Source organism: Babylonia areolata, chromosome 8, assembly GCF_041734735.1.
Source record: "Babylonia areolata isolate BAREFJ2019XMU chromosome 8, ASM4173473v1, whole genome shotgun sequence".
Classification (NCBI taxonomy): Eukaryota; Metazoa; Mollusca; class Gastropoda; order Neogastropoda; family Buccinidae; genus Babylonia; species Babylonia areolata.
In genome coordinates, this window is record NC_134883.1 from 49,591,901 (window position 1) to 49,646,900 (window position 55,000).

Below are 55,000 nucleotides of genomic sequence, written 5' to 3' on the forward strand. Positions count from 1 at the left end.
CTTCAAAAGCGTAACTTGCATCGTTATCATTTCTTAATGTCAAATAAAATTCCATACGCGTGTCTGTAATGTTGAACTGAACAATTGCTCGGAGTCTTTTAAGGATCTAACTTAAATTAATGTATACATTTTTTAATGTCTTGTGACCATCAGTTTTACACGATCAATGACCTGCGACTAAGCCGCTGGGAATCAAATATGAATCGCCAAGTAATATTATAACAGACATGCATAGAACTGTAAACGTATCACTCAAACCTCATTTTGAAATTTGTTGAGAGCCTGAAAGTCGCTGAACATAGAATCAGGGGGCGTCTCCCTGCTGAAATGAAAAGTTGTCGCCATTTTCACGCCGGAAGCAGTACAAACTGAATAGGAATACGACCAGGTGACAACTGAAAATATGTTCGAAGTCAACCGGTCCGTTTGAAGATGGTGCACCACGCCCCTTTCCACTAGACTCTCTCTCTCTCTCTCTCTCTCTCTCTCTCTCTCTCTCTCTCTCTCTCTCTCTCTCTCTCTATTGACTCGACTGTATCATGTGTTCGCTACTGCTTGAAACTGACCAGGATGCCACTTTCACAATTTCCGAAACGGCAGGCTGAATCGATGCTGAAGAATTCTCTACGGACAGAAATAACAAGACGTCAGAAAATTGGCTTGGTAAAATTAAAGCATGCTTAGAGATGCGTGGTTTCCCTGATGTATGGATGAACCAGGGTGCTGAAAATGAATTCGCCTTCTTAAAGTCTCGTAAACAAAAACTGATAGAGAGATTTAAATTGGACAGGTTTTCTAGGAGAATGCCTGACTTTCCCCATTGACCCAGGCCATGACGCGCTCAGTAGTCAGTCAAGCTTTGAGATGAAGGGTATACATGCACATTAGTAGCTCTTGATTCATTCACGCGCAAGTGCAGTGCTTGCGTGCGCGCGCGCGCACGGCGTGTGTGTGAGTGTCAGCCGTTGTGTGTCTGCCACTGAGTGTGTCTGTATGTCAGGCCTACACATGTACGTGTTTGCGTGTACTTGTGTGTCAGTGTGTATGTCAGTGTGTGTGTGTGTGTGTGTGTGTGTGTGTGTGTGTGTGTGTGTCAGTGTGCGCGTCCGTCAGTCGGTGCTTGCGTGTGCCAGTGCCAGTGTCGGTGTGTGTCAGTGCCACCATAGTGTGCGCGCGTTATGCGTGCGTGTGTGTGAGGATAAGTGGGGGGTATTCATGTATGGGTGTGGGCCCGTGGGTGTTCGTGTGGCCGGTGGGACGGTATAGTAGGTTCATGCCACTATTCCGGATGATTTTTCAGATTTCTCAGTACTAGTATGCGCTTCTCCGCTGAGTACTAGCCAATAGTGATACAATAGCCAGTGTTCGTTGTGACTTAACACGTATTATTAAACTATTGGCAGAGACTTTAATTTTCCTTCTGTAACTTCTGGTGTGTTTTTTTCAAGAAGACGTACATCAGTACCGTTGTTGCCAATTTCATTTTTTGGTCTCCTTGTGTCTCACGTGACCAATAGGCATTTGGCGCGTTTATTGTCAAGAAGGGACGTCAGTCACAGTGATCGAGCATTGAAAACAAAAAGATGAAAAAAAGAACGTCCAGACAACATCATCCAAACATCATGCCAGACAATGGGAACAAGGGCTCGGCCGAGGTGCCACAAGGCCATCTTTGTTATTTATCCTATGGTAAGACCATTTATACAATATTACGATTGTGTCCGTCGTGCGCAACCAGAGTAAATCTTGATACTCAGCTGATCAAACATCCAAAAACTGACAAAATGAGATTCTCCACGGGTGATGAAGTGATGAATTGAATAATCGTTCTGCCAGCCAGTGACTTAACTGACTTCTACGATGCTTGATGCCGTACCTTTTCGTCGTTCTGCACATACTTAGTTACAGGTGTTGCAAGCTGAATGACGCAGAGTTTGTTGGTCCGTACAGACTTCGTGTATTCTTGGAATGCTTGCAAGTAAAGGGTGCCGTGGACAGATTTCTCCATTTCTGTTTCCATGTTACGTGTATGTTTCGTCTTTGCATAAACTGTGACGCAACCCGTCCCCCACTTCCTCCAGCCCCCCAACCCCCTCCAGCCCGCAAGCCCCACACCATTTAATTATACATTGTCTCGCATTTTCCAGTCTACCCAGTGTCTGCTCCAGCTATTTGTACAGCTGGACTGAAATTTGAAACAAAGCCTTACGTACAACGCTGCAGACTAGATAGGCCTGCGAAATTTTTACTAGAATTGCTAAATTTCATGGACACATTTGACTGGTAAAATGAAGGTGGTTGTTATGTGTATTTGCTCAGTTTCATGGACACAATTGACTGGTTAAAATAAAGGTACTTGTTATATGTATTTTTATGTGCTAAAATTGAAGTCTTGTTAACTCACTCAGTACGGCCAGATGTCCAGTGGGTGTCTGAATGACCCAAACTTTAGCTTCCGTCATCAGAATTGTGGTATTCTTTGTCAACATTCACCTCTTCAGTATAAGAGCCTTCCGCTTGCAATATTTTGATGATGGTAATTGGGCTGAAACGCTGTTAACGTCATCTCTTTCGCCATTCGTATGGAGAGAGTTAGGCAGTGAAGGTCAGTAAGAGGTACCAGATGGTACTCTGTCCAGATTTTGGTCATAATGTTACAGTTATGTTACTTTTTGTCAAAACAATTCTTGATGTGAAATTCAGGCTGTTCTCCTCAGGGAGAATGCCTCGCAACAGTGCAGCACCACCCCTTTTTTCTGTATGCACTTGAAGTTTTTCTCTCCCCCCCCACCCCCCCGCACCCCCCTTTTTTTTTCTTTTTTTTTACTATCAAAGTGGGTTTCTTCCAATTTGAATTTTGCCAGGGACAACCCATTATTGGTAAGGTTGTGTTACATGTGCCAAATGCATGCTGCACATGGGATTTGGGTGCATCATCTTATCTGAAAGGCTAGCACCCAGACCACCACTTTAAAGTTTAGTGGAAGAGTGGTAGAGCATGTTACTACAGTGAGAGCGCCACCTTTGGGTTTTTCATCCAGTTTTCATTAAACATGGTAAACCATATAGCTACTTGTTTTTGACCAGGACATCAATGTGTTATAAATTTAGCAAAGGTCAAGTTCACAGTGTGTGTGTGTGTGTGTGTGCACGCATGCATCCTCCCTCTTGTTGCCCTATAAAGAACCTGTGCTAAGATACAGGACCGCTTTGCATTTGTTATGTGTTCACACAGGCAGGGCCATACCTGTGTCCGATCAAGGTCAGAGAGGGGTGACAACTCTGCAAGAGCTCGGGAGGGGATCCTACGGCCGTGTCTACGAGGCCCGGTTGATGAAAAATGGGGAGAAAGCTGCACTGAAAGTTCAGACCAAAACTCAGCAGTCACTGGATGAAATAGAAGGACTTATTCGGATCAAAAACGTACCCTTCGTCGTGAGCGTGTGGGATGTTTGGCTCTGCAGGAAAATGATAAAGACAAACATCCTGTTACCCTTGTATGAGAAAGGCACTTTAGAAAAGGTGTTTTTGGATTACCTTAAAAGAGGGTGTCCTGCCATTTCACGCATTGAGGTTTTGCGTCGCATTGCTGGTCAGATCATCTACGCGTTTGAATTTATGCACCAAGTGAGTGTGGTCTTGGGATGTCTCTTTGGTTGGGGGGGGGGGGGAGGGGGGGGGGGGGGGTTCTTGTCTTCTTGTCAACACAGAAGCCAGTGGTTATCCTTGGGGTGATGAGATGAAGTGGATTTCTTTTTTTAAAGGATGAATGTATTTTTGGACTTATTTTGCACATGTTAATTTTCATACCTGAAAGTGAAGTTGGAAACTCAAGCTCAAAATGTGAAATTGTTTTGTCAATGTTTTTATCAGTTATGAGAAAACAGTGCATCTTAATTTTAAGTGTTGTTATAAGCTGCAGAAATTGATAGAAAGTTAGAAAAAAATGTGTGTAATGTGATGCTGTAAATTCACTATTTGTGTGTTTTCTTTTCTAGCTAGGACTGAAGTAGATACCTCTTTTAGTCTTTATCTTGAAACAATATAACACAGAAATTCAGCCATCACCCTTTGAATGTGAACATTTTCAATTAATACCTTTGTTAAGTTCTATCTTTCATGAAAAATATGTTTTGAAATATACTGGCAAGAGAAGAAAATACATACAATTTTTTTTTCATTTACAGCATCAGAGTGCACATGCTTTTTTTCTGTCTGAATTTTTTTCAGTTTCTGCAGCTTACAGCAACACTTAAAATCAAGATGCACTGTTTTCTCATTAACAATAAAATACTGATAAGACAAGTTCACATGTGAGCTTGAGTTTACAACGTTTTCTCGCAGTGATATATATATATATTTTTTTTTTTCTTCCCCCTCATCTTGATTTTGTATCACAGGAAATGCCAGAACGGGAGGCTGCTGCACAGTGTGTGTGTGTGATTGTCTTTTTGCAGAATTGCCGTTCAAACTTTTCTCGCTTTCTGACTGTCATTGTTGTTACTTGTGTTTGATCTCAGGCAGGGGATGGTAGTACAGTGTGCGGTTGTATATTTGCAGAATTGCTGTTTCAAACTTTTCTCGCTTTCTGACTGTCATTGTTGTTACTTGTGTTTGATCTCAGGCAGGGATGGTAGTACAGTGTGCGGTTGTATATTTGCAGAATTGCTGTTTCAAACTTTTCTCGCTTTCTGACTGTCATTGTTTTTACTTGTGTTTGATCTTATGCAGGGATGGTAGTACAGTGTGCGGTTGTATATTTGCAGAACTGCTGTTTCAAACTTTTCTTGTTTTCTGACTGTCATTGTTGTTACTTGTGTTTGATCTCAGGCAGGGGATGGTACAGTGTGCGGTTGTATATTTGCAGAATTGCTGTTTCAAACTTTTCTTGTTGACTCACTTGTGTAAACAAAGTGAGTCTATGTTTTAACCCGGTGTTCGGTTGTCTGTGTGTGTGTGTGTGTGTGTCCGTGTGTCTGTGTTTGTGTGTCCGTGGTAAACTTTAACATTGACATTTTCTCTGCAAATAGTTTGTCAGTTGACACCAAATTAGGCATAAAAATAGGAAAAATTCAGTTCTTTCCAGTCATCTTGTTTAAAACAATACTGCACCTCTGGGATGGGCACAAAAAAATGAAACATGAAGCCTGTCATCGTTGTTAACTGCCGTGTGGCTGCAGGCGGGTGTGGTCCATGGAGATATCAAGTCAAACAACGTGCTGGTTGGTGGGGACGGAAACTGCTACTTAACTGACCTGGGCCTTGTGCACCTCTTTGCCCAGCCGTCAGCCAACGGGCCTTTAGTCAAACTGAACATGTCCATTTGTGGGTTCGGAATGACCCCCCCAGAGTTCTTCACGCCAGCAGGGTGTGGTTTTGTAAGTATGTTATGGCTTCATGAGTTTATCGATATTCAGATAGCAGTGTGTGTGTGTGTGTGTGTGGTAAAATTCCATTATATCACAATTGAAGAAAGCAGATTTTCTGTGTCAGAATCATATCAAGTTTGTTTTGTTTTGTTGGTTTTTTTTGGTGGAGTACACGTTATTGTACTTTTAATAATGGCATAGAGAGTGTACTGTTGATGGTAACAAGTTTTTGAAAAAAAACTTTTTATAGGTTGCAGTAATTTTCAGTGGCCTGACGGGCGCAATAGCCGAGTGGTTAAAGCGTTGGACTGTCAATCTGAGGGTCCCAGGTTCGAATCATGGTGACGGCGCCTGGTGGGTAAAGGGTGGAGATTTTTACGATCTCCCAGGTCAACATATGTGCAGACCTGCTAGTGCCTGAACCCCCTTCGTGTGTATATGCAAGCAGAAGATCAAATACGCACGTTAAAGATCCTGTAATCCATGTCAGCATTCGGTGGGTTATGGAAACAAGAACATACCCAGCATGCACACCCCCGAAAACGGAGTATGGCTGCCTACATGGCGGGGTAAAAACGGTCATACACGTAAAAGCCCACTCGTATGCATACGAGTGAACGCAGAAGAAGAGGAAGAAGTCAGTAGCCTGTTCATGTGATTCCTCAGTGGAGATGCCGGGGGAGCTGGGGTTTGGGGAGGGGGGGGGGCTCTTTTATTATAAATGGCACCCCCACCTTCTGGAAATGCTTCGCGGGAAAATTCTTCTTTACAAATACTCTTTTCGTTTCTAGCCTTTTCCCTCTGTTTTTTTGTTGTTGTTTTTTGTTTTTGTTTTGGTTTGGGGGTTTTTTTGGTGTTTTTTTTTAAGGCCAGAACAGAGTGCGATGGCGAGGGGTCGTTGATGGCCTATGCTCCACCTGGAGCGATGGGCAAAATGAATGAATGAATGAATGTTGTTTTTTTAGTTATGTTGACTCTTTTTCTTCTTTTTTTTTTTTTTCCTTGCTGTATTGGCAGACATGGGTCTGAGCAGGTGGCAGAAGAAAGGTTAAGACACTCAGCTGCCAATATTGAAAGTTGGTGAGGAAAAAAAAAACAAAACAAAAAAAAACAAGTTGTGGTGCTCCATCACCTGTATGCAACTGAGGCCACACACACAAAAAAAACAAGTTGTGGTGCTCCATCACCTGTATGCAACTGAGGCCACACACACAAAAAAAAACAAGTTGTGGTGCTCCATCACCTGTATGCAACTGAGGCCACACACACAAAAAAAAACAAGTTGTGGTGCTCCATCACCTGTATGCAACTGAGGCCACACACACACACAAAAAAAAAAAAAAAGGAAAAGGGAAGGAGAAAAAAAAAAAGAAGAAAAAAAAAGAGTTCGTTCGTGAGGGTGTGGGTTTTATTCCCACTCTCGCCCTTTCTCCCAAAATTGATTGGATAATCAAAATGAGCATCTAGACGATAAACCAAGGTCCCGTGTGCAGCAGGCACTTGGCGCACTGTAAAAGAACCCATGGCAACGAAAATGTTGTCCTCTGGCAAAATTATGTAAAAAGAAATCCACTCTGATAGGTACACAAATATATAAGCATGCACTCAAGGCCTGACTAAGCGTGTTGGGTTAACTCTCTCCATATGAACGGTGAAAGAGACGACGTTAACAGCGTTTCACCCCAATTACCACCATCAAGATATTGCAAGCGGAAGGCTCTTATACTGAAGAGGTGAATGTTGACAAAGAATACCACAATTCTGACGATGGAAGCTAAAGGTTGGGTCATTCAGACACCCACTGGACATCCGAGGGGTCTGTGTAGAGGAGAAGAGAGGACTGGCCGTACTGAGTGAGTTAAGCTGCTGTCAGGCGTCTGTCTAGCAGATGTGGTGTAGCATATATGGATTTGTCCGAACGTAGTGATGCCTCCTTGAGAAACTGAAAGTGAAAGTGAAACAGACACACGCCTGAACGCTTCTACCGCCTTCCATCCATGCTACAGGGTCTGGGCTGTACCAGCTGGGGACCAGTACTGTACAATACAATACAATACAGTACAATACAAGACAGTACAATACAATACAGTACAACACAATACAATACAATACAGTACAACACAATACAATACAATACAGTACAATATAGTACAATACAATGCAATACAACACAGTACAATACAATACAATACAACACAACACAATACAGTATGTTACAATACAACACAATACAATACAGTACGATACAATACAGTACAACACAACACTATACAGTACAACACAATACAGTACAGTACAACACAACACAATACAATACAGTACAACACAATACAATACAGTACGTTAGTACAATACAATACAGTACAACACAATACAATACAACACAGTACAATACAATACAACACAACACAGTACAATACAATACAACACAACACAACACAATACAATACAATACAACACAACAATACAATACAGTACAACACAATACAATACAACACAACACAACACAATACAATACAACACAACACAACACAATACAATACAGTACAACAATACGACACAATACAACACAACTCAATACAATACAGTACAACACATTACAGTGCAACACAACACAATACAGTACAACACAACACAATACAATACAGTACAACAAGACAACACAACACAAGACAACACAACTCAATGCTTCAGGGTCTGGACTTCTATCAGCTGGGGACCATGATGTGGTGCCTGGTGGAGGGACGCCACCCCATGTTCCCCGTCCTGGCCGAGAACCTCGGGTTTTGGCTGACGGGGACCGTGAGGCTGCCCCCAAAGACCCGCACCTACGAGAACGTGACGTCCGGCCTGCTCACCTTCACCGAGCAGCTGGTCGCAGGGGACGTCTTGCTGCGTCTGGGCATGGCCCAGAGCGCCTGGGACCACGAGTTTCTGCTGGTGGGTGTGGGGGGTTGTGGGGGGTGGGTGGGGTAGGGGGTTGTGGTGTGTACATGGGGATGTAGGTGTTTGTCAGTGTGTGTGTGTGTGTGAATCAGAATCATATTTATTTGTCAGGAAAGCCGTTAATGAAAGGTCTATAGACACAACAATAAAGGGTAAAATAAATTAATCAAACTAAATGTGAGGTATTCTACCTCTGAAAACGGAGTATGGCTGCCTACGTGGGGGGGGGGGGGGGGGGAATGGTCATACACATGAAAGCCCACTTGTGTACATATGAGTGATTGTGGGAGTTGCTTGCAGCCAGCAAACGAAGAAGAAGTAAGGTGTTCTAATTAAAACGTGACGTGTTCTTTGAAACCTTCATATATGAATTTTGCTAGTAGAGGCTGTACACGGTTGTAATTACACCATTGACTGACTGTATCAGTATCATCAAAATTTGTAAATTCAGACTTTATATGGGTCAACAAAACTCATAAATGTTCATATCTAGTACGTTTGTCTAGAAAATGATACTCATCTTCTAATACACCACAGGTTTAGCATACTCTCGCATGTTTTTTTCTGTACATGTGTATCTGCCTCTTTCTATATGGAGATCATGTGCGCTGACGTGAAGTCTGCACACAGCGATTCTATGCTCAGTTTTTCTTGTGTGTGTGTGAGTGTGTGTGTGTGTGTGAGTGTGTGCATTTGTGGTTTGCTGTCTTGTCACTGTCACCACCATTGCAACAATTCCAGTAGTTGTGTGTGTGTGTGTGTGTGTTTGAGGAGGAATTTTGTTAAATGTCCCGTCACACATATCGGTGATTGAAGACATTTTGTTAAAGTATTCATGAATACATTTGAGTATTATCGGTTAGAAGGGGTTGGAGATGTGAATGAATGGAGGGTTGGGGGAAACTGGGCAAATGAGGGTGAAATGTGGGTGATATTTGAAAAAAAGAAAGAAAAAAAATCTAAATACAATTACAGGAAATTACTTAAAGGACTTTGTAAAAGAGAAGTCGTTAAACTGACAAGTGAAACAACTGATAATGAATGCAAAAAGTCAGAAACATCAACGTTCTCAGTCACTTGTGAAGACACACTTTCGTGTAGATAAGGCTTCATCAAGCAACAGTCAAAAATTATATGCTCAATTGTCAGGTTACTAAAGCATATGCACTTGACATTAGAAGAATACTTGGTCTGTAATGAATATGATAATAGTCTGAGAGCTAAACTCAGAATTGGTCTGCGAATCAGACCAAAGTCTGAGAGAGTCAACCGACGAGGTTTTAGACTTGAATTCAAGCACCTAAAAAATTCTCTTTCTAGTAGATTGCTTATTTCCTTGTATGACAATGGGCAATATACTTTTATACTATAGTGTGTGTGTGTGTGTGTGTGTACAGTTTGTCATTGAAACTTTCCACTCATCTGTAGTATAGTATCCTGTGTTGTATCCTTTTTTTGCCCCCATATTGATGTTAATTGTCAGCACTGCACCTCCCTGTGCCAAAGGGTGTGCAGCAGATGATAAAAATCATCATGATTGTTATTATTGAACTGACCGTAATACTGCAGCTTCAGTGTGTATGATCTGTGTGTGTTTTCTCACTCATTACTCTATGTGGAGTGATGGCCTAGAGGTAGCGCGTCTGCCTAGGAAGCGAGAGAATCTGAGCGCACTGGTTCGAATCACGGCTCGGCCGCCGATATTTTCTCCCCCTCCACTAGACCTTGAGTGGTGGCCTGGACGCTAGTCTTTCGGATGAGACGATAAACCGAGGTCCCGTGTGCAGCATGCACTTAGCGCACATAAAAGAACCCACGGCAACAAAAGGGTTGTTCCTGGCAAAATTCTGTAGAAAAATCCACTGCGATAGGAAAAACAAATAAAGCTGCACGCAGGAAAAAATACAAAAAAATGGGTGGCACTGTAGTGTAGCGACGCGCTCTCCCTGCGGAGAGCAGCCCGAATTTCACACAGAGAAATCTGTTGTGATAAAAAGAAATACAAATACTGTTACTGTAATGCTGTTTGTTCAGTATGGATGATTTATGTTTGGGTTTTTTGGGTTTTTTTTTACAGCCGCTGAAAAATATTCGCCCTGTCCCACCGCCTTTCCGTACTACAGCGGACAGACAGAACTCCTGACGTGGACTGGCTAGACTGCACTGCTCCCAGATCTCAGGACGATGTGGCGGGAACCGACGGTGACCCCAAAGTGAAGGAAAGAAACGGGTACTCTGGGAGAATAAAAACGATTGTAATGATAATAATGATAACATTGGTATTGTAAATATTAGTATTATTATTATTGATCATGATGATATTGATGATAATGATAATTGAATTTAGTCAGTGCCTTTCCAGCTCTGTTAGGTATTAATTGTATTCTTTACTTTGAATCCTGTGAAGCACTATCGCATTTTTTGAATCCTAATGGGCATTACTGCATTCTTTTCTTTTGAATCCTGTTATGCATTCTTTACTTTAAATCCTATGAGGCATTACTGCATTCTTTGAATCTTATTAAGCATTATGAAATTCTTTTTTTTTTTTTTTTCTTTTTTTTGGGCTGCCCCATCATCTGCTCCGTTTCAGTGGCATTACTCCCATGCCGCTCATTTAGATTCCCCCATACACGGCCACACCAGGGTTCGTCCTTCACAGTTCCAGCTTCGGCAGTCCACAGGGAACCATCGATGTTAGGTCGCCAGGAGGCCACACACCAGAGGAGACCCTGCACTGCTGCTGAGTCACTTCGGTGGTGTTCAGTGGTGCCTGTTCTGTTTTAACGTACTTAGAACACCACCTTCTAAGCCCCCTACTAACGACAATAATGGTTTAGTCGCGGAGCCAGACTGAGTGAGCGTCCCTCCCAGAGTGGAGACCACCACCACATCCCTCAAACAACAGCCCCCCATGAATCTGCTGACACTGACGACATTGACAGGACTCACCCCAAGCACGGAAGTGGAGGGGTATCGAAACTGAGGTCACCATGAGAGCAGGGCATGAAAGGCCACAGACTTTGAGACTATTTTGTTTATATTGATGACGATGAAGGAGGAGGAGGATGACGATGATGATGACGATGTTGCTATGGAGGTCCATTTTGGTTTGGGACTGCGTGACAAGGCTGTACTCTATGCTTCTTGTCATAATGATATCCCAGCATTAACCAGGCCCGAGAGATACAGACACTTGCAGTGTTGGTCAGGTAATTAGAGCAACACACCCAAAGATGCATCCTTGAAGTGGATGACACTCGACTGTGTGGTCCCAGTCTCCCCATTTAAGCCCACAGCACACTCAACTCTGGGTAGGAGCCGGCCACGGGCCGAAAAACCCACCTCCGCTGGGATTCGAACCCGCGTCCTCCCAGCCGTCAGTCCGCGACGCTAACCACTTCGCCACGGCAGCTGGTTCATTATGGAATTCTTTACTTTGAATCCATTGAAGCAGTGTTGCATCCTTTAATTTGATTCCTATGATCACATTCTTTGATTTGATCCTGTTTTGACATTATTGCATTCTTTATTTTGAGTCCTGTAAGGCATTATTGCATTCTGGGCTTTGGATCCTATTCAGCATTAATTTATTGTATTCTTCAGTTTGAATCCTGTCATCACATGCTTTGCTTTGGATCCTATTCAGCATTAATTTATTGTATTCTTCAGTTTGAATCCTGTCATTGCATTCTGGGCTTTGGATCCTATTAGTCATTAACTATTGCAGTCTTTGCTTTAAATTATGTGAATGGGTAATTTTGTAAAAAAAAGAAAGAAGAAAAAACCCAGAAATTCTGTGATTTGGGAGAGGGGGTGAGGAAGGGAGACCGACAGGTGATTTTTACAGTGTATGGCATGGTTTTGAAGATTGTGGTACAGTTGAAGTGTCACATGAACTGGATGATCGTTGTACAAAGTGCCACACGTGGGAATTAAGGGCAGGGGGGGATCTGTTCACACAGGTCACTTGATGAGTGAGAGTGGTGTTTTGATACAAACTGTACTTTTGTGTAAGTTCCCTTGCATTCTTTTTTTTATTTTTTTTTTATTCACCTTTTTTTTATTTTCTTTTTTTCTCAAGGCCTGACTAAGCGCGTTGGGTTACGCTGCTGGTCAGGCATCTGCTTGGCAGATGTGGTGTAGCGTATATGGATTTGTCCAAACGCAGTGACGCCTCCTTGAGCTACTGAAACTGAAACTGATCTCTTTTTTTTCCTTTTTTTTCTTTTTAGTTTTCGTGTGAAAGGACTGCTGTCTTTTGTTTGTTTGTTTTTTGCATGGATGATTGCTTCAGAGTCTGAAAATTCTCTTGTGATATTCATGTTTGTATTCTTCTTCTTCTTCTTCTGCGTTCGTGGGCTTCAACTCCCCATGTTCACTCGTATGTACACGAGTGGGCTTTTACGTGTATGACCGTTTTTACCCTGCCATGTAGGCAGCCATACTCCGTTTTTGAGGGTGTGCATGCTGGGAATGTTCTTGTTTCCATAACCCACCGAACGCTGACATGGATCACAGGATCTTTAACGTGCATATTTGATCTTCTGCGTGCGAATATATATGAAGGGGGTTCAGGCACCAGCAGGTCTGCACATATGTTGACCTGGGAGATCGGAAAAATCTCCACCCTTAACCCATCAGGCTCTGTTACTGAGATTCGAACCCGGGACCCTCAGATTGAAAGTCCAGTGCTTTAACCATTCAGCTATTGCGCCAGTCTCATGTTTGTGTAATTTCCTTTTTAATATTAATCATAAATTTCTCATTATTGAAATAGATTGCAGTCTTTTTTTTTTGTCTTTTTTGGGCTTGGATGATTACTTCAAATTCTGATAATTCTCTTGTGATGTTCACATTTGTATATACTTTTTAAGATTTCTAAAAAAAAAAAAAAAAAAAATTCCCCATGTGTTTGAATGGATTGCTTTTTTTTTTGTTTTATTCCTTTTCTTAGTGTGCACGGATGATTAGTTCAAAATCTAATAATTCTCTTGTGATATTAACTCATTCTATACTGCCCAATGACTTCCTTCATTATATACTCTCTGCACTGGCCATTTGTGTTACAAGAAAAACACCAAATAAAAAGAATGCAAATACATACAGCTGTGAAATTTTGTGTTAATATAAAGAATATAATGGACTAACATTTGGCAAAGTTTCAAAGCACACACTTTATTATTGACTGATTTATCATATTTTGAAAAAAATCCATGTTTTTCACAACTGACATAAAGGGGGTGAATTTTTCTCATTTGGTAGAAATTTTACAAATGTGGTCTTTTATAACCATAGACACTTATAATTAGAGCAATTGAATGGGCAAATGCGTATGCACATTGGATATCCACTGTAGAATCAGTTTGCATTCGACTTTGAGCCACAGTACTTGCCAAAGTTGACGGAGACACCATCTTGTCAAGCATTCTCAGCCACAATAAAAGTACAGGTGCACTTTTGGGTGACTGTAGACCAGAGCTGTGCTGTTTAGTTTCGCACAAGACCATTAACATATGAACCATGGATTATTAAACTCACAGTACTGCTGTAGCGTACCATGGTAAAGTGTTGTGCACATGAGGTATGCCATAGCGTACCTTAGTATAGAAAGAGTTAATATTTGCATGAACTTTTTAAGATTAATCAAAAAATTCCCATGTGTTTGAATGGATTGCTTTTTTCTCATTTTTTTCTTATTTTTTGGCATGGATGATTACTTAAGATCCCGATAATTCTCTTGTGATATTAGTATTTGAAAATATTTTTTTAAGATTAATAAAAAAAAATTTCTTCTTTTTTTTGCCATGGATAATTACTTGAAATTCTGATAATTCTCTGTGATATTGATATTTGTGTTTACTTCTGAAGATTAATCATAATTCCCCATTTGTTTGAATGGATTGCATTTTTTGTTCTTGTTTTGTTTTTTTGTTTTTTCATTTTGCTTACATGATGACTTCAAATTATGAAAAGTTTCTTGTGATATTAATGTATATATTTATTTTTTAAGATAAATCATAAATTTCCCATTCCATTTTTTTTTACTTCTCTACTGAACCTTTTTTCATGTAGTGAACATTAACTCTCTCCATACGAACAGCGAAAGAGACCACGTTAACAGCGTTTCACCCCAATTACCGTCATCAAAATATTGCAAGTGGAAGGCTCTTATACTGAAGAGGTGAATGTTGACAAAGAATATCACAATTTCTGACGACGGAAGCTAAAGGTTGGGTCATTCAGACACCCACTGGACATCCGAGGGGTCTGTGTAGAGGAGAAGAGAGGACTGGCCGTACTGAGTGAGTTAATGGGAAACTTGTTTAGTGATGCATGATAGTGTTGAAAAGTGAAAAGTTTTCTGTTTGCTTTTTGCACTTCTCAGGGGCGCTGTGCACAATCTATGATTCATCAGCTGAAGAACATTTACAGTACGTCTTGATATTCCTATAGGACTGAAATTTGTGTGTTTCTGCATTTGTTCTTTAATTTAACATCTTTTCAGTAGGATCAGACTTGTATATAGTAGACTCTCTCTGTGTGTGTGTGTTTGTGTGTGAGTGAGTGAGTGACTGAGATTTGTATGTGTTTCTGCATTTGTTCTTTAATTTAACATCTTTTCAGTAGGATCAGACTTGTATATAGTAGACTCTGTGTGTGTGTGTGTGTGTGTGAGTGAGTGAGTGACTGAAATTTGTATGTGTTTCTGCATTTGTTCTTTAATTTAACATCTTTTCAGTAGAATCAGACTTGTATATAGTAGACTCTGTGTGTGTGTGTGTGTGTGTGTGTGTGTGAGTGACTGAAATTTGTGTGTGTTTCTGCATTTGTTCTTTAATTTAACATCTTTTCAGTAGGATCAGACTTGTATATAGTAGACTCTGTGTGTGTGTGTGTGTGTGTGTGTGTGTGTGTGTGTGTGTGTGTGTGAGTGACTGAAATTTGTATGTGTTTCTGCATTTGTTCTTTAATTTAACATCTTTTCAGTAGAATCAGACTTGTATATAGTAGACTGTGTGTGTGTGTGTGAGTGTGTGTGTGTGGGTGTGTGACCGAAATTTGTATGTGTTTCTGCATTAGTTCTTTACTTTAACATCTTTTCAGTAGGATCAGACTTGTATATAGTAGAGTGTGTGTGTGTGCGTGTGAGTGTGTGTGAGTGTGTGTGTGTGTGTGTGTGTGAGTGATCAAAATTTGTATGTGTTTCTGCATTAGTTCTTTAACATCTTTTCAGTAGGATCAGACTTGTATATCGTAGACTGTGTGTGTGTGTGTGTGTGAGCATGTGTGTGTGTGTGTGTGTGTGTGAGCATGTGTGTGTGTGAGTGTGAGCGTGTGTGTGTGTGTGTGATACATGGGGCAGTAAGTTGATACTGGAACAGATTCTTTCAGATTTTGTTCTTTCTTACCACCCCACACAGGGCAGGATCAACAGTGTGTTGTTCTGCCGTGTGGGTTTTTTTTTTCCTGTATATTTTGTTGTTCTGTGTGGATCTTTTTTCACAGAATAAACATTATGGCATACATAAAGTCACTGTTTGTCCAGCTGTTGGCATTGTAGTGATTGTAACCTTCCCTTGTGTATGTTTTGCTAGTATGGTGGGGCTCTTTAAACTTTGAGATATTGATATAATATGATACATTTGCCTAATTTAGAAAAAAAAAAATTTTAAGTAAATTCTACTAGCTGACTCTTCTTGAGATTTTGTCCATTGGTATTCAATGATATTTGCAGTTGTACTTTCGCTAGCTAGCAGGACAAAGGGGAGGTTACCTACTTCCGGGAGGTTATCAGCCATAGTACTTTCGTTTTCTCCGCATAGGCGGATAGTAGTTTGCACAGGACAGGAATGTCAGACCCCTGGCGGAGTCTGCACTAGTTGGGTCACGGTAAGTATGTTATTTAAACGTAATTTTAGATAGAAAATTTCCTTTCAGCCTGCTTGTGGTTGTGTGTGTGCAAGTCAGTGTAATAACAGAAATGTATTGCTCCCAGTGAAAAAAAAATGCACTACCATTGAGACTTTCTGGTGGGGTCTAGATTTTCTGGAACCATCAAGTGACCCAGAGAATGAGTTTAGCTCCAAATTTTTTTTTATCCTGTTTATGCCTTGATATTTATCAGTGTTCAAGAACACTTTTATTTTTTGTGCAGAAACCGATAGTGAGCAAAGAAGATTTGTATTTTAAACAGTTTAATTTGCACCACTGCAGTAGGTCTGAACCACTGTCCACATATTTCATAATTGTACTGTACTATATTACTCTTTGTTACAACAGATTTCTCAGTGTGAAATTCAGGCTGCTCTTCCCAGGGAGGGCGTGTCACTATCATGCAGTGTCAACCCCCTTTTTTGCTGCCTGAAAGTGTTTTTGTTTTCCTGTCAAAGTGGATTTTTCGACAGAATTTTGCTTGGGACAACCCTTTTGTAGCTGTGGGTTCCTTTACGTGTGCTTAAACGCATGCTACACTTGGGACCTCAGTTTATCTTCTCATCCAAAAGGCTAGCACCCAGACCACCGATTATCAAGTGAAGGGTGAGAAAATACTGGCGCAAGTGAGATTCGATCCCATGCACTCAGATTCCCTTGCTTCCTATGGGGAGGCCTGTGACCACTTGGTCACCACTTGGTCACCACTCCACTAACTTCTTCTTCTTCTGCGTTCACTCGTATGCACACGAGTGGGCTTTTACGTGTATGACCGTTTTTACCCTGCCATGTAGGCAGCCATACTCCGTTTTCGGGGGTGTGCATGCTGGGTATGTTCTTGTTTCCATAACCCACCGAACGTTGACATGGATTACAGGATCTTTAACGTGCGTATTTGATCTTATGCTTGCATATACACACGAAGGGGGTTCAGGCACTAGCAGGTCTGCACATATGTTGACCTGGGAGATCGTAAAAATCTCCACCTTTTACCCACCAGGCGCCGTCACCGTGATTCGAACCCGGGATCCTCAGATTGACAGTCCAACGCTTTAACCACTCGGCTATTGCGCCTGTCACTCCACTAACGTCAGGCTGCATTGATTTCATTTCATCAAGGCTTGGAGGTCGAGGAGTTAAATTGAAAAATCAGTAGTGTGATGTTCAAAATGTAGCCCATTGTTTTCTTGGGGGCATAGGATGAGCCCCCATTTCCTTCCAGTCCATTTCTCTTTGAAAATTTATTTTCACTCATCAACCCTTCCAGTGCCAAGCCTACTTCATGCTCAGAGACAACCATTTGCCAAGGGATGTTTAGGTCATGGAAGGTAATGTTTAAGAAAAAAAAAATTCTAGCATGCAAACTACTGAAGGAAAGCATATATAACCTGTACTTTTCTGAAAGGAAAATGATCACACTATCCACTTACGACAATTTCAAATGAATTTAATTGATAGATAACTTCCTACATAGTACAAGGCATGAACTGAAATTTCAGTTTTGGGGCATTTATTTTGCGCACTGGAAGGGGGTAGTAATTTCCGTCTTAGGACACCTTTGTGGTTAAGAAATAAGTGATCTTGAATCATCAAAGTCTCATCAGTTTGCAAGAAACTGCTGTCCATAGCCATAAGCTCAAACTTTAAATTCACACATGCACAATGGCGCATAGGACAAGTTGTATTTGAACTGTAACTTTTTTTTTTCTCTTTTAAAAATCCAGAAAAAAATACAGACTTTACTTCTTGATTTTGTTTGCTGTTTTACCTTTGAACACCACAACCTAATCTTGGTGAATGAAAAAGTCATGACATGTGAGCATACTGTTTATCTCTTACATACCATGGTAAAAGTCTCACAGCTTTTCACTGCCATCAGGACTGTGAAGTCATAATTTTGTATTTCTTTTTATCACAACAGATTTCTCTGTGTGAAATTCGGGCTGCTCTCCGCAGGGAGAGCGCGTCGCTACACTGCAGCGCCACCCTTTTTTTTTTGCATTTTTTCCTGCGTGCAGTTTTATTTGTTTTTCCTATTGAAGTGGATTTTTCTACAAAATTTTTCCAGGAACAACCCTTTTGTTGCCGTGGGTTCTTTTACGTGCGCTAAGTGCATGCTGCACACGGGACCTCGGTTTATCGTCTCATCCGAATGACTAGAGTCCAGACCACCACTCAAGGTCTAGTGGAGGGGGAGAAAATATCGGCGGCTGAGCCGTGATTGGAACCCGCTCGCTCAGATTCTCTCGCTTCCTAGGCGGACGCGTTACCTCTAGGCCATCACTCCCCTATGTCTAGGAACTGGCGTTTGAATTCGGGACCCAGTCTTCTCCTGCTGTTTTAACCTTCCTAAACCAAAGTCAGGTACCCATTCACACCAGGGTGGAGTGAGGAAGATCGGAGTAAAGTGCCTTTCCCCAAGGACACAAACACACGCCATGCCAAATGGGGTCTGCAACCCTGGTCACCGGTGAACACTGGTTCAGACGTCTGATGCCTAAGTGATTCTGCCTTCCTGCCACATACAGTGGCTTGAAACATTATCTGGGTGAAACAACTTTTCAAAGTTTGGCATATAGTGTTGTTTATCCTTACTGGTTTTGTATCATATAGCAGAATTTCTTCAAATAACTGTATGATAAATGCTTAGAAAATAATGTCATAAACTGTCTACTGAATCCCCAAACGTGCACTCCCTCTCTCCCGCCCCCAATACCCTCCCCCCACCCCCCACCCCCACACACACATACAATCACATGTGCATACAATTACCACACAAACACAACATGAGAACAGTCAAAAATAGGCAAATTTCATTGAAACCAATATTGTCCATGACTGGATGGGCAAGATGTCCTTTAAAAAATACCACCACCTTCACGGCATTCCAAACATGATGCGTCAGACATTCTAACAAGAAATAAACTGATCACCAGCATCTGCTGTAAACTTCACCATGACTGCTCCCTGATGTTGGAAGCCGTAATACTTTTTGCATCAGCTTTATACACGGATCTTACAAACCGCCTTTCTATGGTTAACTCTCTCCATACGAACGGCGAAAGAGACGATGTTAACAGCGTTTCACCCCAATTACCATCATCAAAATATTGCAAGCGGAAGGCTCTTATACTGAAGAGGTGAATGTTGACAAAGAATACCACAATTCTGACGACGGAAGCTAAAGGCTGGGTCATTCAGACACCCACAGGACATCTGAGGGGTATGTGTAGAGGAGAAGAGAGGACTGGCCGAAAGGTCCCATTGCATTTCACAGTCATTGGGGCAGTGATTTCAGTTTCAGTTTCGTCGGGAGCTCGACACAGGAAGGTTGGGGCCCAGTGATTTCATTTTCAGTTTTGTCTGGAGCTCGACACAGGAAGGTTGGGGCCCAGTGATTTCATTTTCAGTTTTGTCTGGAGCTCGACACAGGAAGGTAGGGCCCAGTGATTTCATTTTCAGTTTTGTCTGGAGCTCGACACAGGAAGGTTGGGGCCCAGTGATTTCATTTTCAGTTTTGTCTGGAGCTCGACACAGGAAGGTAGGGCCCAGTGATTTCATTTTCAGTTTTGTCTGGAGCTCAACACAGGAAGGTAGGGCCAAAACCTCTCCTTACCCCGTTTCGACCTCCCCCAATGGAAGTGGAGTGACCATCGGGATATGTGTTTTTCTCCAAGACACAACACCATGCCAAAACAGGGCTTCAAACCCTGATCACTGGTGAACACTGCATCAGAAGTCCACCATGTACACAGAAAGTGCAGCCATACACGTGCGCTGTGGATAGCTTAATGCTGATTTAACATGAGCTTGATAATACCAGTCCCTGCTGCTACAGTCATCAGGTGGTTAATCCACCGAGCTAAAGCTATGTAGTCAGGCCAAGCATGAAGATTTATACCCACCAGCAGTGTCGGATCATTAAGCGTTTTTAGGTTTCATTTGTTTTACCCTGGTCGTAATCTCTTCCCAAAGGTAATTTCATTCTTCTCTTCCCCATTTTGGACAAGTGGACACAGTGAATTAAAAGGATATATATATATATATACATAGGGTGGCTGAGTGATGAGAAGGTATACATGACACACACCTTCACGACACATACACACAGAAACATCTATTTATATACAGGATGAAATATAAAGACACTTCCTCCTGTCGGGGATATGCAGTGAATCGAGTTTAGCAAACAAAAAGGTCTTACAGATTATTAATTGAAAGCTTGATAGAGAAAAAGAAAATGATACATTTATCTAAATTACTTTTTTTTCCCTCTCTTGTCTGGTTCCATGTTTTGCTTGTCTCTTTCTGTCCCCTCTTTCCATCTGAAAAAGCAACAATTATAACCTGGTGTTCTGCACATTGACAATCACCTCTGTGTCTCAGTATTGTAAACCCAAAAAGGAAAACAAGAAAGGGATGGGACATGGACTGACTTACATTATGGATGCTCATAATCAGTTTATGATCTTTCCTCTCTCTTGACAGATACATGTTTTTAATTCTTCGAAAAAAGTTGTGTGTGTTTTTTTTTCCTGTTATTTTGAAATGTATGAATGCCCAAGATGATCAGGTGGCATACAGTAGAGAGAGACCCCAGACTTGCCGACAGACAATGGGGTGACACCAGCAAACTGACTGAGGACTGTGGACTAACTCTCTCGATACGAACGGCAAAAGAGACGACGTTAACAGCGTTTCACCCCAATTACCATCATCAAAATATTGCAAGTGGAAGGCTCTTATACTGAAGAGGTGAATGTTGACAAAGAATACCACAATTCTGACGACGGAAGCTAAAGGTTGGGTCATTGAGACACCCACTGGACATCCGAGGGGTCTGTGTAGAGGAGAAGAGAGGACTGGCCGTACTGAGTGAGTTAAGGAGTGCCCTGGCTTCCACATGTGTCCAATAACAAGGGAGCCTCTTCGTCAAAGTAATATCTGTTTAAACACCACAGTTCAAACGCCAATAAACCAGCCCTGTGCTTTATCATGTTTTAATGACAGGTGGGGTTAATTAAAAGAACCAAATGGTAAAGTTGCTAAATACACAATGGGGAAAAGACTTTTAGATGTAAAAAATTTTCGTGATTTGACACTGCATTCTGTAAAGTCATCAAGGCCTACATTTCTTTCAACCATGGTATCATTGCATGTAAGCTTAGAATATTAAATCAATTAACTATCAGTTATTCACTGCAAGAGACAGAGAGAAAAAAAACCCTGTTAATTTAAAGGTAGCAGATATTAAAAAAAACCCACCTAAAATCATGTCATGGTACTGGCTACTGGAGAGAGAGAGAGAGAAATAACAAAAACCATGGATGCACAATACAATTCACAAACCCATCTATAACAACATGCTGATTTAATTTTCACACACCAAACAAAACTTGCTTGTTTTTACATAACAGGATCACAGATAAATCTGTACAATAGACAGAAGTACAAGCTGTACAAAGTAACAAGATGATTTCATGATGACATGCTTAAGCTTGATGAACCCAGGTTGGGAGAAAGTGGTACTGGATCACACATGTGTGTGTGTGTATGTGTGTGTGTGTTAAAAAATGACATCACAACTCCTGACAAATGACAGACATACACTCCTAAATCCTCAGTAAACTTGTACCCATTTGTCTCAAAACTGTTTTCGGCGTATAATGAATACACATGTATATGAAAAATAATACTATTTCTGTGATGTGCACACACACACACACACATGCACTTTAACAAAGACACACAATCACAGCCGTCAGCAATGATTTAGGACAAGCAAGAAAACGATTAAATGAGTAACAGCCCGTCATTTAAATCTGTATGAGCATGCCATTTCAACAAGCAAAATGACAAAAATAATGTGTATGACAAACCTGTTCAATGATTATGGGGAAAATAAAACAAGCTCAGCATGTGCTTGATGATTTAACAATGACAAACCTCTTAAAAGGTTGCTGATATAACAAGAGCACATTTCATATATACATGTACAACCAGCCACACAGAGCATGCAGTTATCACTTTCTGAAGATTTCAAGGAAAATAATTACAAATAAGTCAACAGATTGAATTATATAATGTCGTCAGAATACTTTTTGTCCTTGCAAAGTTCCGTTCTTCAATCATCTGCAGATGTGATTAGAGTCAGAGCATACCTCCAAAATAAAATAAAAAAGAATTATTGAAAGCACATACCACTCTAATTAATCAGTAGAAAGCATCACTGTGGATTTCACTTTAAAAAAAATCTTTTCCAGTACCAGTAGTTTTGTACTTTAAATATGTATTGAACATGCTTCTTTGAAACGCCAACCAGTCTGTTATATGCACACTGCTGTTGAAAATATGTTGATCTAGTTGCATTTACAACTTGCTCATAAGACCCAGTTTGCTGATATAAACATTAACAAATGATGCCATAACTGTGGAAAGTACATACTTCCATTAATACTATAGGACTGTATGAGATTGTCACAAAACTTGTTGAACATTTTGCTTCACAGTCATATATTTACTTCACAATGGGCTGGCCAGCCTCTGAGGTCGCATCCCTTGGAGAGTAGAACTTGGATCTGCTTCCTGGCTTGGTAAAGTTCATGGAGACTTGGACTCCACAGTAAACACACATGTACACACACACACAATAGAGAGTCAGTGGTGTCAGGAAAAGGATAAAAACCAGGAGAACTGATGTGTGTATCATTCATGGGAGAAACAAAGAAGAAAAGAAGAACAGCATAAGAACAGAAGACTATCATGTGAAGTTGCTTGATAACAAAGTCACTGAGAATGCATATGACTGTCAGACGAATCACTTGACAACAAAGTCAGCAAGGGCACACAAGACTGTCAGATGAAGTCGTTTGATAACAATTAACGTCATTGTGGACCAACTCGTACAGTTCGTGAAATCTACCAGTGAAAAACATCCCCAGAATCCCTACAAATACCCAGCAGCTCAACAACACTCAAGCTGTGTGTGTAATTCACCTCACACTTGAAATTAATTGGCTGTGTTTAGCTGCGGAGGGACCCCCACCCCGTTCCTCGTGTAGAAAGTGTCCTCCACGATCCGCGTACGTCCGAACGGCGGCTTCTTGATGCTCTCTTTGGGAATCACGTCATCAAGGCGCCACCCGTAGTCCCAGGAGCTGCAGATGGGGTACGGGTACTTCTGCTCCGGGATGGTGGTGCACCGTGACCTGAGGTACTGGTACCGGCCTTTCCCCTCCTTGGTGAAGCCGTCATACAGTTTCTCCTTGGTTTCTGGGGACGCTGGAACCATCCCTGTCAGCAGCTCCACCGAAGTTTTCGCGCGGTTGCCAAGCAAGGGATCGTTGAGGTTCGCTTTTTTTCGGTTGTGTCGTGGCTCCACTTCGATGGCTGGGAGTTTTTCCAGCAGGGCTTCTGAAGGCTTGCTTCCCTCCGTGATCTTTTTTCGGAACACTTCCAGCTGACGGGATTGGTTCATGGACTGGGCGCGACGTTTGTTGTACCAGCCGAGGCGCTGGGAGTTCTCTTTCATGTAAGCTTCTTTGAAAAACTCCTGCTTTTGCCAGGAGAAATCGGGGTTTCTTGCAGCCATTGTGAAACGTTTAAAACAATGAAAATCGACCGCTGTATTTCAAGCTCACCTCTGCGTTATGAAGTTTAGATCCACCCCGTAAACTAAGATGTTTAGTTTCTCAGCGCACCTGTGTTTCGTTCACGGCGACACCACGGCGTACACAGGTTTCTTAGGAACGTGACGTCACAAGTCTCACCAACCCTCGCGTGACATAGGTGTCAATGCGAGAATCCAAAATGGCACCGAAGTGTCCAGAGGAAGTCGATGTGTTTACAGTTCCTCATTCGAGGATGAAGCAGCTCGTGCACAAGTATCTGGACTTGGTAAGCACCTCATTCTTTTTGTAATTCGTATGTATATTTAACATTAATTAGTGTCGAAGTTTTGGGGGAAAGTATAGACTTATAAAATATTGTCAGACCTCACAGTGAACGATTTTGTGTTTTGTCATGCGACGTGTGTCATTTAGACTCGATCTTGTACACGGCAGCATTGTGTAACCGCTGTTGTGTCACGTGCAAGAACACGTTTAGCTACGTGCATGCACTTGTACGCGAGCACACAGAAATGTACACAGACATGAAACACACGCACCCACCCACACACGCGCACACACAAACACACACACACACACACACACACACACACACACACACACACACGCACGCACGCACGCACGCACGCACGCACGCACGCGCGCGCGCGTGCACACACACATACGCACGCACGCACGCACGCACACACACACACACACACACACACACACACACACACACACACACACACTGACAGTGTGACACACACACACACACACAGGTGAAAAGATATGAAAACTATGGTGACATACATGTGTGTGATGTGTGTGTGTGTGGGCATGTGTGTGTGTGTGTTTGTGAGTGTTTGTGTGTTTGTGCACAATTATGTGAGCATGTGCATGTGTTGGTACATATATGTGAGACTGTATTTTGTATGTGCATGTGTGTGAGTGTGTGCATAAGAAAACAATTTCAGAATAAGAAGAAACACTACTGTTTTGAAAAGAGCGTTCTGTCAATCTGTGCTTAACAACATGGCAAGGCTAACATTTTTGCTTCCCCACTTACTCCAGCAATATAACCAGTATGATTGTTTTGTTGGCAGAACTAGACAGAACCAAGACGCCTGTATGATTTTTACTTGTAAATGTATAGTTTTTATTATACCTGTCATGATAGAATAGGTGAATTATTGTTGTTGAAATGTACAAAGCTGTACCAATTTGTCTGGGCATCAACAATTCCATTCACAATGCTTTTAAAATTTTTTTTGTTTTATAAGAGATGAGTTCAAATAAACTGTTCTCAGCACACTTGTGATCTGTGATAAGAGATAATTTGTCCTGCAAAACCTGTAATTTGTGGTTAAAAGATAGTGAGCATGGCAAGATATGTGGTAAAAGATGGTATGCGTACAGCAAAACTTGTAGTCTGTTGTAAAAGATACTTTGGACTGTGAGACTTGAATTACAGAATTTTTATTTTCACCTGGAAGAGAGTCCTTTTTTTCTTCTTCTTCTTCTTTTTTTTGTATGATTTGTACAAATTTTGTTTTAACTTTTTGTCACAACAGATTTCTCTGTGAAAATCAGGCTGCTCTCCCTAATGAGATTGCATCATCACAGTGCAGCACCACCTGCTGTTTCTGTCCGCGAGTGTATTTATTTTACTGTCAAAGTGGATTATTCTACTGGATTTTGCCAGGGACGATTATTTTGTTGCCATCGGTTCTTTCTTGTGTGCTTAGTGCATGCTGCACACCGGAACTTGGTTTATTGTCCCATCCAAAAGACTATAGCACTCAGACCATCATTAATGGTTCATTGGAGGGGGTGGGGGTGGGGGGTAAAAGATCCCTGTCCTTTGGGATTTGAACTTTCTCATGGACACCTGGTTCCTTGCCAGGCACATTCCTACCAGGCCACTGCTTCGCTTGTGATGGCCAACTTTGTAACAAGGCTGTTTGCCCAGGAAGCAAGAAAATCTGAGCACATGAGTTTGAATCCCACACTTGCCAGAATTTTCTCCACCACCACTAAACCTCTGAAAGTAACACCAATACACTTGGTGGTACTTCACTGCAGTGACGTGCTTGCCTTTCTCTGGTGAGAACAGCCAGAATTTCACACAGAGAAATCTGTTGTGGCAAAAGAGTAAATCAATGCAGTACAGTACAGAACAGTACAGTACAGTACAGTACAGTACAGTACAACAGTATAGTACATTCCAATCCAGTCCAGTGCTCTGCACTGCGCTGCACTGCACTGCACTACATGACCCGACCCGACCCGACCCAACACTCAACACTACACTACACTACACTACACTATACTACACTGTAATACAATACAGTACAATATGATACAATGCAATACAATAGACAGTACAATGCAGTATAATGAAATACAACTCAATACAATATAGTACAGGGCAATACAATGCACTGCACTGCACTACACTACACTTCACTACACACTACAATACAAATTACAACATAATACAATACAGTATAATACAATACACTGCAATACAATACACTGCAATGCACTAGACTTACTACTCATTACAATACAATACAATGCACTGCACTGCACTACACTGCACTACACTACACTACATTCTACACGACAATACAGTGCAATACAACATAATACAGCATGGCAGACGACACAACACTGCACTACAATACAATACAATACAATACAGTATAATACAAGTTACAACACAACACAACACAGTCGCAACACAACACAACACAACAACAATTTTGTTCCACTGACGCACCAGGTGTCCTCGACCAACTTCCGCGACGCGGGCCACATGACACGCGTGCTGGAGAAGCTGTGCCACACCTTCAACGTCTTCAAGGCCCACGAGCAGATCGAGAACCGCTTCATCATGTGCCGCCTCAAGGAGAAGCTCACGGCCCTGCACATCACGGACGCGGCCGTCTGCAACTGCCACTCGGACAACCGGCTGACGGAGATGCTGTCGCTGGTGCTGGATGGGTACCGCTGGGCCCAGCGGGGTGAGCGGGAGCGGGTCAAGTATGGGCTGCGGCTGCGGAGCGCGCTGGAGGACTTCACGCAGGTCTTCATACCCCACATGAAGGAGGAGGAGGAGGTGAGCGAGACAGAGCTGATTCTTTTTGTTCAGTTTTTGGGGCACAGCCCTTCTTCAGAAGGGGTTCAAAATTCAACTGCAAGATGTATATATAATAATAATGGTATTTATATAGCGCTGGATCTTGTGCACGGACAAATCAAAGTGCTTTCGCACCAGTCATTCACACGCATGCATAACTCTAAAACTGTAGAAACTAAAGACAAGGAAGGGCAGGCAAGGGAGGCTATTTTGGGAAGAGGTGGGTTTTAAGGCCAGACTTGAAAGAGCTGAGTGTGGAGACTTGACGAAGCGAAAAAGGAAGTTCATTCCAGTCGCAAGGTCCAGAAACAGAGAAAGAACGGCGGCCAACAGTCGAATGTTTGAATCTGGGTATGCGTAAACAGAGTGGATCCAAAGCCGATTGTAGTGAGCGAGATGGAGTGTAGAGGTGAAGGCAGCCGCAGAGATAGGAAGGGGCAGTTTTGTGAATGCATCTATAACATAGAGTGCTGATCTTGTACTATATTCGGTGTGAGACAGGGAGCCAGTGGAGATGTTGCAAAAGAGGAGTGATGTGCTCATCCCACATAACAAACAGACTCCAAAAAAAATTATTTTCCAAAATTTACAGGCAGGGATGTGTTCACACTTTCTTTGCATAACTCAGTGTCATAATGAAAGCACTCAGAGACAGTTATGTGGATCCTTTACTGCGAGAGTGTGGGTGGTGGGGTGATTTCAGGGACTGTTGATCAAGATGGTTTATCGTAATAATCATGATGATAAAGATTATGAGTATATTAGAGCGATTTAGAAAATGAAATAATGATAATAGTAATGAATAATGATCATGATGATAATGATAATTAAGATAAGAAATATATATATATAATGATGATGATAGAAAAAAAAATCCTTTATATAGCACTTACATGGCAGCTCTAAACATATTCAACAATACATATGGGATGTAAGTTTGGTTCAGGGCATCATGGGTCATTTGACCAGTTCACCTGGTAAGATGAATGGGTCATTTTAAGAATACATGGGTCAAAAAAAACAAAAAAAAAAACAACGCCATATTCCTGCCCCCTGTGCCCATGTGGGGCCACCCCACACTCCCAAAATTTGTGATTGAATTTGTACTTTGTCCCTCACCCTCGCTGGTGTGTGTGTGTGTGTTGGTGTGTGGTTGACAGTAAGTAAAGTGACTGTGTGCCAGTGTTTTGCTGTGTCATGATGAACATGGAAGATACAACTTAGTCATAACTAAACTTTATTGCTGAAACACGCTTTGTCATGATCATAATGAACATGAGAAGTACAACAAGTCATACCTAAACTTTATTGCTGAAAAACATGCTGACTGCTCTGGATAGTGAATGTTCACATTATGGGCCAAGTGATAAAAAATGAAAAAGTAGAAACAAAAGCAAAGCAGTACAGCGGAAAAAAACCCATCGGATCAGTGCAACTGTTACTTGTTGCGTTAGTCTAATACTGTTGTTTCATGAGAGCACTTTGTTATGGCAAAACACTGCATGTGTCAAAGCTAACCTCAATTGAGGAGACTGGTGGGAAAGTAAAAAAAAAAACAACAACTGAATTTGCACTGTATTCTGCTGCAAGACACAAAGGATGATAACTTTGTGTAAATTTACCTTGATTTGTTTCCTGCCTCGGTGGAAAGTTTGATTTGCTTTTGACAGTGTTCACACACGCACGCATGCACAGTTAGCTGCTGACATGTTGACTGTTGACTGAGCTAGCAGAAGGTGGCAGAATGGTTAAGACGCTCATCAATCAAATCAATCAATCAGTCAAAAACACTTTATTAATCCACATGGAAATTAAGTTGTGCAATCACAGGCTCGTAAACACTGGCATAAAATCATCATGCACAACATAAGAAGAGGTTAAAACTAGTCAAATAAGAATTCCCAATAGCTGACGATATACTAACACCCCCCCCCCCCCACACACACACACACACATACCCACACACACACATACTCATGTTAAGACATTAGGGTATTGCACAACAATATTAACAAATGAAAACTTCCAACAAAAAAGGGTATAGATTACTAAAAATGACATGTGCGCACGCACGCACGCACACACACGCACGCGCGCGCGCACATGCACACACACACACACACACACACACACACACACACACACACACACACACACGCGTGCGCGTGCGCGCACATGCACACACACACATCCACACACACACGCACACACACGTTAAGACCATGAGGTATTGTACAACAATACATAAAATCTGTCATCTGTCAGTACAGTGTTCGTGAGTGTCTGTGTTGGATTCCCACCTTCCACCTTTCTCGGATAAAATATGTTAAACCGAGGTCCTGTGTGCAGCACGCACTTGGTGCACTGTGCTAATACTTATTTCCCCTCTCAGTTCATTTCCTTATGTCCTGTACAATGTCAGTGCTATAAATAATGTCACGAATGCAGTTGTATGTGTGTGAACAGAAAGGACGTACACTGACTAATACACCAGGTCACTCAAAAGCCCAGACATTACATCACAGTTATTGTAATTGTATCAAACAGGGATGATCAAATGTCCATACTTGTGGACATAGTGGAGTGATGGCCTATAGGTAACGCGTCCGCCTAGGAAGCGAGAGAATCTGAGCGCACTTGTTCAAATCACGGCTCAGCCGCCGATATTTTCTCCCCCTCCGCTAGACCTTGAGTGGTGGTCTGGGCGCTAGTCATTCAGATGAGACGATAAACCGAGGTCCCGTGTGCAGCATGCACTTAGCGCACATAAAAGAACCCACGGCAACAAAAGGGTTGTTCCTGGCAAAATTCTGTAGAAAAATCCACGTCAATAGGAAAAACAAATAAAACTGCACGCAGGAAAAATAAATAAAAAATGGGTGGCGCTGTAGTATAGCGACGCGCTCTCCATGGGGAGAGCAGCCTGAATTTCACACCGAGAAATCTGTTGTGATAAAAAGAAATACAAAATACAAAAAAATACAAAATGCGCATGCACTCAGGGCCTGACGAAGTGCGTTGGGTAATGCTGCTGGTCAGGCTTCTGCCAAAGAGACGTTCTGCAGCGTGTGTATGGACTTGTCCGAACACAGTGACGCCTCCTTGAGAAAGTGCACCTGACTGTGCAGGTGTTCCAGCCCATGCTGGTGGAGTACTTCACCTACGACGAGCTGAAGGAGCTGAAGGCCAAGGTCATCCAGCAGCACCTCCAGGAAGAGGAGGAGGCCCCTGGCACCGAGAAATGCGTCCCGGAGTGTGACTGTGAGTTTCTCTTCCGGCATCAGTTTCTGAGTATTGTGGTCTTAACGCTCAGTTTTAGATATATATATATGTGTATATATATATATATATATATATATATACAGAGATTCCAACTGTTACAATTTTGCTGTATTTTGTTACGCTCCATCACATTTTTTTGTTGTTGATATTATGCCAATGTCAAAATTGTTTATTTTCAGCTACATTGCTTGGTCACATGTTTTCCTGTCGTAGGATTACCCAGACGCTCTAGACTTGTTGATCACGAGGCCAGGGCAGTCACTACTCACCTTGGTCTCACGTGATGATGCTCAGCTAATGGCATGGATGTTTACATGGAAACACCATTGAGCGGAGAGTGTTCCTATCAAATTCAGAATGTTCCTACAAACAGTTGACAGGGGATGGCATCTGTGTATAGATATCAGTGACTGACATGGGCTGACAGTTGGAGCCAGCAGCAAAGTGAGAGCTGTGTGATCAGCAGTGTCTCCACTGCAGTGGGAATTCATTAACAGCCCAGTCTTTTGTGTGGAACAGTGACTCTCAAATTAGGAGGCAACATTTTGCACTGGCTCTTAGTGCTGCAGGCTTAGGGGCTAGTTGGTCCTTGGGGGAGGGGGGGGGGGCATCCTAACGCTGAATATCCTAAAGCCCTCTTAGGCAAGGTGGTGAGGATGTCACTTGGGCATGACGCCGTCCACAAGAATCAAATTCTGTTATGCATCAGTTTGAAGGTGTCAAATCACGTGGATTGATCTACACTGATATGATGTTACTTTACTGCTGACTCGACCTGGGTCCTACATAATGTTGAGATGAGTAATGTCCCTTGGTAACCTCCAGGGGACGGGTGCAATAACCGAGTGGTTAACTCTCTCCGGACGAAGGAATGCTCACGCATTCCTACACAAAACGTATTCGGATTTGGACGAAGGAATGGAATAGCATTCTTCGAAAGTAAAATTCCATCACGCACTGTACACGTGATTTTGTGATTAGCCAAGCAGAGTGCACTATTCTGGGTCACTCCACAATAGAACAGTGTGACTGGTCAGCCCGGCATGTGTGGCCTGTCTCGCACACACGCTGACAAAGTCACTGACCGGTCGTCGGCTCGCGTACCAGCCTGTTAGCAAAGCGGGCTCTTCTCAGAATGTTGTGAAGCAAACAAGGCAGCGACGGCAATGTTTTAGGGTTGCCGATGTACTTGAAATGCTACAAACTGAAGGGTCGGACATTGAAGAGGTGGATGATGACGAAGAAGAAAGCAGTATTTTCTACATATGGCAAAACTGTAAAAATAAGATGAGAAATTTGATTCTTTTATATGCACTAGCTCAACACGTAATAAACCAGTTCTGAAAGTTTCATTTTCTTACACAGTATTTTGTATTTTTTGTAATTTTTTTTCCAAACCCTTACAAATGGGCCATCTGTGGGGAAAAGCAAGGGAGAAAACTTGTCGTCTCGATCTCCCAGGTCAACATATGTGCAGACCTGCTAGTGCCTGAACCCCCTTCGTGTGTATATGCAAGCAGAAGATCAAATACGCACGTTAAAGATCCTGTAATCCATGTCAGCGTTTGGTGGGGTATGGAAACAAGAACATACCCAGCATGCACACCCCCGAAAACGGAGTATGGCTGCCTACATGGCGGGGTAAAAAACGGTCATACATGTAAAAGCCCACTCGTGTGCATACGACTACGAGTGAACACAGAAGAAGAAGATAACCTCCAGGTCACTTGGTCTCCAAACATGGCAAAACAAACAACCAAGACCATTTCCTCTACGTTCTTTAACTTTGTTGCACGATCATCGGCAGCGTGTATTTGTACTCTACATAACAGATCTACGATACATACAACAAGAGAAAAACAAAACCAAAAACAAGAGCAGATGCCTGACTTTGGTATAAGCCCAACTACAGGTCAGGCCTGGAAAGCCGCCCAAAGACTGTGAGTTGACTGGTTGAACAGGGGAGAGCTGTGGGAGATGTAGACTCGGACTCGGATTAACTGATCAACACGGTCACACACATGCACGCATGCAGCTAATTTCAGAATGATATTTGTACTTGGAATTTGTACTTGTGTATGCGTGTGTTTATGTAAGTTTGTGCCTGCCTATGTGTGCGTTTGTGTTAGGGTAGCTGTTAGATACACATGTATGTTAAAATGTACGTGTGTGTGTGTGTGTGTGTAGTCACATTTTGGTGTGTGTATGTAACATAAATGTAATGTTTTATGTTAACAAAAGCGTTTTTGTAAAGCACCTAGAGCAGATTTCTGGATAGTGTCCTATATAAGTACCCATTATTATTATTATTATTAATTTGATTGCACTGAACTGTCTTCATGACATCTTGGTGGGTACATGTGGAAACATTCATCATGTTCAAAACTAAGGGGAAAAAATGTGAGTTTAAGACAAGTGTTGTGCAAAATAGTAATTAGCCAGCATAGAGTTTACATCATTTTGCACATGTATGTCCGTGTACAAGTTTTCCACAAGTTTCATGCCTCGGTACCATTTTCTGATACGTACTGTGAAGGACATATCGAGCAAGTACACACATCTGAACTGTCGTTGCCTTTCCAGCCGACAAGGAGGAGGAGGAGGAGGAAGGGGAGAGCAGTCCCTTGGAGCGGTTACCCACGGAGCTGACGATGAAGATCCTGTCCCACCTGTCGCCACGGGATCTGTGCCGGTGTGCGCAGGTGTCGCAGCAGCTGAACCGTGCCGCCATGGACCCCTCCCTGTGGCGCACCGTCCTCCCTGTCCAGTGGGCCGCAGGTGGGTAGTGCAAGTGTTACATCCGTACGGTTGATTAACCCTCTGAGTCCTGAACCACCCGGTATGGCCTGCTGGAAGTGCCTTATTCAATCCCTGAACCGCCCAGTATGGCCTGCTGGAAGTGCCCTATTCAATCCCTGAACCGCCCAGTATGGCCTGCTGGAAGTGCCCTATTCAATCCCTGAACCGCCTGGTATGGCCTGCTGGAAGTGCCCTATTCAATCCCTGAACCGCCTGGTATGGCCTGCTGGAAGTGCCCTATTCAATCCCTGAACCACCTGGTATGGCCTGCTGGAAGTGCCCTATTCAATCCCTGAACCACCTGGTATGGCCTTCTGGAAGTGCCCTATTCAATCCCTGAACCACCTGGTATGGCCTTCTGGAAGTGCCCTATTCAATCCCTGAACCACCTGGTATGGCCTGCTGGAAGTGCCCTATTCAATCCCTGAACCGCCTGGTATGGCCTGCTGGAAGTGCCCTATTCAATCCCTGAACTACCACCAGGTATGGCCTGCTGGAAGTGCCCTATTCAATCCCTGAACCGCCTGGTGTGGCCTGCTAAACAGTGTTCATTTGCCTTTACTTTCGCTTTTATCAGTCCCATTATGTACCTAGAGCAGAAATACACTTGGTACTGCCTTGCACTGTTGCAGTTTTGAAGTTCCAAGCAAGGTTGAGATGTTTCTGAACTATGAGTTTCTAAAGTTAGTGGGGGTTTTTTTTGTTGACAAAAGTGGCTGAGAATGATTGATTAGACATGCCTTCAATCATGGGCAAGTGTTATCACAAGGTATCTTTATTTTTAGCTGAGTATTTAGAGAATGAAAAAACAGGCACACGCACATGCACACGCGTGCACATGCACACGCACACACAACATATCGCTCAGTGAGAGGCTGTTGTCTCCATCTTTGATGCACACGCAGCTTGAGAATTTTTCCAGAACATGTTGGATTCGCCAGAAAAGCATTCTTTATAACTGAAATGGTCACTGTTCACTTAATTCAAAACTATGACATTTTCTGCACATCATGAGCTGTCTTCTGCAACAAAAGTGGAGCCTTACTTTGCATGATATTTTGTTTCGGTTTTTTGTTTTTTTGGGGGGGGGGGGGTTGGTATGTGTGAGTTCATTGAGGAGTTACTTCCCTTCACTTAGGGTTTCAAAGTTCCCTTGGGATTTTTCTATCAAGGGGCAGAGGGTTAACTCACTCAGTACAGCCAGTCCTCTCTTCTCCTCAACACAGACCCCTCGGATGTCCAGTGGGTGTCTGAATGACCCAACCTTTAGCTTCCGTCGTCAGAATTGTGGTATTCTTTGTCAACATTCACCTCTTCAGTACAAGAGCCTTCCGCTTGCAATATTTTGATGATGGTAATTGGGGTGAAACGCTGTTAACGTCGTCTCTTTCGCCGTTCGTATGGAGAGGGTTAATGCCACCTGCTATTCCATGACTGCAGTCTCTGCAGCAGTTCGGGTTCCTGTCCAGTGCAAAGTACTAAGAACTCCGCTCGGGCAGGAGAAATGGAAACTAGCCTCTGCTTGTGACCTCTCTTTGATTATACATGTGCCTCCCTTCTGCATGCCATTGAAGCGAACATGAAGTGACGCGGACATGAAACTGTATGGTTGGGGGTTTGTTGTGTGGTGAACGAGAGCAAGTAAAGATATCAAAAGAACACTCATGGATGATTTATTACAATATATTCCATATTCCACAAGCACTTAAAGATATACAACAACAAAAATGGGAACTCTCCATTGCATAATACAAAGAGATCCTCCAATATAAGACAATACATAAACTAAAGAATTTAACTCTATTCCACAAGCAGCAAAGATTTTATAAAAACTTCTTTTTATATATATATATAAAGAAAGAAAGAAAGCCTTACGTTCTATGGGAAAGAGCTGCAAACTGATTCAAAAACTTGTTGGTCTCTGGAAACCAGGACTGGTACCTGCAGGGTTCATGCTGGAACTCTGGTTGCTGGAAAGAAGTGGGTCTGCTGAATGTTTTGAATGGGGTGACCCATCCTGCATGCTGCTGTCTGGTGTACATGGACCTTGCGATTGGAATGAACTTCCTCTTTCGCTTCGTCAAGTCTCCACACTCAGCTCTTTCAAGTCTGGCCTTAAAACCCACCTCTTCCCAAAAATAACCTCCCTTCCCTGCCTCTTCCTTGTCTTCAGTTTCTCCAGTTTTAGGGTTATGCATGCGTGAGAATGACTGGTGCGAAAGCACTTAGATTTGTCTATGCACAAGATTCAGCGCTATATGAATACCATTATTATTTTTTTATTATTACTCAGTTTGCCGAGTCTCAGTTTGCCGAGTCTGAACGGTGATTGAATGGAACATGTCAGGTGAGGGGTCCGGAAGTTAGGAGGAAGATGCAGCCTTTGGAAAGAGATGGAAGAGTGAGCCACGGACGATGGTTGAGAAGCTAGAAGCGATGTTGTGTTAATTGATTGCGATCGCGCCTTAATTTTAGCCCGATCTCCCAATCGAACCATATAATTATGTGACCTGGTTGAAGACAAAATTTGACAAAAAACAAGAACGCTAGAGAATCGACAGACAGAAAATATGAAAAAAAACTTAGCCCTATGAAGAGCACAGGAACAGGAGTCATAATGGCTGCCGGAAAAAGAGGGCGCTAGCCAGCGGGACAAAGGGGAGGTTACCTACTTCTGGGAGGTTATCGGCCGTAGTTGCTTTCGTTTTCTGCGCATAGGCAGATAGTAGTTTGCACAGGACAGGAATGTCAGACCCCTGCCGGAGTCTGCACTAGTTGGGTCACGGTGAGTATGTTATTTAAACGTAATTTTAGATAGAAAATTTCCTTTGTATTGTACTGTACTGTTTTGTATTAGATCATGCTGTACTGTATTGTATTGCATTACTAATTTGTCACAACAAGTTACGTAAAATTCGTGCTGCTGTTTCCTGGGGGAAGTGTATCACTACAGTGCGGCACTACCCTTTTTTAAAATCTTTTCTTTTATCTGCCTTCAAGTGTACTTGTTTTCCTGTCAGAGAGCGGAAGGTGAGGACTGGCTCCACCCTTCCTGTGCCCAGCTCTTAGACACAGTGCAGATATAAACTCACTGGCCCCATGGCCTGTGAAAGGCTGTAGGATCTTCAACCTTTAACTCACTCAGTACGGCCAGTCCTCTCTTCTCCTCTACACAGACCCCTCGGATGTCCAGTGGGTGTCTGAATGACCCAACCTTTAGCTTCCGTCGTCAGAATTGTGGTATTTTTTGTCAACATTCACCTCTTCAGTATAAGAGCCTTCCGCTTGCAATATTTTGATGATGGTAATTGGGGTGAAACGCTGTTAACGTCGTCCCTTTCGCCGTTCGTATGGAGAGAGTTAACAGAATTTTGATGTTGATTAGTTGATTTGATATTGATGCTTATATAGCGCCTGTCCTCGGTCGGAGACCAAGCTCTAAGCGCTTTACAAACACGGGGTCATTTGCACCACAGGCTGCCTTCCTGGGTAGAGCCGACTGACAGCTGCCATTGGGCGCTTATCATTCGTTTCCCGTGTCATTCCGTCAGATTTCAGGCACGCACACATACACACTCCCGACAGACATGTAACATTTTACGTGTATTTATTTACTTTATACTTTGTTTATTTACCCAGCCATGTAGGCAGTTATTATTAATTAATTTTGTATTTTGTATTTCTTTTTATCACAACAGATTTCTCTGTGTGAATTTCAGGCTGCTCTCCCCAGGGAGAGCGCGTCGCTATACTACAGTGCCACCCATTTTTTTGTATTTTTCCTGCGTGCAGTTTTGTTTGTTTTTCCTATTGACGTGGATTTTTCTACAGAATTTTGCCAGGAACAACCCTTTTGTTGCTGTGGGTTCTTTTACGTGCGCTAAGTGCATGCTGCACACAGGACCTCGGTTTATCGTCTCACCCGAATGACCAGTGTCCAGACCACCACTCAAGGTCTAGTGGAGGGGGAGAAAATATCGGCGGCTGAGCCGTGATTCGAACCAGCGCGCTCAGATTCTCTCGCTTCCAAGGTGGACGCGTTACCTCTAGGCCATCATTACCTGCTCTTGTCCTGGATTCAGGGAACTGGGACTTCCAGCCTGAGGAGGATAATGAGGAGGAGAGAGTTGGAGGGTGCGGGGGGGAGGAGGAGGAGGAGGACTACAGCTACCTGCACGATGAGGACGCAGACAAGGACGAGAGCAGCGACAGCGATTCCTCCGAGAGCCAAGATTACGGCACGCTGGACAGGGTCAGTTCTGTTTCCTTTTTTGTTCAGAGTTTGTTTTTTTTAGGTGTCCCAGAATTTGGGACGTTTTGTTTTCAGTGTTTTTGATGATGACGACGATGGGAGTGATGAAAGATGCTGCTATATGGGTCCAGTTAGGTTTGGGACTACTTGACTTCTTCTTCTTCTTCGTTCATGGGCTGCAGCTCCCACTTTCTCTTGTATGTATATGAGCGGGCTTTGACGTGTATGACCGTTTTTACCCCGCCATGTAGGCAGCCATACTCCGCTTTCGGGGGTGTGCATGCTGGGTATGTTCTTGTTTCCATAACCCATCAAACGCTGACATGGATTACAGAATCTTTAACGTGCGTATTTGATCTTCTGCTTGCGTATACACACGAAGGGGGTTCAGGCACTAAGCAGGTCTGCACATATGTTGACCTGGGAGATGGGAAAAATCTCCACCCTTTACCCACCAGGTGCCGTCACCGAGATTCAAACCCGGGACCCTCAGATTGAAAGTCCAACGCTTTAACCACTCGGCTGTTGCGCCCGTTGGACTACTTGACAAAGCTGTACTCTCACGATGTGTCATAGCGTCAGCATAGGCTGAGAGATACCGGCTGGTCACGTGACAACTGATGAGACTTTGTCTGTGAATGGTGACTGCCTTGAAGGGTGTTGAAAGCAATTCCTCACCATGTTTCTACTCTATATTGGCTGGGGGGGGGGATGTTTTTTGTTGTTATTGTTTGTGCATTTTCCAAGCGGATTGTTGAACCTGTCAACATAGCTGCCAGGCTGTGCAGTCCAGAAGAGGTGGCTAGAAGTTTGTTTGATTTGCTGCTGTACAATGGTGACAGCAGTGACTGCGGAGACATAGTAAATGAAAGTGATGTTGCTGATCTGCTGAAAACGAATGTGGTCAACGTGATGAGGTTTACACGCTGCCAAGCGCATCAGTGGGTAGGGTGCATGATTGTGCAATGCAGTACACACGGCGGCACAAGGCAGCCCTTTTAGTTTTGGCGCGAAGCGGAGGGGAGAGGGATGAACAGCGAGCGAGCGCGAAACGTTGGAAAGGTGATAGCCTGGACAGACAGGCAGGCAGTATATGGGGCAGCGCTCTGGCGCACCACTAACTTCGCGCTATTCTTTGCGGAGCGCATGTTACACGGGCAGTGTGTACAGCTGTGAACAGCTTCGCTGCTGCTGATAAACTGTCAGAAACAGGGTTATGTGCTTTTAAAAAATAATACTCTATGTCAGAATGCAACAAGAAGGGCGCTATGGGTGTGAATGGATGTGTGATTTTCTGACAAATTTAACGATACCAAACATGAGCAGGTTTAATTTCCTACAGGCAGTGTACAAGCGGTCCAAAACTTAGCGAGCACACGAACATTCTGTTCGAACTGAGGAACACACACGGAACGTAGTTCAATTTCAACTCCGTGTTGTGTGTGTACATCGTTTTACTTGGAGATAAAACTTGTATCATGATATACATGCATGTCTCCACGATACAACTGGAAGGAAAATATAGCCGATACATTACCTAGAGGTGGCAGACCGCCCCGGAATTAGTATCAGTATTTAACGATCAGCTCCACTGAGAACTGCTGCCAGCCACTTAAGTTTCACACTTCTCTCAACATCACGGGAAGAGAGACGGACAGGCAGACATATATATGCAGGGACAGACATACTGAGAAACAGAGGAACGTGTACGGAGAGAGAAAGGGGAGAGGCACAGAGAGAGAGGGAGAGAGACAGACGCAGAGAGAGAGAGAGAGAGACGCACACAGAGAGGGGGGGAGAGATTTTCGCCGACTAGATGTTTTGCGTGTCAGTATGTGTGCCTTTGCTTGCGACATGCATTTGGTCAGTCTAAAAGATACACCTTGACGATACCATGCTTTTAGTAAACGATCACAATGTAACGTACTGACATGCATTTGTAAGTTCTAAATAATAAAATCCATTCCTACCTGAACTTATAAATCCGTATGAACTCCTTGTTTGTAGTTGGTAATCCACTCAGTTGAAGTGTGACACTGACTAAACTCAAACATTTTTTTTCTTTTCTTGTTTTTTCCTTACAATGTGTGTGTGCGGGAGGGAGGGATTCAGGGTGGAGAAAAGAACAGGGCTGAAAATTTCTTTATTCTTTACTTTTTGATTTGTGCCGTGATTCTCCTGCTTGGGGTACGACTTGCTGACGCATGGGGGAGACAATAGTCATGTGCTCTTGCATGATGACACGCAGTTTGTCATCTTGTGACTGCATCCCTAATACTTTCTTTTGAGTGAATTGACGACTGCGTGTGTTGCCTCCCCCCCTTGTTCATTTTTTTGTAGCACTTGATACAAATGCATGTGGGATGTTTGCCCTCTTCATCATTCGAAACATCTAGACCGAAAAAACGAAACAGTTCAGAAGAATACTTGGCACAAAGTCTTGCATTCAACCCCTTATCTTTATCTCTTCTGAGAACCCGCTCACCACACACACAACACATATTATCCAAACATCTCAAGTGTTCACTGAAGGTGTGTTGCCCAGTCAGCAATGCTGCCACTACCGCACCAGATTCCATTTTTGTCGGCACTCACACACACACACTTAGGTCAAATAACTGGATGTAACACAAACACTCGGACAGTGTCTGGTAAATCACACAACACACTTAAAGTTCACATTCACTGGAATCATGTACACAAAAATGACAGCAAACAAAAACCGGTGTGCACGAATATGATTAAATGAAAATCACTTAAACAATACACCTTTCTCTGCTGGAAACATAGGCACAAAGAGCGCGGCGCGCGCTCCCCTCCCCCCCCCCCCTCCCATCCCAGAGGAATCTAGGTCAGCAGCCGTGCTCCTGACCGCTCACTGAACTCTGAAACTAAATAGCTCTGCTGGAAGTTAAGCGGCACAGCCGTGTACAGTACAATACAATACAGTACAATACAATACAATACAATACGATACAACTATTTTGTATACAATCCAATACTGTTGTCATCATGGCAGGCTCACACAGTACCATGCAATACAACAAGAGAACAACAACAACAGCGTTGTCGTCATGGCAGGCTCACACAGTACCATGCAATACAACAAGAGAACAACAACAACAGCGTTGTCGTCATGGCAGGCTCTGTGTGAGGTACGGGTGGTGAGTGGCCTTGGTGGGGCACCTGTTGTAATACAATGCTATACAATGCAATGCAGTGCAATGCATTACAGTACAGTGCAGTGCAATACAATTCAACGCAATGCAGTATAATATAGTACAATGCAATTCAATGCAATACAGTAAATATGGAGTGATGGCCTAGAGGTAACGCGTCCGCCTAGGAAGCAAGAGAATCTGAGCGCGCTGGTTCGAACCACGGCTCAGCCGCCGATATTTTCTCCCCCCTCCACTAGACCGTGAGTGGTGGTCTGGATGTTAGTCATTCAGATGAGATAATAAACTGAGGTCCCGTGTGCAGCATGCACTTAGCGCACGTAAAAGAACCCACGGCAACAAAAGGGTTGTTCCTGGCCAAATTCTGTAGAAAAATCCACTTCGATAGGAAAAACAAATAAAACTGCAGGCAGGAAAAAAATGGTGGTGCTGTAGTGTAGTGATGCGCTCTCCCTGGGGAGAGCAGCCCAAATTTCACACAGAGAAATCTGTTGTGATAAGAATAAATGCAACCAAATATAAAGTAGAATAAAATACAATAGAGTACAGTACAGTACATCATAATATAAATCAATACATTGCAACACAGTATCATACAATGCCATACTGTACAATACTGTACAATACTATGCTGCACTGTACCGGGCTGTACTGTACAGTGCTCTACTATGCTGTGCTGTACTGTACTGTACTAGACAACACAGCATGACACAACACAGCACAGTGCAAGACAACACAAACCACAGCACCATACAACAACTACTGTCGTCCCGTTCAGGCCCTGCGCGAGGTGCGGGTGGTGAGCGGCCTGGTGCGGCACCTCCTGCCCCGGGTGGGGGCGGGGGTGGAGCGGGTGGTGCTGGGGGGCAGCCGGGGCATCAGCAGCAGCCTGGTGCACAAGATCCTCAAGCTGTGCCCCAACCTCAAAGACCTGCACCTGGCCCACACCAGGATCACAGACGCCGCTTTCAAGGAGTGAGTGATGGGGGTTGGAGGGAGAGGAGGGAGGGGGGAGGTTGTGTGTGTGTGTGGAGGTGTGGGTGTGGAGGGAGGTGTGGGTGTGGTTTGGTGTGTGTGTGTGTGTTAATGTGTAAATGTGTGTTTATGTTTGTGTGTGTGTGTGCGTGTGTGTGTGTGGAGGGAGGTGTGGGTGTGGTTTGGTGTGTGTGTGTTAATGTGTAAATGTGCGTTTATGTTTGTGTGTGTGTGTGTGGAGGGAGGTGTGGGTGTGTGTTAATGTGTAGATGTGTGTTAATGTGTAAATGTGTGTTTATGTTTGTGTGTGTGTGTGTGGAGGGAGGTGTGGGTGTGGTTTGGTGTGTGTATGTGTTAATGTGTAAATGTGTGTTTATGTTTGTGTGTGTGTGTGTGGAGGGAGGTGTGGGTGTGTGCTAATGTGTAAATGTGTGTGTGTGTGTGTGTGTGTGTGTTTGGATCTGAAAGAACAGAGTCTGGCCCACAGCATGATCACCGATGCAGCTTTCAAGGAGTGAGGGATTTTTTTTTTTTTTTGAGTGGGGGTGTGATATGGGAGGAGGCGCCTGTGGAGTTGGGTGGGGGGGTTGTGTGTGTATTTGTGGAGAGAGGAGTGTGAGTGTGTGCATGTTTGGGGTGGGGGGGTGTTGTGTGTGTGTGTGTAGTTTGGAGGGGTGGGGGGGGTGTTGTGTGTGTGTGTGTAGTTTGGAGGGGTGGGGGGGTGTTAGTTGTGTGTGTGTGTGTGTGTGGAGGGAGGAGTGAGTGTGTGTGGTTGGGTGTGTGTGTGTGTGTGTGTGTCTGTCTGTCTGTGTTTGTGTGTATGTGTGTGTGTGTGTGTGTGAATGTGCACGCGTGTGTGTGTGTGTGTACGTGTGTGAATGAGTGTCTGTGTGTGTCTGCGTTTGTGTTTGTGTCTGTCTTTGAGTGTGTGCGTCTGTGTGTTTTGCGGCGTATACGGACTTGTCCGAACGCAGCGACGCCTCCTGGAGAAACTGAAACTGAAACTGAAACAGAAAGTGATGTGGTGGCAGGTACGGCCTGAAGGGAGGGTCGTGCCGCCTGGAGCGCCTGGACCTGAGCGGCTGCGAGAACATCACCGACAGCACCCTGCACAGCCTGGCTGGCAACCACCACACCCCCTCCAACCACACACACCTGCCCCCTCTCTCTTCCACCACCCACCTACCCTGCCGGGGCAAGGGCAAAGGTCACTCCACGCCCACCACCACCCTGGTGGCGCTGTCGGTCAACAACGATGAGGAAAACGTCGACGGCAGCGGCGGCGGCAGTCTCCCTGTGATTGAAGAAGCTGACGCCTCCTACACGGATGTGCCTGTGGAGTTGTGTCACCTGGACTGTGGGGACTTGAGGGGGTGCTCTGTCCCTGACCTGGCCCAGAGCATGCTCCTGGAGGTTGTTGGGGGCCCGGGTTTGGTCCCCTGCTGCTCTGTGAACCGCGGGACTTGCTGCAGCAGGCAGGAGGGGGGCCCAGCGGGCAACAGAGACTGGTGTTGTGGGAGTGAGGGGAGGAGGGGTGGTGGGGGGGACCATCGCCAGGAAGGGAGGAAGGAGGTGGAGGAGGAGGAGAAGGGAGGGAAGGAGGAGAAGGAAGAAGAGGAGCCGCACGCTCTTCATGGGCTGACCTACCTCAGTCTGAACGGCTGTTACGGGATCACCGATTTGGGGCTCAGGTCAGTTGTCGTTGTTGTTTTTGTTTTTTTTTGTTTCTAGATAATGGACTCTTTACCCCCGAAAACGGAGTATGGCTGCCTACATGGCGGGGTAAAAACGGTCATACACGTAAAAGCCCACTCGTGTGCATACGAGTGAACGTGGGAGTTGCAGTTCACAAACGCAGAAGTAGAAGACGGACTCAAACTAGGAGGTAATATTGCACTGGTTCTTAGTGCTGCAGCTTTGTGGACTGGTTGGTTGGCCTTTGAGAAGATGGGGGGTGGGGGGCAGGGGGCACAGGTAAAATACCTAAATGAGTTTAAAAAAAAAACAACAACAACAAGAGCCGTCTTGATTTTATTTTCTCCAGAGCGCTGTCACAGAGACGGTTGGGGGGGGGGGGGGGGGGGGGGAGCCTGTCACTGCTGAAGTACCTAAATGTGTTTAAAAAAAATATATATTGATTATTGATTTCATTTCATCCAGGGCGCTGTCTGATAGGGGTGTTGGGGGAGGGGGGGGGTGCCACAGGTGAAACACCTAAATGCGTTTATCAAAAAAAACAAGAACCGTCTTGATTTGGTTTCCTCCAGGTCGCTGTCTGAGAGGGGGGGCCTGCCACAGGTAAAGTACCCAAATGTGTTAAGAAATGAACCATCTTGATTTGGTTTCCTCCAGGTCGCTGTCTGAGAGGGGGGGCCTGCCACAGGTAAAGTACCTAAATGTGTTAAGAAATGAACCATCTTGATTTGGTTTCCTCCAGGTCGCTGTCTGAGAGGGGGGGCCTGCCACAGGTAAAGTACCCAAATGTGTTAAGAAATGAACCATCTTGATTTGGTTTCCTCCAGGTCGCTGTCTGAGAGGGGGGGCCTGCCACAGGTAAAGTACCCAAATGTGTTAAGAAATGAACCATCTTGATTTGGTTTCCTCCAGGTCGCTGTCTGAGAGGGGGGGGGCCTACCACAGGTAAAGTACCCAAATGTGTTAAGAAATGAACCATCTTGATTTGGTTTCCTCCAGGTCGCTGTCTGAGAGGGGGGGCCTGCCACAGGTAAAGTACCCAAATGTGTTAAGAAATGAACCATCTTGATTTGGTTTCCTCCAGGTCGCTGTCTGAGAGGGGGGGGGCCTACCACAGGTAAAGTACCCAAATGTGTTAAGAAATGAACCATCTTGATTTGGTTTCCTCCAGGTCACTGTCTGAGAGGGGGGGCCTGCCACAGGTAAAGTACCCAAATGTATTAAGAAATGAACCATCTTGATTTGGTTTCCTCCAGGTCGCTGTCTGAGAGGGGGGGCCTGCCACAGGTAAAGTACCCAAATGTGTTAAGAAATGAACCGTCTTGATTTGGTTTCCTCCAGGTCGCTGTCTGAGAGGGGGGGCCTGCCACAGGTAAAGTACCCAAATGTGTTAAGAAATGAACCATCTTGATTTGGTTTCCTCCAGGTCGCTGTCTGAGAGGGGGGGGCCTGCCACAGGTAAAGTACCCAAATGTGTTAAGAAATGAACCATCTTGATTTGGTTTCCTCCAGGTCACTGTCTGAGAGGGGGGGCCTGCCGCAGCTTCAGTACCTGGACCTGTCCGGCTGCTTGAACCTGAGCGGGGAGGGCGTGGCCTCTCTGGTGGACACCTGTCAGTCACTGGACCACGCCTTCCTCTTCTACTGCGACAACGTCTTCCCCGACCCCTTTCCCACCACCGCCAGCGGCTGTCGCAACCTGGAGTGCAACACAGCCTTCTGCTGTCGCTCGGGGGACTGAGAGATGTTTGGGTTTTTTTCTGATGGGGTTCATCATTGCAGGTTGGTTGGTGGAGAAAGCCAGTTCATCTTCTTCTTCTTCTGCGTTCACTCGTATGCACACGAGTGGGCTTTTACGTGTATGACCGTTTTTACCCCGCCATGTAGGCAGCCATACTCCGTTTTCGGGGGTGTGCATGCTGGGTATGTTCTTGTTTCCTTAACCCACTGAACGCTGACATGGATTGCAGGATCTTTAACGTGCGTATTTGATTTTCTGCTTGCGTATACACACGAAGGGGGTTCAGGCACTAGCAGGTCTGCACATATGTTGACCTGGGAGATCGTAAAAATCTCCACCCTTTACCCACCAGGCGCCGTCACCGTGATTCGAACCCGGGACCCTCAGATTGACAGTCCAACTCGGCTATTGCGCCTGTCGAAGGCCAGTTCAAATCAGGGTTCGGTTGCATGAGCGACTTCAGCAGCACTAAGTTTGCTTATCGTTAAGAATGTTCCCACCTCCACGGTAAATTCCATATACTTGGGGAACATTCTTAACTCTGTGCAAACTTAGCACTGAAGAGATCGCCTCTTGCAACTTGGCCTTGGTCTCAAGACATACATGCAGTTACAAGCCTGCTTTTGTGGATGTCTAGGTGTTAGTGCGTAGTGTGTGTGAGTGTGTGTGTGTGTGTGTGTGTGTGCTTTGTATATTTGACACATTCCGTTTGTCTTGCTTTTAGTCTGAAGTGCCCTGTGTCATAAAATTTTGGAGACCATTTTTCCCCTCCATATTGATGCCAATTGTTAGCACTCTGGGCCTTTGTGCTAAGGAGGTAGAATGCATTATACATGCCCATTGATAGCAGTGATGATAATTGTGATAATCCTCATCATCATCATCATCATGCAGGTTAACACTCGCACTTCCCAATCAGGGAGCTTGTGGCGCTTACAAAAAATGAGTCCTGTCAATGTCTTCAGTGTCGGCAGATTCAGGGGGGGCTGTTGTTTGAGGGACGTGGTGGCGGTCTCCACTCTGGGGGGGACGCTCACTCAGTCTGGCTCCGCGACTAAGCCATTATTGTCGTTAGTAGGGGGCTTAGTAGGTGGTGTCCTAAGTACGTTAAAACAGAACAGGCACCACTGAACACCACCGAAGTGACTCAGCAGCAGTGCAGGGTCTCCTCTGGTGTGTGGCCTCTTGGTGACCTAACATCCATGGTTCCCTGTGGACTGCCGACGGTGGAACTGTGACGGACGAACCCGGGTGTGGCTGTGTATGGGGGAATCTAAATGAGCGGCGTGGGAGTAATGCCACTGAAACGGTGCAGATGATGGGGCAGCAAAAAAAAAAAAAAAAAAAAAAAAATGAAGTGATACAAACATAACCATACATGCATCAAGTACACCTTACACCAACAAGCATGTGCACAGACAAACAAGCTAACCAACTCACCCGCACACACAAGTTATTGTTATGATGATGATGATGATGATGATGATTATCATGACAAGAAGTTTGATTTGTTTCCGAACAGCTGGCACTGATGAAGCGGGCGGCAAAGAGCAGTGTGCTGACGACGCAGGACGGATTTCACCAACGTCCCCTCCTCCCACACACACCCCCACCACTACCACCACCACCACCACCACCACCCCCCCTCGCCCCCTCGCCCCCTGCCCCTCCCGCTTCCAGGCCCAGGGTTGTCTCCTCCTGCCGTATCCTGTGGCCTGCTTTTTTCCTACATTGGTTTTGTGCATTTCATGCCATTCTTTGTTCTTTTGTACAACACCTGTTTTTTTTCTTTCTCTTGTGTATTCTTTGATGCTGAGATTACAGTGCTGAGTGTGTGTGTGTGTGTGTGAGAGAGAGAGAGAGAGAGTTGATTTCCACTATTGTTGTTATTGCAGATACTGTTAGTGTTGCTTTGAAGAAAAAAAATTTAAGAAAATAATGAGAGATTTTGTTCCTGATTCCTCTGCTGACACAGCAGAAATGGGGAAATATATATGTGCTGTGAGTGAGAAAATTCAGTGTTCCCGGTGATTGTAAGAGGACACATTTCTGTGTAAGAAATGGGAGTGAAAGTAGACGTACGTAAAAATGACGAAAGATGAAACGGCAACAATGTTGTATCCCCAATCAGTTGAGCTAGGTCATCTTTACAAAAACAACAGCAAAAACACCAACAAAAAGACAAAAAAGTAGATCTAAATTGAAAGGATTGAATTATAGAGTTCTTGGATGTACAGGTAATCACACAATTATGTCTACCTTTATGTGTAAAAGGGGTATGGAAAATTTTCATTTATGAATTAACTCACTCAGTACGGCCAGTCCTCTCTTTTCCTCTACACAGACCCCTCGGATGTCCAGTGGGTGTCTGAATGACCCAACCTTTAGCTTCCGTCGTCAGAATTGTGGTATTTTTTGTCAACATTCACCTCTTCAGTATAAGAGCGTTCCGCTTGCAATATTTTGATGATGGTAATTGGGATGAAATGCTGTTAACGTCGTCTCTTTCGCCGTTCGTATGGAGAGTTAATGAGCATGCTCAGCATATCAACTCTCTCTCTGTCTCTCTCTCTGTCTCTCGCTCTCTCTCTGTCTCTCTCTCTCTCATCTCTCTGTCTCTCTCTCTCATCTCTCTGTCTCTCTCTCTCATCTCTCATCTGTCATATCTTAATTGCTTGGTTCTCATGTTTATGTTTTAATTGCATTGCCATGGAAATTTGTATGCAGCACGAATGATGTATTTATGGACAGCACTTTACAGATTATATACCCACGTTATACATTTATCAAGACAATCCAAAAGAAAAGAGAACAACTGAAGGTTAAAAGTATGCATCATTATACAGATATCTTATTTTCATGGCGACATTGTAGTACTAGGTTCAGGTCAGCCTCTGGGCCTTGCTGTAATGTGATACACCCATTGATGTGTACAGACGATTCAGGGACGAACATCAGCTTTTTCAGGGTGTGTACAGAGTGTTCAAAAGTTTGGAAAGGTCTTGGAAATAAATGAGAGAACAATTTCCTCCAGGGCTGGAAAAGTCTTGGGGGGAGAAAAATGAGAGAACTATTTCCAGGGCTGCAAAAGTCATGGGGGGAATATATGAGAACTATTTCCAGGGCTGGAAAAGTCTTGGGGGGGGGAATATGAGAGAACTATTTCCAGGTTGGAAAAGTCATGGGGGAATATGAGAGAACTATTTCCAGGGCTGGAAAAGTCTTGGGGGAGATGAGAGAACCATTTCCAGGGCTGGAAAGATATGTTTTGCTCTTCAGGGTCTTGAAAAGTCTTGAAATTTTGGTAAAACCCTTAGAGCTTAATGCGAAAAAAAACAACAAAAAAAAACCAAAGCATCCAGAAAAAAAAAGAAAAGAAAGAAGGATGTATCTGACTGTCTCTTTCAACAACTGTGTTGCTGACAAGTTTTTGGGTATGGAAAATTTTCGGTCTCCTGAATGTTGAAACAAACTCTTCATTCGTATGGAAAATGTTCAGTCTTAAACGGTGCAATACTTTCCTGATTGGGGTTAGAAAACGTTCAGTCTTGTATGGGTTTTTGTCTGGTCAGATCTGTAGGAACCATGGCTTTTGCACTGGACTAGCTTGTGGCTAAGACTGGAAGATCAGTTGCCGGTAGCATCTGTTTGAGGTTGTTTTGGTTTTTTTTTATATCGTTGTTGTTACTTTGAATGTTATGTGTTGTTGTTATTATTACTGTATTATTGTTTTTTTTATAAAGGATGTTGCTGTTCATGATTTTCATGTTGTTGTTAATATGTTGTTGTTTTTCTATGTTCATAGATTGTTTTATTTCAGGTGTTAAGCGTTTACCAAGACATCTTGAAACTAGCGCATTTAGTTAAGAATAAGAATAACTTTATTATCTCCAACTGGAGAAATTTGGTCAGGTGCATTATCACAACATAGACAGGTAAACAACATGGGGACCGTAACTGTAAAAGTCAACAACAGCTTTTACAAATATTACGAAGACACAAATGTAAAAAATATCACATAACCATTTCATACATACATCCACACACTGCAGGTAATAACGAGTATTCTTAATGTAAAAACAGAAAGAATTGAGTTAATTTAGTTAAGGACCATCCATGGGTTCTTGTTTGATGCGTACACATTGGGCACTTTGTAGGTCTAGTTGAGATTTTTTTTTTTTTCTTGTAAGTATGTGTTACTTTTTCCATATAGACTGGATGCCATGAATGGATCTCCTTTTTTGCCATGAGATTTGTTTCTGATTTGGCTTCATTTTTCGTTTTTCTTTTATGGAGAAGCAGGGATAGGTACATTTGTTTCTGATTTGGCTTCATTTTTCGTTTTTCTTTTATGGAGAAGCAGGGATAGGTACATTTGTTTCTAATTTGGCTTCATTTTTCGTTTTTCTTTTATGGAGAAGCAGGGATAGGTACATTTGTTTCTGATTTGGCTTCACTTTTCGTTTTTCTTTTATGGAGAACCAGGGATAGGTACATTTGTTTCTGATTTGGCTTCATTTTTCGTTTTATGGACAACCAGGGATAGGTACATTTGTTTCTGATTTGGCTTTATTTTTCATTTTTCGTTTTATGGAGAAGCAGGGATAGGTGCCAGCAGAGTCTGTGTTGTCTTTTACCGTATCTTTTTGTTCTCTTCTTAACACGTTCTGACCACCACTGACTAATTGTCAGTCCCGCCAGATCGCGGCCGTTGTACCGCAGTTGTCAAATTGGTGGTCGTGACAGCGACTTTAGGTTTTGGCTGTTGCCTTAGATTACAGACCAAGGTAGGGCTTCACCATGCGAGATTGCCAGGGGAAGACTACTCTCTTAACCTCTGGTGAATGTAGTGTTTAAAAAAAAAAAAAAAATTGTTTGAAATTATGGCTAAGTTGGGATTGTATGTGACATGCTTCGGAAGCATTGACTACTGCAAGCAAACCGCTTGGTTTTAGGGGAGTGGCGATTTGGCCGATTTTGGTTGTTGGGTAGAAATGTGTCAAGAACTGCATCATTTTGATGCTGGATGCTTCGAGAGCAGTGCGTGCTGTAAAGAAAAAGAGGGATCGTTTGTACCCAGTTTGCGACAGTGTAGCTTGACTGAGGCATTGTAGTCATTGATTTAAGTCAGCCTGTGTACATGTGTGTGGTGTAATATTTGTATCAAACACTAAAAGCTCAGTATGTGATGTTGACTTAGGCGTACAGCTATTGATTTGAAATCAGTCACTGTGTTTGCATACGGTAAACTATTTGTATCAAACACTAAAAAAACTCATTTGTTGTGATGGCACTTAAATGACGTGTGCTTATTGATTTATTAATATTGAGGCTGTCACATTCGGATTTCACAGGGTCACTGAGAACGTGGTTAGTCATGACTGTCACTGGTTTTTAAGTGTACATTGTGTATTCGGAGCTAAGCATTTTTTTTTTTTTTTTTTAATTGAAATACTTTATCGCTGTTGTATCAGGAAACTGATAATCCATCTTGAAATGAATTCTTTTGTATCATTGTAGTGGGTGTACTGGTCCTTTGTGTAGATAGAACCTTTGGAGGTGGGTTTTTTTTGTTGTTTTTTCTTCAGGTGAAATCAGGTGGAACATTTGTTCTGCTTTTTTTTTTCTTTTCTTTTTTTTTTTTTCTTTTTTCTTTTTGCTTTTTTTTTTTTATAACTTGGTGATGGTGGATACAGTACAGTATTGTGTAGTGTTGTTCTTGTATCGTATCTGCACACAAACTTTTTTTTTTTGGCAACCTCTGGCCTTTTGCATCACGTCTCGCATTTTTTTTTTTTTTTTTTTTTTTCATGTATCAGATTTAAGTAACCAGATGCCTTTTGCTTTGCTTCATTTATTTGTAGCATTTTCTTTCTTTTTTTTTTTCTTTTTTTTCTTTAATCTTTTTTTTATTTTTTTTTTTTATCGTGTCATTGATAAGTGTTCAGACCTAATGTTGATGTTTTGTCTCTCTTCCATCGCTGTGTGTTTAACCATTGTGAGTATTTTGTGTAGCCCCGTTTTAACTCTTTGTGTTCTCTTTGTGAAGTTTGGATATATCTTTTGGTGTGTGTGTGTGTTTTTGTTTTTTTTCCAGCCTGGCCACCATGTTGGGTTTATAATCATGATCATGATAATTAGAGCCAACAGATGTCGGAATCTGAGAGTCAACAGATGTTGGAATCTGAGACCGTCGACAACAGATGTCAGAATCTGAAAGTCAACAGATGTCAGAACGTGTGAGTCCATTGATTGTTAGAATCTGAGAGAGGCGAGAGGTGTTGGAATATGAGAGAGTCAACAACAGATGTCAGAATCTGTGAGTCAATTGATTGTTAGAATCTGAGAGAGGCAAGAGATGTTGGAATCTGAGAAGAGGCAAGAGATGTTGGAAGAGATGTTGGAATATGAGAAGAGTCAAGAGATGTTGGAATATGAGAAGAGTCAAGAGATGTTGGAATATGAGAAGAGTCAAGAGATGTTGGAATCTGAGAAGAGTCAAGAGATGTTGGAATATGGGAGGAGTCAAGAGATGTTGGAATATGAGAAGAGTCAAGAGATGTTGGAATATGAGAAGAGTCAAGAGATGTTGGAATATGGGAGGAGTCAAGAGATGTTGGAATATGAGAAGAGTCAAGAGATGTTGGAATATGGGAGGAGTCAAGAGATGTTGGAATATGGGAGGAGTCAAGAGATGTTGGAATATGGGAGGAGTCAAGAGATGATGGAATATGGGAGGAGTCAAGAGATGTTGGAATATGGGAGGAGTCAAGAGATGTTGGAATATGGGAGGAGTCAAGAGATGTTGGAATATGGGAGGAGTCAAGAGATGATGGAATATGAGAGGAGTCAAGAGATGATGGAATATGGGAGGAGTCAAGAGATGTTGGAATATGGGAGGAGTCAAGAGATGTTGGAATATGAGAAGAGTCAAGAGATGATGGAATATGGGAGGAGTCAAGAGATGTTGGAATATGGGAGGAGTCAAGAGATGTTGGAATATGAGAAGAGTCAAGAGATGATGGAATATGGGAGGAGTCAAGAGATGATGGAATATGGGAGGAGTCAAGAGATGTTGGAATATGGGAGGAGTCAAGAGATGTTGGAATATGGGAGGAGTCAAGAGATGTTGGATTATGAGAAGAGTCAAGAGATGTTGGAATATGGGAGGAGTCAAGAGATGTTGGAATATGGGAGGAGTCAAGAGATGATGGAATATGGGAGGAGTCAAGAGATGTTGGAATATGGGAGGAGTCAAGAGATGATGGAATATGAGAAGAGTCAAGAGATGATGGAATATGGGAGGAGTCAAGAGATGATGGAATATGGAGAAGAGTCAAGAGATGATGGAATATGGGAGGAGTCAAGAGATGTTGGAATATGGGAAGAGGCAAGAGATGGAATCGGAGAAGAGGCAAGAGATGTTGGAATATGAGAAGAGGCAAGAGATGTTGGAATCGGAGAAGAGGCAAGAGATGTTGGAATCTGAGAAGAGGCAAGAGATGTTGGAATCGGAGAAGAGGCAAGAGATGTTGGAAGAGATGTTGGAATATGGGAAGAGTCAAGAGATGTTGGAATATGGGAAGAGTCAAGAGATGTTGGAATATGGGAGGAGTCAAGAGATGTTGGAATATGGGAGGAGTCAAGAGATGTTGGAATATGGGAGGAGTCAAGAGATGTTGGAATATGGGAGGAGTCAAGTGATGTGGGATTGTGAGTGAACAAACGTTGAAATCTGAGAAGAGTTGAACAGAAGTTAGAATGTGCGAGAGGCGACAGATGACGACTTGTCTCTGTGTGTTCAGATTTGAAAATGGTGCGTGCCAGAGCCTGTGCAAAAAATTAAATAAAATAAAAAAGCACGGCATTTGATTGACTGTACAGTTCAGTGACTGGGCTATGACTTCCCAGTACAGCTCAGCTGGGCTCTTCAGCCCCAGTTGATCATTGATTCATTGATCATATGACTGGGTGTTGGATTCGAGTGTGGTGTGTTTGAAAGAGTGGTGAGAGAGATAGGAGGAATGGTGGTGATTTTTTTTTTTCCTTTTTTTTTTTTTTTCATAATTGAAAGGAGAAATTAGAGGACACTTAAAGGTCCAGCAAATGAGCAGGACAGTCTCAATATTCATGGAACAATGTTTTTTTTTCCTTTAAAAAAAAAAAAAAATTCTTTTAATTATGTGGGTTGTTTTTTTTCTTCTTCATCTTCCTCTTCTTCTTCCATTATCTTTTTCTTTGTGAAAATTATTCACACACTGGAATTCATCTTGTGTATATATAATTGTATATATATATATATATATATATATATATATGTATATGTATATATATGCATCTACCTGAGTTTTGGCCTGTACAAAGCTGATGAACACGATTGATTTACACTGAACTGAACTGAACTGTGATGACGCGGAGATGCAATTCTGTGCTTGCTGTACTTAATGCTTGTGGTCTGTGTCAGCGAAACTCTGTTGAGTTTTTTGTGCTGCTGCTGTTTCTGTTTGTGTTTGTTGCTTGCTTGTTTGTCTTGTCTGACACTTTGTGTTTTAATTCTGCTCTTTTTTTTTTTTTTTTCCTGATGGTTTGTTGTTGTTGTGCACACTGAAGCTGGTTTAGGGGGAGGGCGGGACTGTAGATTCTGAAATCCATTGCCTTATGCACATGTGAGCGCACACGTGTGTACGCATGCACTCACACATACCCGCACACACACACACACACACACACACACATACCCGCACACATGCACACACACACACACACACACACACACACACACACACACACACAGGAGGGGGGGGGGGGCACACATACACACACAGACACACACACACCAATACACACATGCAGGCACACATGCACACACGCACTGACACACACAGACTAACACACAGACATACAGACAAACACACACACACACGCACTGACACAGACAGACACACACATACAGACACACACACTAACGTAACTGCCCTTCACATTCATGCAAGACTGTTCTCATTTCACCAAAGGTTCAGCCACCAAGGGGTTAATTAATCCAGTCCTCCGCACACAGCCAGTTGAACAAAGAGTGTTGCTCCCCCCCCCCCCCACCACCGCCCAACCCCCTAATGCCACCCCCCCCCCCCACCCCTCCACACACACACACACACACACACACACACACACACCCTTCCCTGTCCAAGCACACAGCCTGTTGAATTGGGCTTGTTTCTGTTTTGATATATTTTTCTTCTTCTTCATCAAATTCATTATCATGATAACTTGAGCTTCTTAAAAAAAAATTTAAAAAAAAAAAAAAAAAAAAGGAAAAGAAAAATTCAGTTTTTGACATCAGGCTTTTTTTCTCTTGCAGCTGGGTTGGTTACGGTTTTGCTCTTTGTCTTGATCAAAGTCTTTATGATTTGGGCTGAAGGAAAAAAAATCCCAAAATTGCATTCTGTTTTTAAATGAATGCTTGAATGTTTGTTTGGTTGGTTGGTTGTTTTTGGTTCACCAATGTTGTTATAATTTGAGCTGAAGAACAAACAAAATGTATGTTCTGTTTTTGAGGAATGCTTGATTTTTAAAAAAAATTGTTTTCTTTGGTAATTTTTATTTTATTTTTTATTTTTTATATATAGTTTTCTGTCAGAACGACAAACAGGAAAAAAAAATTGCATTTTGGTTTTGATGTATACTTGATTTTGAGTTTATATATATATATATATATATATTAAATAACGCTGTGTTTAATGTGCGCTTTTTTTGTTTTGTGTTTTAATGCTTGCCGGTTTTTGTGTCGAAATGATGATAAACTAAAACCAAAAATAATTTCATTCTTTTTATTGGTGAATGCTTGATTTTTTTTTTTTTTTTTGATTTTTTTTTATTTTTTTTTATTCAATGCTTGGCATTTTTTTCGTTGTCATTCTAGTTTTCAGTCAAAAGGACGATTAATTTGATTAATGACAAAGAAAATGAGGAAGATATTCGAGCAGCTTGGGTTGCTGTATCGTTGTCGTGTGGATTGTCTTTCAACGCTTCAGTAAATATGACGACTGAGCCTTTGGGGGAACAAGTTTCTACTTTT

General features: G+C 43.1%; 4 protein-coding genes across 4 annotated transcripts in view; 2 read left to right on the forward strand and 2 right to left on the reverse strand.

The window, feature by feature from the left end:
• The window catches only part of LOC143284914 (COMM domain-containing protein 7-like), a 14,648-nt gene extending 14,283 nt beyond the window's left edge, over positions 1-365 (reverse strand). Inside the window, exon 1 of the mRNA XM_076592056.1 lies at positions 259-365. Coding sequence (XP_076448171.1) covers positions 259-345 — 87 coding nt within the window. The 5' untranslated portion in view covers positions 346-365. The remainder of the gene's footprint in view (positions 1-258) is intronic.
• Positions 366-5,099: 4,734 nt separating this feature from the next.
• On the forward strand, positions 5,100-10,468 carry LOC143285222 (uncharacterized). Its single transcript, XM_076592469.1, has 3 exons — positions 5,100-5,378; positions 8,064-8,309; positions 10,393-10,468. Exons 1-3 carry the CDS (start codon positions 5,316-5,318, stop codon positions 10,456-10,458), a joined length of 375 nt encoding a protein of 124 aa, XP_076448584.1. The 5' UTR covers positions 5,100-5,315; the 3' UTR covers positions 10,459-10,468.
• Positions 10,469-19,047: 8,579 nt separating this feature from the next.
• On the reverse strand, positions 19,048-23,994 carry LOC143284916 (protein SPMIP1-like). The gene has a single exon (XM_076592058.1). It carries the CDS (start codon positions 23,839-23,841, stop codon positions 23,260-23,262), a length of 582 nt encoding a protein of 193 aa, XP_076448173.1. The 5' UTR covers positions 23,842-23,994; the 3' UTR covers positions 19,048-23,259.
• LOC143284915 (F-box/LRR-repeat protein 5-like) lies at positions 23,994-46,785 on the forward strand. The gene is made up of 9 exons (XM_076592057.1): positions 23,994-24,146; positions 26,646-26,981; positions 30,131-30,263; positions 32,868-33,062; positions 37,166-37,335; positions 41,293-41,489; positions 42,521-43,180; positions 44,697-44,966; positions 46,448-46,785. Exons 1-8 carry the CDS (start codon positions 24,045-24,047, stop codon positions 44,923-44,925), a joined length of 2,022 nt encoding a protein of 673 aa, XP_076448172.1. The 5' UTR covers positions 23,994-24,044; the 3' UTR covers positions 44,926-44,966; positions 46,448-46,785.
• The last annotated feature ends 8,215 nt before the right edge of the window (positions 46,786-55,000 follow it).

Coding starts and splice junctions, on each gene's coding strand:
- LOC143284916 (XM_076592058.1), bottom strand. CDS start 23,841: ATGGCTGCAAGAAACCCCGATTTCTCCTGGCAAAAGCAGGAGTTTTTC.
- LOC143285222 (XM_076592469.1), top strand. CDS start 5,316: ATGTCCATTTGTGGGTTCGGAATGACCCCCCCAGAGTTCTTCACGCCA. Junction 5,379..8,063: donor CGCCAGCAGGGTGTGGTTTT/GTAAGTATGTTA, acceptor TCAATGCTTCAG/GGTCTGGACTTCTATCAGCT. Junction 8,310..10,392: donor GGGACCACGAGTTTCTGCTG/GTGGGTGTGGGG, acceptor TTTTTTTTACAG/CCGCTGAAAAATATTCGCCC.
- LOC143284915 (XM_076592057.1), top strand. CDS start 24,045: ATGCGAGAATCCAAAATGGCACCGAAGTGTCCAGAGGAAGTCGATGTG. Junction 24,147..26,645: donor TGCACAAGTATCTGGACTTG/GTAAGCACCTCA, acceptor CTGACGCACCAG/GTGTCCTCGACCAACTTCCG. Junction 26,982..30,130: donor ACATGAAGGAGGAGGAGGAG/GTGAGCGAGACA, acceptor CTGACTGTGCAG/GTGTTCCAGCCCATGCTGGT.